This window comes from Camellia sinensis, chromosome 15, assembly GCF_055761805.1.
Source record: "Camellia sinensis isolate YWXY chromosome 15, ASM5576180v1, whole genome shotgun sequence".
In the NCBI taxonomy this organism is placed as follows: Eukaryota; Viridiplantae; Streptophyta; class Magnoliopsida; order Ericales; family Theaceae; genus Camellia; species Camellia sinensis.
The window spans coordinates 99,282,755-99,354,843 of NC_138975.1; the positions used below are offsets into that span (position 1 = coordinate 99,282,755).

The 72,089-nt window shown below is 37.6% G+C and overlaps 2 protein-coding genes and 1 non-coding gene across 5 annotated transcripts; 2 read left to right on the plus strand and 1 right to left on the minus strand.

The window, feature by feature from the left end:
* Positions 1-14,721: 14,721 nt before the first annotated feature.
* LOC114317465 (uncharacterized) lies at positions 14,722-25,723 on the minus strand. 2 transcript variants are annotated; one of them, XM_028264203.2, is made up of 4 exons: positions 25,006-25,723; positions 20,366-20,737; positions 15,728-20,179; positions 14,722-15,006 (listed from the first exon to the last, which is right to left on the minus strand). In XM_028264203.2, exons 1-3 carry the CDS (start codon positions 25,132-25,134, stop codon positions 15,776-15,778), a joined length of 4,905 nt encoding a protein of 1,634 aa, XP_028120004.2. In that variant the 5' UTR covers positions 25,135-25,723; the 3' UTR covers positions 14,722-15,006; positions 15,728-15,775. The 2 variants fall into 2 exon arrangements, with proteins under 2 accessions (XP_028120004.2, XP_082764992.1); XM_082908866.1 differs by having other exon boundaries at positions 24,995-25,566.
* Positions 25,724-33,740: 8,017 nt separating this feature from the next.
* On the plus strand, positions 33,741-38,285 carry LOC114313067 (uncharacterized). Of its 2 annotated transcripts, XR_014356426.1 has the most exons (3): positions 33,741-34,159; positions 35,834-36,692; positions 37,651-38,285. It is a non-coding gene; the product is annotated as an uncharacterized LOC114313067 (transcript). The 2 variants fall into 2 exon arrangements; XR_014356425.1 differs by having other exon boundaries at positions 35,834-38,285.
* A 30,533-nt stretch (positions 38,286-68,818) lies between these two features.
* On the plus strand, positions 68,819-69,250 carry LOC145813153 (uncharacterized). The gene has a single exon (XM_082908426.1). The coding sequence runs from the start codon at positions 68,819-68,821 to the stop codon at positions 69,248-69,250; it is 432 nt and encodes a 143-aa protein (XP_082764552.1).
* Positions 69,251-72,089: the final 2,839 nt, after the last annotated feature.

Below are 72,089 nucleotides of genomic sequence, written 5' to 3' on the forward strand. Positions count from 1 at the left end.
TGAGAAGTTGTTTCAAAAGTTTAAGACTAGGCTTAAAACTACTCTAGTGTTGATTATTTTGGAGAGGGGTTTGGGTTATGCGGTGTATTGTGATACGTCTCGGGATGGTTCGGGTTGTGTATTGATGCAAGAAGGGAATGTTATGGCCTATGGTTCACGACAATTGAAAATCCATGAGAAGAATTACCCGATGCACGACCTAAAATTAGCGGTGGTGATCTTTGCCTTAAAGATTTGGAGGCATTATTTGTAAGAGTCTAAAATATATTTTCTTTTAGAAAGATTTGAATTTGAGGCAAAGAAGGTAGATGGAGTTCATAGAGGATTACCACTTTGAGTTGCATTATCATCCGGGGAAGGCCAATGAAGTAGCATATACCTTGAGTAGGAAGTCCGTAAACTATATAACCAGTGTTGCCATCAAAAAATGGGAGATGGGTGTTATTGACGAGTTTGACTTGTATCTTGGTGAGCCTGTTGAGTTAATTTCCTTGTTTACTGCTATTGTACAACCTACCTTGGTTAGTCGGGTTATTGAGGCTCAACAACATGACCGTGATGTGGAGACTATCCGAGGAAAAATCTCTAACGGAAAGTAGAGAAGGGTTTATGTGTCCATTCTAATTCGAGTGTGAGGTATCTAGACCATCTATTTGTACTAGAATCTTGTAGAGAGAAGGTATTCCGAGAGTTCCACCATTCACACCTTGCGATACATTCGGGAAGCACAAAGATGAATCACGATATTTGTCGCCAGTTTTGGTGGAGGGAGAAGAAGAGAGATATGGCTCTGTTTGTTTCAAAATGTCTCACTTGTCAGTAAGTGAAGGCCGAGCACCAATGACCAGCGGGTTTGTTACAAACCTTACCTATAACCGAGTAGAAGTGAAAGCATGTCACAATGGATTTTGTTGTAGGTCTCTTGAGAACTCAATGGGGTAATGATGTCGTGTGGGTACTTGTCGACTACTTAACCAAGTCTACTCATTTCTTACCTATGCACACGAATGATTCGGTGGATTATCTTGCTGAATAGTATGTTAGAGGCATAGTGTAGTTTCAAAGGGTCCTGGTGACTGTTGTCTCGGATAGGAATCCACGTTTTATGACTCAGTTATGGTAGAGCCTACAAGGTGCTTTGGGCACTAAGCTGACTTTTAATATCGCTTATCATCCTCAGACTGACGGGCAATCTAAGCGCACTATTCAGATTCTAGAGAACATGCTTCGGACTTGCATTCTCGACTTTAACGGGTCGTGGAAGAGGAACTTACATTTGATAGAATTTTTTTTATAACAATAGCTTTCAGGCAAGTATAAGAATGACTCCTTTTGAGGCCTGGTATAGTTGACCTTGTAAATTGCTGGTATGTTGGGCTGAGGTGGGCGATGCACCTATGTTGGGTCCAGAGTTAGTCTGAGAGACGATGGAGAAGGTTGAACTCATTCGTAAGAGGTTGGTTTCAGCTTAGAGTTGTTAGAAGAACTATGCTGACTGTAAAAGGAGACTCTTATCTTTTAAGGTAGGGAATCACTTGTTTCCCAAGATTTTACCCAGACGGGGTTTGATGAGATTTGGGAAGAGTGAAAAATTATCTCCGAGGTGTATTGAGCCTTTCAAGGTTCATGACATATTTCATATCTATATGCTTCGAAAGTATGAGCCCAATCATTTGCATGTGCTAGATTGGACCGATTTAGAGGTTGACAAGGATGCCTCATATGAAGAGAGACCAGTTCAAGTCTTAGATACTCGAGAGCAAGTCTTGCGAGGCAAGACAATTCTGTTGGTTAAGGTGTTGTGGTGACACCACAGGGTCGAGGAAGCGACTTAGGAGCATGAGGTTGAGGTTCATGATAAGTATCCAGACATGTTTCTTGGTGTTTAACCTTTTTGTAGTTGATTTTATGTTTTATTGTAATTTATGAAAATTATAAATGCTCTGTAGAATTGGTGTTGATATGTGTTAAGTTGAGTTGTTGGGTTTTCCTATACTATTGGGCCTATGTTGTCTTCTTGTTGATATTATCGTATTCATTGTTGTTGACTTAATGCAATTTCAGGGATTAAATTTCTTAAGGGAAGAGGTTATAGTAGCCCGGGTAAAGACTCATTCCTTTTATGCTATTTGATTATGAGTTCTATGTATACTGGTGTTGTTATAGTCTATTCTAGTCCTATATTATCAATTAGGAGTTAAAAATGTGGTTTTGAGTTTTATTTTGAAACAGGTTGGGACTTAGTATTTCTGGACGAAATTTTGTCTATTTTTTCTTGGGTTCACTCAAGCGGTGGGTTGGTTGCTTGAGCGGTCTTTTGTTTCTCCTAGATTAGGTGTTTGCAGTCTAAACTTCTGGGAGTGGGTCTTTATTCACTCGAATAGTGTTTCCTTTGCTTGAGTAGTCTGTTCTGCAGGGATAATCTTCTGGAAGTTTGGTTTCTTCGCTCGAGTCTTATATTGGTTACTCGAGCGATGTTCTGTGTTTGAGCTCAAGCGGTGTTTTGGTCGCTTGAGTGGTCTATTTGTATAAAGCTATGGAAAAAAAGATTTTTTTATTAGTTTTCTGACTCCTCTCTCTCTCTCTAAAAGGCTCCTAGACCCAATTTCTCTTCTCTCTTTAATTCTAGCATAAACCTCTCTATGCACTCAAATCCGTGAATCTCGCCACCTTGGTGCGTTGGGATAAAAGGGGCGCGAGAAGATGATCATTTTAATCTGAAAAAGTTCACCTTGGTGCTTTGATTTCTGAATTTTGTATATATTTGTGTTGTTATAGTCTGTTCCAATCCTATATTATCAATTGGGAGTTGAAAATGTGGTTTTGAGTTTTGTTTTGAAACAGGTTGTGACTTAGTATTTCTAGGGAAATTTTGTCTATTTGTTCTTGGGTTCGCTCAATCGGTGGATTGGTCACTCAAGTGGTGTTTTGTTTCTCCTAGATTCTATGTTTGCAATATGAACTTTTGGGAGTGGGTCTTTATTCGCTCAAGTGGTGTTTCCTTCGATCGAGTGATTTGTTCTACAGGGATAATCTTTTGGGAGTTTTGTTTCTTCACTCAAGTCTTGTTTTGGTCGCTTGAGCGATGTTTTGTGTTTGGCCCTCGAGTGGTATTTTGGTCGCTCGAGTAGTTTGTTTGTATAAAGTTGCGGGGAAAAGTTTTTTTTTTTATCACTTCCTAACTCCCATCTCTTTCTAAAAGGGTCCTAGACCCAGTTTCTCTTCTCTCTCTATCTGTATCTCTCTAGTTCTTGCATAAACTTCCCTATACACTCAAATCCGTGAATCTCACCACCTTGGTGCTTTGGGATAAAAGGTAGAGCGCAATGAGTTAATCGTTTAATATGAAAAAGTTCAAGTTTCGTCTCTGTCATTTTTGGGATTGTTCTTCCCATCTCTTTTTATTTTGAGGTAAGGATTTCTTTAATGTTATTGTGTGGTATTTAACTTTGTTATATGTTCTTTGAATAGAGTAGTATTTTGAGAGTTTTGCATTTGATTTGGGTTGGATTTGGTTTGATTTGGGATTGGACTTGGGTTATAAAAGACGGGTTTTCTTTGAAATGATATTAGAATTGTTTATAGTATTGAGATTTGAAGATATTGCTTTTAAAAGATGAAATATGAAAGGATTATTTGTTTGTGATATTTGGAAATCCTTAGGTAGTCATGATTTGAACTAAGGAAAAAGGGAAAAGTTGTTGAGATGTTTGAAATGATATTTTGGTAATATCTGTTGGGTTGGAAAATGGAGTTGAACATGTATTGTTACTCCTATATTGAAATTATGAAATTGTATCGGTCTCTTGAAATCTATCTTTTGAATAGAGATATCTGGTTTGACTATCGATGAAGAATAGCATTAATTATTATAGAAATTGCATAAGAACTGGGTTAATTGAAATCTATTTACTCATGCATTGCATTCTGAACACTTGTTTCATATTTTTACATTGAAAATGTATCTTTTTCAGAAAAATGGGTGAATACCATGGTGAATTTTCTTAGGGGGTGTTGTTGTGGTTATTATTATGTTGGCTTGTGTGTTATTGGTGAAAGTTTAGAAACTCACGCGGTTAGATGTCGATTCTTCTGGTTAGTACCGGTAAAATGGCTTTGTTAGTGCTTGTATAGCCTACTGGCAAACATGCACCTAATGATTCCCAGTGTGTGTATCCACGACCTTATTTTCTGTTTTGGAAGTAATGGTATATCAGTTGAATTATAATATGGCATTGCATTGTTTGAAAGAGAAAATGTATATTGTTTTGGCAAATGAAATTCATGTGCATTCACCATTTGGCTTTGTTAAGAATCATACAATTCATTAAATTTATGTCTACTAGGTATTAGTTCACCCTATGTGAAAACCAACTTTTAGGTGTTGATAATATGCCTTCACCAAGAGATTAGCTTGGAAGGACTGTGGAGCTGAAAGCTCGTTTTATTTTTCTATTGTAAATGTCTTTTGTACAAGCCTAGAGTTTTTATTTGTATTGGGCATCAACCCACTTTTGTTGTAAGTAAGCATTGTCTTGGAAACTTGTAGCCATTAGGGTATAAACTTTTCTTTTTTTTCCTTTTTCTTCTATGTATATCTGTCACATGCTATAAATTCATAATCTAGGATTAATGAATGTATCAATGCATGTGACATCTGTTTGTAATATTTAAAGGAAAATCAAAGAATGAATATTAGTTTTGGAGATGATGTTGATATAGTATGTTTGAGGTTATAGGGTTCCCCATGTCTGTTACGTATTATGAGGTTACATTTTTTCAATATTTTTGGGGTGTTACATATCGTCATCCATAAAATTTGATTCAAAGGATTTTGTTCAATCAAATGTCACTTAAATCTATGCAAGTTGTCAATTCAGTATTAGGCTATAAGAGTCCAAGGTTGGTGGGTCATCCATAAAACTTGATTCAAAGGATTTTGTGGAATCAAATGTCACTTAAATCTATTCAAGTTGTCAATTCAGTATTATGTTGTAAGAGTCCAAGACTGGTGGGCAAAGGAAGTGTGTTATTTTCAATGGAAAAGACTATGGTACACATCTATACCATATGCACTTTATAACTAGAAAAGAAAATAACATAATTTCATATTTTATAAGTCATAACTAAAAATAAAAATAAAAAATCATAACCAAACAATATATGAGGCATAACTATGGATCTCATGAATTATAATTACAATAAGGTTATAATTGTAAGAGGAGCTAATTTGAGCTCACTAAATTAATTAGGCCCAATAGTCCAAGGTTGGTGGGCCCGAATTTATCGCAAGTCCAAGATTGGTGGGCCTGGATTTATCGCCATCAAACGAGCCGAATCGCTTTAAGCCTCGAAAGGGTTCGGATCCACGAACTTAGAGACTTACTCTGGCCCGGACTCAAAAGGGTTCGGATCCACAAACCTAGAGATCCGAAGCACTTGGCTTCGAACAAATTTAGACGCAATCTAGAAGCAACTCCATTAATGAGTCCCAGAACACTTGCGGACTCAGAGTTTTTTGGGATCTACATAACAGAACCATAGGCGTAATGGAGTCCGAACAAAGGACCCGATCCCGAGGACGGTGAGTAGAGATAAATTTACTCTTCGGTTAAACTAGCCTATACCCGGATCGAGGTGGCATGATCTAGGGGGTTCCTGAGACTTGACAATATTCGCGGTAGGATGTTCTCTTGAACTATCCTTGACCCTTCTGTGACAGGACGTCCTCTACGACTATCCCTGACCCTTTAGGATGATTGGGGATCATTGGTTAGGTGTGGCTAAGAAGAAGGGCTTGCTAAGAGGTTAATCTTCTCTTCTAGGTTTTCCACATCCTCGGAGAGGTCACCTCCTCGGACAAGGTGGTTAGAGAGAATATTCCCCATGTGCAAGGCACATGGGCTCCATCCTACATCATGAGGTACCTATAAATATCACCCACCCATAGCTTTACAAGGGATAGATTTTTGAGAGATAACTCTTGGGAAAAAACTAATTTCCCTTCTCCATTATCAACCTTGAGAGTGAAAGTGGGAGAGCCTTTCCATTATTCTCTCTTTAACTACTTTGCCTTCTTCTTCACCCAATCTCTTATCTCCCTCATCTCTTTGCTTTTGTGTTCTTAGTTGTGACTTTTGAAGAATCTAACCCTCTCATCATTTTCTAGAGAATTCGAATTTTTCTTCAAAGATCTTCGAAGAATTTCGAATTTTCCAACGACGTTCTTGAACCCTCTCATACAATAACTAAATAAGAAAATTGGGCATAATTAGAAAAGAAAATGACATAATTTAAGGATGCATATAATAAAAATGTGTATAGTCGAATTTCCCATTTTGAATTTTCATATTACCACATTACATGCTAAAATCTAATATTTGAGCATCTGGTGAATGTATGGTAATACTATAGTGATTTCAATAATTTGCACTTTTGTTATAATATATATATATATATATATTACATTTTAATTCCATAATACCATATTAAGCAATTGATCCTCCTCCTCCTCCTCTTTTCTTTTCTTTACTTTTTTTTTTTTTTTTTTGTATTTTCCCATTTTTATTTTATTTATTTATTTATTGATATTAGGAAACACTAAAAAAACAATAAATGCAATATTTACTATGGAGTGGTAAGTGTAGTTTGATTGAATAATAAATAATTATCATTGAATACTTACCATTTTTAAATACAATACTTACTACTCATAAAACATAATATTTATTATTCGATCTTATTGTATTTATCACTCAACTCTACTTACTACTTAGTATACTCATTTTTTTAATATATTGAAAATAACTTATTGTCATATATAGCATAAATTACCATCCGTTATGAGCCTATTTACGTTATAGAAGATGAGAATGACAGTATTTTTTCAAAGTTTTCACTCCGTTTGGATGAGGTGATTTGGTGAGAAATGATGAAAAAGATAATTGTTTTCTTGTGTTTAGTTTTTAAGTTAGGTGAGAAATAGTGAGAAATGATGAGAAATAGAACTCTCTTACTAAACCTATTTTATTTCTCACCAAAAGTAGTGAGATTGTGAGAAACAAGTTAATTGGTTATAAAATAGGGACAATTATAATTTAGTGGGCTTTGAAAAAATATTTACTGAGAGGGGAATTTTTTCCGTGCTAAAACTGCCAAGCTGAGATGGGTTGAGATCGGCCCACTACTTTATGGATAGATGGGCCAAACTAAAGATAGAATTGAGTCTGCTAACCGAGCTCCCTTATATCAGCTGGGGTATTCTCCTAGTGGTTCAAGCTGAATCTACTGAGCTGTGGCAGGTTGACCAGAGTTGGGCTATGCTAGAGGGGCACAGTAGAGCACTTGCATGCTACCAATCGAGTTGCTAGCTCGATCGAGCTCTGAATGGCAACACGGTGCATGACTTGCACGTGAGGCACGTGGCCTTAACGGGTTTATTGCTACCTTGGTCAAGGGTGGCTTGGGTGGATGTTTCTCATGCCCTAAGAGTTAATGGATAACAAACAATGACCTGTCCAAGTTAGTGTTGTTTCTGACAAGTGCATATGTGTAAGGGAATAACGGAACAAAATGTCCTTGCCCCAAGACAATGGGGATAATGCGCACTACATGGAGAAGTGAGATAAGTTGTCTATATAAGACCTACGAGTTCATTATGAAAGGTAAGCAATCTTGAGCCAAAGAACTCTCTCATTCTCCTATAATCTCTGAGGGTGATGACTTGATCGTCGAAGGGGTTTTTTGGCAAGACACCCGCCAGTTTGCTCATTCCTGTTGTGATTTCAGGAGAGACGACACCGTTTGGAGTGAGACGAATACGGAGGCAAGGAGTACAAAAGTGAAGAATATTTACTTCCTGTATAATTGGCCCCGTCTGTGGGAAGTCTTGACAGACGAAAACTTGTTCTTCGAAATTCTTTGGCCGACTTAAATAGTGAACAAAGATGACTTTCCAACGTTAGTCATTGACGGTTTAACACTAGAATATGTTAGGAGGCAAGATGACTTGCCATCCGTCCCAGCGATGGCGAACTTGGGCACCCCCGCAAGTGGATTGACCAGTAAGATGCAAGATAAGCGTGCAAGGAGCCCAGAACAGTCAAGTGGTCTCGAAGTGCGACGACATCAAAAAGAATCATACACTCAACACTTGAAGAACAGACTAAGGAGCCAAGACGCCATTATTCAAAAAATGGCAGCAGAAATGGAGACCATGAAGCGACAATTAAAGAGAAAGAGCATAGCTAGAGTGGAATGCCACAGTAAGCGCGCCCTGCCCCTTCATTCAGATGATTGGCGGAGCAAAGAAGCACTAGCACTCTCCATTACAAGAAGCTTCAGAAAGGATAGTTTTCTCTCGCCAATGGAGAGGTCCTATACTGAGGGTAGCAACTATCGCCCAACGCAGCCTACTATGACATCTAGGTACTCCTACTCTACTCATTCTAAAGACCTAAGAGATGTCTTGGAGCAAAGAGTCAAGGAGAGGGAGACGCAAAGGGTGTCGACGTTGCAGGGGTTAACACCAAGATCCCATGAGAGCATAGTAGTCATTATCTTACCACCATGCGCTGACACACGCACGCTTGTAGATAAGGACATGGAAAGACTATATACCACTAATTTTTCCTCAGAGATTGAGGATGCGCCTCTCCCCATGGGCGTCCACCAACCAAGTTTAACCTTCATGATGGGAGGACTAACCCTTACTTACATATGAGTCATTTTCGTCACATCATGATTGTTCATAGTCATAACGATGCCCTAATATGCATGTTATTCCCATTAAGTTTAGGCGAGCCAGGCTTAAAATGGTTTGAAGGATTACCGGATGGAAGCGTTCATAGTTGGCAGTAGCTGGTCGAAGCATTTGTCACCAGATTTGAGATAAATACAACGGCGCCAAAGGAGGTCGACCATCTTTTGGGTATAAGCATGGAACTATGAGAAACGTTGAAGGCGTACAATGCTAGGTACTGGGAGGCATTCAAAGAGATCCATGATTGCCCAACCAAACCTAGCTATCACTTAGTACAGGTGGCGTCTACCAGTCGGACATAAAGTGAGAGATTCCCTTACAATGATTCAGCCCCCAACGTTGGACTGTTTATGCAAAGGATCAACAAGCACATAAGGGTTGAAGATGACGTGGCCGTCGCTACCATGAAGACAAATCCAGTAGTAACGGACAAAAAAACCGCAAGAAATGTTCATGCTATCCGACAAGAGGAAAATCGTCTAGACAGTCGCAAGAGAGAGCGGAGTTGCGGTCCCCGCCATGACAAAAGTGGCTACAACAACTGAGCTCATAACCCTCGGGACGAAGAGGAAAGGGGCAAGCGGAGATTGAAGGCCCAAACAGGTATCACCACAGTCTTCAAAATACCAATCTACTACATCTTGAGTGAAATCCATGATGAGCAATACATCTGGTGGCCAGCCCGATTGGGTGATACTCAGCAAAGGTTCAATTCGAGATTTCGCTGCACCTTCCACAATGAGAGGGGGCATTGCACGAAAGATTGCGTGCCTCTAAAGCAACATTTAGAAGAATTAGTAGCTAAAAGGCATCTCGACAGATACATCGATGTAGACGTCAGGGAGATACCTCTAAGGCAAGCCAAGCCAAGCCTAATGGCTTGGGTGCCATAGACGCCCTACTCCAGGGAGTTATTAATGTAATTCACAGCATTGTTGAGTTGGCCCGGGTATGCGAGCTTAGGGGGATGATAAAAAAAAGTGGAACACATGAGAGATGTGTTGTTTGTTCAACCTACGGTCAAAAAGGGAAGAGCTGAGGTAAAGAACATCATGAGCTTCTCGAGCAAGGATCTTGGGAGAATCCAAACTCCCCACAATGATGCGCTTGTTGTCACTCTGCGCATCAAAGACTTCAACATCAAGAGGATCTTTATCGACCAAGGAATTTCAATCGAGATAATGTATTATGATGCCTTCAAATAGTTGAATCTGGAGGACAAAGAGTTAGCGCTCGCAACTTTTCCCTTAGTTGGCTTCAATTCGCAGTCGGAATGACCTCTAGGTAAGATCATATTGCTGGTCAAAGCAGGGCCGGTCACCAAACAGATCGAGTTCTAGGTGCTAAAGGTGCCTTCCATCTACAACTTAATCTTACGGCGAGGATGGTTACATGATATGAAAGCGGTGGCGTCAACTTACCACCAGGTGATGCACTTCTCCTCTGCTGCAAGAGCAATTGAAGAAGTCTGGGGTGACCAAGTGATGTCCAAGCAATGCTTTGTAGCTGTAAATGGCAGTCGTGTTGCCAAAGGCTTTGTCTAGATGGTGGAAGGTCGAGAAGACCAGGAAGTCCTTGAAGACGTTGGAAAGTGGGCCAATGAGAACGTTGGAAAGTGGGCCAATGAGAAAGTTGTAGAGGATTTGGTGGAAGTTCGAATCAACAATGATGACCCAAGCAAGTTCTTTTTGCTGGGTTCATCCCTGTCCAGCGAGGAGCGCAAAAAATTATGGATTTCTTGGTTGCTAACTTAGAAGTATTCTCTTGGATACCTTACAATATGTCTGGAGTAGATCCAAGCTTTATCTGCCATCACTAGAATGTCTTTCCAAACGCCCATCTTGTCATATAACGAGCTCGACAATCAACCTTTCCCCATACCAAAGTTGTCGCAAATGAGGTAGAAAGTTTGTTGGAGGTAAAAAGTTTGTTGGAAGCAGGGCGATCTAAGAAGTGCATTATCCCAAATGGATTTCTAACATGGTGGTAGTGCCAAAGATAGGTAGGAAGTGACAAGTACATGTCGACTACAAGATGGTTAACAAAGCTTGCGCCAAAGATAACTTTATGTTGCCAAGGATAGACCAACTAGTAGACCTCACGGCAGGCCACATGAGGTTCAGCTTCTTGGATGCATACCGCGTATATCACCAAATCGCCATGTATGAGCCGGATAGAGAGACCACCCCTTTTACAATCCCGAGAGGACTATACTGTTACGAGGTCATACCCTTCTCGAGAGGACTATACTATTAAGCAGATGATCACCAAAATGTTCGCCTATTTGCTTGGTCAAACAATAGAGGCCTACATCGAAGACATGGTGGTCAAAAGCAAGAATCTAATCATCTAGGCGACCTTGCTGAAGTGTTCGAGGTACTTAAGCATCATAAATTACGCTTGAACGCTTCTAAGTGCACGTTCGGCTTCTAAGTGTGCGTTCCTCGTAGATCAAGGCAATACAAGAGCTGAAGCGACCAAACTCAACAAAGGATATGCAACATCTCACTGGGATGGCAATCGCGCTAAACAGGTTCACTAGCCAGTCGTCAGATCATCGTAGGCCATTCTTTCAATATCTTTAGTCTAAATTCCTGTGGGACAAGGAATGCGATCAGGCTTTGGTGGACTTGAAGGCATACCTATTATTCCCTCCACTCGTAATGACTCCAGAGCCTAGGGAGGAGCATTTCCTTTACTTGGCTATTTCACAACACGATGTTAGCGCAGTACTCGTCCGGGCAAAAGGAATACAACACCTGCCGATCTTTTATGTGAGCAAAACTTTGCTCTCCATAGAAACAGGATACTTACCCTTGGAAAAGCTCGTCCTAGCACTAGTTATGGCCTCCAGGAAATTGGCGCACTATTTCCACGGTCACACGATCATAGTATTGATCGAGTTTCTATTGAGGCCTTATTTGAGAGAGCAAACTTCTCCGGCCGCATCTTGAAATGGACAGTCGAATTAGGACAGTTTAACATCAAGTTCCAGCCGAGAACAACCATCCAAGCCCACGTGTTGGCCGACTTTGTTGCCTAGTACTCTGCTAGCCGAACAAAATAAGGAAGGTATGGCAAAAGTTGCACGCTAGGACCTCAATTCACCAATTGAAGATTGGCAAGGACCTAGCAATGCACTGTTGGGTTTGGGAATAACAGGTCGATCTGTTGGACCCAACAACTCATCGCTAGGGGGGAAGTGGTCATGCAAATTGCGGTCAACAAGGGCATGCTTGAAGCAAAAATAGCTTTACTGCCGAGCAAAGAAAGAGAACAGTTTATCCTTCAAGAATCTCAAGATCCCTCAATATATTGGAAGTTGTTCGTCGGAGAAATGTGGAAACTTTTCGTCGATGGTGCTTTAACCAAGCACAATACCGGACTAGGCGTAGTTTTGATCTCTCCAAATGGTCTGGTCATAGAGCACTCAATCTCACTCAGCTTTGTAGCATCTAATAACGAGGCTGAGTATGAGGTGTTACTAGCCGGGCTAAAAAGTGCACTCTGGCTAAGAGCAGCTGAGTTAATGGTTTACAGCGACTCCTTACTCATTGTCAACCACGTATCTGAAAAGTATGAAGCCAAAGACGATAGATGGACCAAACTGAAGATAGACTTGAGTCTGCTAACCGAGCTTCCTTATCTTGGCCAGGGTATTCTTTTAGTGGCTTGAGCTGAGCCCATCGAGTTGTGGTGGGTTGAGCAAAGTTGGGCCATGGTAGACGGCAAGGGCAGAGCGTTTGCATACTGCCAACTGGGCTGGTAGCTTGGTCGAGCTTTGAATGGCAACACGACGCATGACTTGCAAGTAAAGGCCGTGGCCTTAGCCGGATTATTGTTACCTCGGTCAAGGTTGGCTCAAGTGGGTGTTTCTCGTGCCCTAACAATTAGTGGGGAACAAATAATGACCTGTCCAAGTTAGTGCTGCTTTTGACAAGTGCATGCGTATAATGGAATAACGGAACAAAATGTAATGACAATGGGGATAATGAGCACTACATGGAAAAGTAAAACAAGTTGTCTATATAAGACCTACGAGTTCATTCTGAAAGGTAAGCGATCTTGAGCCAAAGAACTCTCTCATTCTCCTATAACCTCTGAGGGTGTTGAGTTGACTGTTGGAGGGTTTTTCAGCAAGACCCCCGCTAGTTAGCTCATTCCTATTGTGTTTGCAGGAGTGACAACGCGGTTTGAAGTGAGACGAATACAGAGGCAAGGAGTACAGAAGTGAAAAATATTTACTCCCCGCACATTTACAGAAAAAGAAAAAATATAAATGCATCTAAAAAAACAAAATATTTAAGGATAAATTAAAAAAATTAAACACTAAAGACAAATATACCAGTTTATTTATTTATTTTTATCTTTAAGAAACTTTTTATATTTTATCACAATTATTTCATTTGTTAAATACATCTAAATTAAGTCCTTTACATCGGGATATAGTTCCATAGGATAGAGTATAATTTACTTCTATAGTTGAAAAAATATTTTCATCATTATGATTTAAATTGAAAAAAAATTAATAGACAAGGGATAAATGTTATAATTTTAGTTAGGGATAAAATTATACAGAACAACTGCTAAGAAGGATAAAGTGTAATTTCTCCTCTCTCTTTTTTTTGGTAATAATTATTACATAAAAACTAAATTATTTTGTCCCTATTGAAAAAAAATAATCATTTTAGATGAATTAAAATTCAAAAGCAGAATGCTCTTGAAAAATAAACCCATAAAACTCTTAATACAAAATATATGTTTTGCTCCACCAGTTTGTGACCTACTGTAACAAGCTATTCCTCTTGATTTTGAATGGTCCAGATTTAAAATTCTCATCTAAAGCTTGACAAAATTTTCACGTACGGTACACGAGTGCCACTTTTAGCTGCCATAGTTGGACACGAATACACATAGCCTCCGTTTGAGAAGTAAGTTGACTTTTTAACTTTTTAATTTTTTTGACTATTTTAGCCTGAACTTAAAAGCTTGATTTGAGAAGGACTTTTTGACTTTTTTAAATTTTTTTGTGAGAGAAAAATGTAATGATTATGGGTTGGATGTGATATTTTGTTTGTTATGACTAAAATAGTCTATTTTATTTTTTGTGACTAAAATAGCCAAAAAAGCCCCAACCATGGCTTCCCAAACGAAGCCATAGTAACCTTTCCCAGCTTATAAAACAACAGAACCATTTCATGACCAGCACCATCCCATTTCTTCACCAAAAAATGTCTCGGACTCCAAAAACACACCCACAAATTGACCACAGTGATTAGATATAATAATATAGAACCCAACTCTCAAACCATATCATTGTAAGTGAATTTTTGTCTAAAAGTGAGCGTCCCTAACATTACTCCTACCCTCTTTGGTTTATAAATTTTGCTATTATATATGGTACACACCAAATCAAAACCTTAACACAAAGGCAAAGCCATATCTCTAGTTACTCAGACTCGCTTCTCTACATCCACCACAACCACCATCATCACAGATAGGCACAACAAACCAAGACAGCTGAAATCAAGTGACCAGGTATCTAACCCAAGTAGTCAGTTTGGGTAGCAGAACAATGGTGAACTCAACCCATGAACAACCCTAGACAGCATATATAAATCAATGAAGCATGTATTTTGCTTCCCAAAGTGAACAGAGTGACTGCACACTTGCACAAAACACATGGTAGCGAACCTACAACTATGGTTAAAAAGGAAAAATCAAGCAATACCAACTAAACCATGCCAGATCAAGAAAAAGCTCCAAAATACCAAAATTCAGCTGCCAACCTGCTTTTATGTAACATGTAACAGAAAAAGGAAAAGAAAAAAAAGTTAAGGCAAAGAAAGATAAATTAACAGCAAAGCAAAAAGGGTGTTTGGTTGAAGTGGTGTAGGAATCCAACCTCCACTACCAGAGGCATTTCGAGTTGCCATGGTGTTGTTGGGTCTCATGGAATATAGACACCAAATTTCTGAATGTGGGCAAAACCAAGTACATTGTCCAGCAGTTAAAAACATATCTACAAACAGGAAATGATCTGCAGCCGCCCAAAAAAATAAAAAAAAGAACCCTAAGGGCAAAGACCACACAGACCCCATGACGGATACCTTTACAGCACATCTGACACACTGAAAGAGGTTGGGGGGTCGGAGACTATGAACACATGTAATAACTCGCTTACCACCCATCACCCTCTTAGAGGACACCAGTTGGACAGTTTCCAGGAGTTTGCCATTGCCCACCTGGGATAAAATAAAAACAAAGTTAAATGGTGCAAAATATAATTTCAGGGAAAAAAAAAAAAGAAAAAGCCACTTGACTTCAGCAGTTTATATAACCCATATAAAAGCACTCAAAACAATTATGGAACAATACAAAGGGAGAAGTGCATAATTTAAAAAATTATGTCGATGTCAGATGAGCACTAAAGGGAACAAAAGACCAGCTGAATTAAAACAATAAATGCTTCAAATCAAATGGAAGGTTTCCAGAAACACTTCAATATTTACCATTAAGAGATGGAGCAAGTAAATGTGATGGGGGTCAAAAAGTTTTGTCAATTTCCCATGAAGAGACAAAACGAAGAAATGTGCTAGAAAAATCTCATCATTTATAAACATTCACACCCAAGTGTGGAGCAAGCTAAGAGAGAGAGAAACCAAAACAGAATATTCTTCATAGTATTGACGTAAGCATTATACAACACTGCTACTCATTTTTGAAATTAAAAAAATTGAACAGCAGCAGAAAGCACATTTGGCAGTTATTCTCAGCATAACAAAGACATTATAGCAAATCAAATAGCAGATCTGACCACAGAATCCAGATATCAATTTTCTGAAATCCTTAATGCTTACCTTCTAGTCCAATCACAAAAATTATCGTAAATGAACAGCCTGCAATCAAAGTCATCTGGACTTTTGAGCATAATCAATCAGACAATAGATGCAAAGTAAAACTCACCAGGCATCGAAGCCTTGAACAGGTCGCTAGGCTGGGTAAACTGCATGCTTACTGCCATGAGGATTGCTTGTACCTAAAGCTCTCAGTATCCCACCCTCCCTCCGGCTCCTTCCTCTTCGGAATACCACCTGCCAACTGCTGGTACATCCTCGCTTGCTCCTCTGCTAGCACCTGTGAACTAGAAACAGAAAGTTGCCTTGATGCAAGATGTAATGTTTCTTCCCTGCCTTCTACGTCTAGACTTACAGGGCCAGCATTGAGGTCGAGACCCTGCCTACCCAATTTTCTGCTGTTATCAACACCAACATTATTGCTACTATCTGGAAGGCTAACAACATATGGCCTTGGATACTGGGATGCAACTGTAGCAGCAGGGCCTAATAACTGCGAATTGCCAGCTGGAAAGCAAAACCTACCACCAGAAGAGGAATCCACATAAGTTGTAGATCCACCAGAGAAAGTGGCTGAGGACAGAGGGAAACTAGTCCCAAACCGGAAGACAGGATACTGGAAGGGAGTAGATGGGAAGGGCACTGCAGGAGAAGATGACAGCACTGAACCCCGGTAAACATCTGGAGTAAATGGTGTTCCACCAGTACGGGGTCCCAACATTCTTTGTGGCCCGCCAGTGGCAACAATTGGGAAGGGCAGCTCCCCTCTGTCAGACAAGATCGATGGAAATGTAACACCAGAGCAAGTGTTCCCAGTTGGAAACCACGAAGAGAGTGTTCCCATTTCTGCATTATTCATTCTGATGCCAGCAACAGGAGGCTGGGCTTGCATGCTGCTTCTGGCATGCTGGTTAATAGGGGATGGTTCAGCATTTGCTTCATCAAAGACAGGCCCATTGTTTAGATCGAAGTCCCTCCTTATCTCACAATTAGGAAATCCACCTGATGATGACGATGACTTAACTGGCAGAAGGGGGGCCTCCAGTCTACGATTGCAGCTCGTTGAGTACTGCCCCATATCATTAGCCTCATCAACTAGATTCAAATCCAGATCAAGACCTCCAAAACTACGAACAGGTGCAGAACCCATTCGACGGTTACTTATATGGTCAGATGTAGAAGCTGTCTCCTGAGCAGAGCTTCGAGAGGCCATGTCATCGAGTATTCTTTCATCTGGCACATTCAAATCAATATCTAACAGAGGTCGACCATGTTTGACCGCAGTAGCATCAGGAAGAGGGATACTAGTAGTACCCAGTGGCATCTCCAGAAACTTCCTGGGTTCAGCAGGCCGAAATGCACTTGTAGCAGCAGATCCCTTCCATCCAAGCTCCCCTTTACTTCTCAACAGATCCTCCGAAGGAACAAACGGCCCTTTTGCAGCAGCAGCCACTGTAATGGAAGCAGGAAGGCTGCTGGATACTGAAGAGACAAAAAATGGCAACGGGCTAATTAAATGAGAAGTTGAATATCCAGGACCAGCCAAGTTGATGGGTTCCCCATATTTTCCTTCATCTGCAACAAATCCTTCGTTTAAATCAAACTTTAACTTTGTAGGCGTGGCTGATGCCCCAGTAGCAGGGATAGAAGAAGCATCAGCTGCAGTGGATGCACTGTCCTCTGTGTCTTCAGCCTCAACACCAGTCATCTTGGATCCCTGTGACTCCTTTTGAGGAACCACTCCACCAGAACACTGCTTGAGAACATCTTTACTTTCAACATTTGTATCCATGCCCTTACTCTTCAGGTTACTAACAACTGATCCCAGAGTAGCTAAAACTTGATTTTCATTAGTTGGACCACAGTTGGTACCATGATGAATATTTTGTTTTCCAGCATGACTACCATGACTTCTGGTGTCCATTTCATCAGCTTTTCCACTCTTTAGTTCATCGACATTTTCTGAAGGGAGATATTTACTAGAACCAGAAGTATGTAGCAGTTCTGCATCACCTCTTTCTAAATGCTCAGACTTCACCTTCGCTGGAGGTGGTTTCTGCTCTGGATGATCACCACCATTAAATCCTTCATTCATATTATTTTTGTTCTCACCACCGATTTCTAATGATGCATGTGATGATGAACCTCCAACAGCTTCTTTCTCAACTTTCACACTTGAAAGGGTTTCATTGACCTTATCATCCATCAACAAAGAACAGCTTCTGTTCAGCTTAGCATCCTGAATGCTTGCACTGATGATGGTTGACACCTTTTCATCAAGTTGTTTACTTGCTTCACCATCTACCTTCACTGCTGCACTGGCTGGAGAGAGAGCCACAGAAGCAGCACCTCTCATTTCATCTGATCTTTCATTTTTCTCCGGGCAAGGTTCTGCAGCTGGCTCCAAATCCAAATTGGAAGAATTATATTCATTGCCCTCTCCAGAGATGTCGCTAGAGGCCTGTTTGGATGGATGATGTAACCCATCCCTGGACAATGATGCAGCACCAGCAATAAGACCGGGCTTCTCTATGTCACCAACAGCACCATCTGCAGACAGACTTTGCTCTTGAGTATGGCTATTTCCATGTGATGATTTTGATTTGGCATCATCTCCCAAGCAAGATTGCTCAACCATAGGGGAGTTTTTCCCTGGAGAATCAGTTGGTGACATCAAATCAGACTTGGACATTTCTTCAGCTGCAACACTAGCGAGCAGATTCATTCCGACATCATCTCCACCTGACATAGATGCATTTGCTTCAGAGTATTTGACACAACTTTCAATTAAAGCATTTATAGAGCTGAAATTAGACTCATGCAATTTCCCTGACTTCAACTCATTCCCTGATGATGAGGAAGCAGGTCTTGAGACTTCAGCTGATTTGGCAGCGTCATCACCAGTTCTGCATTGCTCTTCTTCAGGAATAGCAGCAGGTGACCCATCACCTTCATCAGACCCAGTCAACATTTCTTTAAAGTCGTTACTTTGCCATGATTCTGTATTCACATCAGAGGTATTAGCTCGATTAGGATCACTCTTTTCCTTTGAATTGAGACCAGATTGATCATGCTTCTCTGAAACAGGGGAAGAAGCTCTACTGTTCATGTTGGACGGGTCATCAACAGATCCTCCACTGGCAGTTTGTGCAGGACTACGGCCTCTGTTTGGTATCTTAACGATCAGCTTGTGAGTATTCCCCTCAACAACAGGTACATCAAGTACCTTTTCACATGTTAACCCAGCCTCGCCACATTTTTCAGAAGCTGAATTTCTGTGCAGTGATGAGTTTCTGTTTGACCCAGTTTCCCTTTGACCTCCAGACACAGCAGGCCCAGGGAATCCATTGATTGACCTCCGATGTCGAGAAGAACCACCAGATATCTTATTCACACTCATTGACCCTGCAGTAGAACTCCTCGCATCTTCTTTTCCTGAGAAAACCGTAGTTTTGGCATGGCCACTTGAACAAGATTGACCGTTGTTGAGAGACTGACTTGAACTGCTGCTCCTCTCCTCCCTTGCAGTGGTTGAAGGAAGATCGGAGGAGCTTCCAACTGTTGTTCTGGGATTAGCATCTTTACCCGAAGGAGGTGACACTGCTGATTTCATTGTCCCAGGAGACGAGGAAGTTGATTTGGAAGTGATCTCACCATGTACAGGCTTAACTGAAGCAGCTTTAGATGCAGAAATCTGTGTAACAGAGCTCTTCATAGCAACCTCAGAGGACCCACCAGGATGTCGGTTCCCACCATGAGAAACTTCATGAAGACGTGTTCTGGAAGGCCATGAAACAGCTTGAGTTGAACCTGACTTCGCATCAATAACATTCATTTCAGCCTCAACGCGTTTCTTCCATGTGTCAACTAAACTTCTTGCTTTTCTCTGAATTTCAACATTTTTATGTGAACGTAAATGATTCACTGATTTGCCAATGTTACACATCTGTAGGGCATGAAGATTTACAGGCAGCTTATCAAGAGCACGAAGCAAAACCAAGAGAAATTCCTCTACAGATTTATCACCATCCTTGGGACTACCATCACCGATCTTCCCTTTATGGATATCTTGAAGCCATCCATCTAACACAGGCAAACCCTTGAGCTGCACAAACCGATTAAGGCAATCAAACTTTTCAGTAGCTGCTATTACACCTGCAAGCATTGACCGGCTAACCAATTCCGTCTTCCTCTCAGATCTATCAGGCTGGATAAGTTGAACTAGTTTCTCCACCCCTTCTGGATCTATAAGCCCACCCTTTTCTGTTATCTTAGAAATCTCATATTTCAAAGTGCTTTCAGATTTAAACTGATAAGAGTCACCATCATCCGTCTTTGAGGAACGATCTCGTTTGAGAGGCTCAGATCCATCTGTCCGCTCCCTTTTCTTCCCCTTGGCATGAGAAGGGAAGGAAGTGGCACTCTGTACATTATCAGAACCAGGTTTTAACTGTGATGTAGGGCCATTTATTGGTTTGGGAGAACGGCCACCAGGCTGCACTGTTGCATGCATCTCTATTTGTGTTTTATGTAACAGCTTGTCTACTTCTTCCTGTCGCTCCTATAGAAAATAGAAAGAAATTACCCATCAGAAAGATTAAATATAAATATATTAGTTAATAACTAAGTATTCACTTTTTACTAGAAAATCAGAAAGATCAAATATAAATAATAACACAGTTAAAAAAAGATAGAAAACTGAATACAGAAAACACAGACTGAAGTACAAGGTTAAACTAAAACTCACATCAATATAATCTTGATCAGTTAACCACCACAAACACTTGTTTGCAAGGTCAAAAACTCGACGGCAGACAAATGAGGATATCCCTGACGGAAGTTCAACACCTTTAGGAAGGAATGCAACTTTACATGGATGGAGTAATGATGCAGCAGGAATCTCATCCTTATGAAAAGAATAGAAGACTTCGTTTGGCGCGGCATCCAGCAGGATGCCCTTGCAAAGCTTTACTTCAACAGGCCGGTACAGCCAATTCACACCCAACTGTAGATTGTTTTCTTCGTTTAATGACAGCCAGCGGATTATTCCAATAAAAGCAGGGGAGTCCTGGGGCGGTTTGAAAAGAGCACAATCACCTACACTAATCTTGTGACCATCCTACAAAAAAATATTTGACTCAATTAACTATGAAAGAGTAAAACACATGCAAACAATGGAAACTGAAAGTTAGCATATGAATACACAATTGTCATTGGTAAAATTAAGCGCAATATAAACTTCAGATGCAAATAAAATAAAAAAAGGGCAAACAAAAGATTAATATGAAAATGCATTCCAGTACCATAATCCATCATCATCTTGCAGACAAATATTACACCCAATGATGCTGACTCTTTGAATTCACACCATCTTTGCTGATTTCTACAAATTATAGTAGTGATTGGAAATGAATTGACAAGCCTTTTTAGTTTTGCCAATTAAGCTTACAAGTGATTGCTTAAAATCTAAACCACATAGCACAATGAGTTTAGTTTGATCTGAAGTCATGCCTCAGCAACCCCACTATCGTAAACAAATTTGGTAGTACCTAAGAAACGCGGACACTTTTAAGAAGGTAGTGTGTCATGTCCGACACCATGTATGACACTAACACTGACAACACAACATTCATCGGACACTTCTCAATCCTTGTAAGACATACCTCAAAATATGTCCCATTATTTTTAAAATTTTCTAGATTCAGACAAGCTTTAGGCACTTGGAGAACAAGCGCATAGACACACATGAGATACAATACAAGTTCGATATGAGATCACTGACTCCAGACAAAATACCATTGTAAAAGCAATTGTTGAAAGTGCAACCAAAATGTAACCAAATCCTTACTATAATAAAGAACTAGAAGGTGGTAACTTTTTCTACCAAATAAAATTTGCTTCGTGTAAAAGTTTTTCTGTACAAGTTATTTTAATTGATTGCACTCCACGGAAAACACAACTCGAAGCACCAACTCTTGCTCTCAATATGTCGATCTACAAATTTTGCGTCAAAACCATTGGTAGTTTTGGAAATTTTTGAGTAGCATAGACCAGGTTGATCAAATTATTAGACATCAGTCAACAAAGTGGATGATTCTCTTGGAAACTGACTATGGTGTCCTAAATGAACACACTTCATACACATCATAATAAGTATGCCCAATTTATTACACCATTAAGAGTCTAGAAGGGGTAAATTAACTACATGCCTAATATACCCTTGAAAGAACATTTTGCGATTTCTAATAAAATGAAGCATAATAAACCCATAAAAAAGAGACTAGAAGAACATAAAGAAATCAACAGACCTTATTTCCCTTATTCCACTATCTGTCTAACACAATTCTTCAATATACATCAAATGACACAAATGTAAAACTAATAAATCTAGGACTTCTATCATACAAAAACTACCATCTCCCTAGCTCCCATGATTCCTCTACCATTCCCCCCTTTCAAAGATCAAATCCCTCTTTCTTTTTTTGGTCGCCATTCCATCTTTGCGCTTTTCAATGCATATGGACTGAAATTTGGCATGCTATCTTGCCTTTCACTCATCATAGTACATTGGTTGTATCATCCAATTATAGTAATTTCTACTTGTAATTCGGTTACACATGTAGACACACGTAGTGTTATTAAAGGCGATAGGCGCACCAAGGGACCAAGGTCTCCTAGGGCCTAGGCTCAAGGCGCAAGCCAAAGCGCAGGCTTCACGAAAGTGAGGCACACCTTGTACCAAAAAAAATATAATTTAATATAAATAAATAATTTATGGTTCAACATAAACAAAATGAAATGTTAAACATTTAGTATTTTTTGGAGATTAGGAATTAGGGCTAATTTTTCTTCTATCATTGATTTGGGGTTGAATGTCCAATGTATTGACATTTGTAATAAGAGTAGGGATTTTCTATAGCCGCACCATATTAAATCAATGGTCAGATTTTAAACAAACCAATTAAAGCAACAATAAAAAAAAAGCCCTCAAGACGGAAGCCTTGGGCCAGCCAGACACCTTATCACAGTTGCTTGGCCTGAAACACTACAAGGCGCAAACCTTGGGCCTGGACGGAACTTGGGCCTAGGCGGACGCCTAGGTGTGCCTTATCGAAGTCGTCTAGCTTGGAACACTATAAGGCGCAAACCTTGGGCCTGGATGGGACTTGAGCTAAGTGCACGCCTAGGCGCTCCTTTAATAACACTAGACACACGTCTACATGTAAATATATACACGCATATATCTATCTATCTATACTATTATATATGTGAAGGCTCCTGATGGTGTTGACATCTCATATTTTTGGTTTTCCCAAAATACCCCTATTGTTGTTTATATAAAAATTATATTAAGGGGATAAGACTTGAAACCAGATCATGGATTAGATAAAGAATGCACTTACCACTTGAGCAACACATACTATGTGTACATTTTTCTCTTTGTCATTATTGTTATAAACTTATAATATTACCTTTTTTAGATTGCATACTATGCATACATGTATATGATGGCCCCAACAATGAACACAATATGCAATGAACACAGTAAAGGCAATTTTGAAGTAAAATTTTTGGTGTATAGATAAAAGCCATATTGATGATTTCAAAAAAGAACAACTCATCAAGGCAGCAACAATTATAGAGGTATTAAGTTGATGAGTCATACAATGAAAATGTGAGAGAGAGTGATTGAGCATAGAAGTTACAAATAGAGTTAGATAATCAATTTGAATTTATGCCCGATAGATCTATAGTTGTCAAATCGGGATTTGAAATGGCCTTGCACTGAATCGTAAATGGAATTGAATCATGAATCGTAAAAATTCAGTCACTTTCTTTAAATTACTTAGAAAAATATATATACACATTTAGATGTTACATATATCTTATAAATATGAAATATTTATATTAAAATCAATGAAAATATTGTTTTGAATTATGATCACGTGGTCTAATAGGTAAGAAGTTAACGCGGGTTCCCATGTACGAACACTATTGTACCTTGTTCCTCTTTAAATATTTCTCATTAATCATTCTTAATATATAAAAAAAAGTAAACAAAAGGCAAACTCTCAATTTCTAAGAAACAATAATTTAATAACGAAGTTGATATTTGAACAATAAACATACATAACATTCCAAATAACAATGACCCAAACATAAGAAAGAATTAATTTAAATGCTTTATTTTAAAACCAACCTAAAAAACCACTTTTAAATGTATGTATGCTTATTTTCAAAAAACATAATTAAAAAATTATTTTTTTTAAAAACAAACTTATAGAACTATTAGGTTTAACTAACCTCTCCCATTTAATATTGAATATCTGATTATTGAACTATTTCAATAAAATAGCAATAGATAAACAAGGTCTAACGCATTGACTGGGACACAAGGATTAGTTTGGTTTGTCTTTTATATAAATTATTTACCAATTCTTCAGTTTAATGACAAAGGTATCATTTTCATAGCATTAACTATCATTTATCAAGACATAAGCAAGGTATAATGCATTGATGAAGTGAATACACTGTGACCCAGAAACACAGATGCAGCAAGGGATATATCACAACTTTTTTCCCTCTTTCTTCTTTCTTTTTAATTACTATTACCATATAGTATCTGCAAATAACCAAAAATTTATTTGAATTCTGAATATAATGCTGACGCATAATTCGGAAACAAAATACTGTAGTGTGCATATTACAAAAACGTGTGCCCCTGTATCAAGTATATAAAGCACTCAGACCAATAAAATAGTAGAAAATTAAAAATTATACATCACCCATGAAAAATTCAATAGACTAAAATAACCTGCTAAATTTATTTGCTTTGACATGTTTACTGCTTAGTTCCAAGTTCAAACTTTAAAAAAATAAATAAATAAAATCTATAATCAATCAATCCAAGGAATCATAACTTACACATATACCTTCATTTGGATTACATCCACATACACAACCTAAAACCCTCAACATAAAAACAAAAGGAGGGTCAAAATTCAACCACTAGGCGGATGGCAAAATTACCCGACCCAATTGTATTTGTCCTGACCCGATTTTAATAAATAAAAAAAAGGCGTCGGGAGAGCATTGTAGGGTAAAGCATAAGAGTCCGTATGTTAAAACTGTCACGTTTAACGTAAAGTATAAAATTGTATCATTAAAATAGTTGAGTTTAAAATCTAAGACTAGGGATTAAATGAACAAAAAAGAACTACATAATTGTAAACCAATGAAAGCAATTTTATCAAATCCCCCAAAAAATTACTTAAAGATATACATACATATTAAAGCAGAAAATCAACAATGCAGTAGAGCCAATAAACATGTATGAATCAATAAGAAGTGAAATTGAAACAATTGAAAGACCCACCAAGGCAATACCTTGCAGAAGGAATCGAGCGTAGATGCTGAAGAATCACCGGCTACAGTCCTCGTCACTGTGGTGCCGCGCGAGGGGACCGACCACATGTGCCGACTCCGTTTCCGAATTTCACCTCCCCGCCCATGCATAATACCCTAGCATCTTCCCCAATTTTCGCCTCGACAACCATCAATCCCAAACCCTAAATTCCCCTCTTCCAAACAACAACAATAAAAACCCGACAATTCACCAAAACCCAGATCGCCTCCAAACCCACCTTTGCCTCATCAAAATCGCAAAAACCCTAATCCCAAAACTCCCAATCCTAGCCGCATCGATCTAATTCGAGCCCGGAACCACCATTTCAGATCCGCTAAAGACCGAACAAAGAAGAGAGAGAGTGAGAGAGAACGAGCCGCCTATCGGGCACGATCTAGAGAGAGAAACAGAGAGATGTAGAGCGATAGAGAGAGAGAAATGACATGTCGTGAGAGAGAGGGTTCGCCAGACGGCAAAGGGAAAGGTGTACTTGGTACTTGGGAAGAGCAGAGGCGGGCAGGCGGGCAGATTGGGCAGGGGTTTGATAGAGTTACCCGTGGGGGAAGTTAGATAGATTGAGATGTGAGAATGTGACTGGACTAGAATAGGGCAGAGAGAGAGGACTGTGTTGACTGAGCGCTCTGTGGTTTTGACTTTTGATTTTTGTAATGTTTTGTTGTTTTCTGGATCAGTTGCATTGGTTTCATCACACACCGTATGGGGTCCCCTTTTTGAGGCCCGTGTGTGTGTGAGTGGGTGTCCCAGGGAGAGGTGAGGGGTGAAAATGTAATTTCGTAGTATTAGATTTTGTGTGTTGGGGGAAGTGAAGGGAGTTAAGGTTGTCTTCAGGTGCTCCAACACTCACCATGAACTAGGTGGGGTATGTGTGTGGGTGTTTCCATTTATGTAAAATCTACCTTGACTTGGCCCTGGCAAATTAAAACATCAGGGAATGAGTCTATGTTGTTCAAAAAAAAAAAAAAAAAAAAAAAAAGAATGACTCTATGTGTACATAAATTAAGGTCTGATTTTGCATAATTAAAAAAAAGTCAAAAAATTAAAAGTTATTATTCTATTTAAGTTAAATCATCTCTCTATCACATCACTTTAAATTTAACCCATACTCAACTCATATTTTATAAAAAATTAAAACGTACACTTATTTAGTTTATTCCAAACAATCCTAAATATAGGATAGCGAAGTTTATAAATGTAGAATTCATATATAAAATTTACTCCTTGACAATTTTGTCCCATTCTATATCTAATTTTTGAATTCTTAACATTATTGTAATAATAACTTATTAGCCTCCTTCGTAACCACCTTTTTTTTTCTTGTTTTTTGTTTTAAACTTTTTTGAAAATAATAAAAAGTTTTTGTTGTGAACATAGTGATTATAAATTTTATGGTTGAATTTCTTTCAAATTTAATTTGGATTTCACTATTATGTTTGGACTAATAAGTTTTTTCTTTGTTGGTCCTTCGTGTATATCATTTATAAATATAAAAAAGAAATTAAGGGCTGGTTTGGTATAAATTATATAATTCATCTTTTTATCTTTTTTCTATCATATCACCTCTCTACTTTTCTGCACATCTTTTCGAAAAAAGACAAAAAGTGCACTTTTTTAGGACATCCCAAACTAACCCAAATCAATTTGAAAATTATAGAGTGTGTTTGGTTTGCTTTTGAGAGAGTCATTTTCAAAAAAAAAAAAAAAAAAATTTGGAGAGAGAGTTTAGAAATTTTTTTGGTTTGTTTGGTTGTATATTTTGAAAGTGATTTTGGAGTTTGGGATGATTTGATATTTTGTTGTAATTGAGTAGACGTGTGTGAGAAAAAAAGTGATTGAGAAGGAGAGAGGAGAGAGAAAAAGTGATTAATTGATGTGTAAGAGAGAGAAAGTGATTTTAGAATTTTTTTGAGAAAAACCACAAACCGAACAAAATTTTGAAAAAAAATTTCAAAAACAACTCTTCCAAAAGCAAACCAAGCAAGCCCATAATATTTTTATTTTATCACGTTTGTCTTCAAAAAATAGACGATAAAAGTGTTTTTTAAAATAAAGTATCTATCTTTTTAGACAAATACAGTAAAATGAAAATATTACAATTATTGAATCGATTTAAGTTCTTTTATAGATTATATACATGGATGTCTTACAAAATAAATGGTTCAAATTATCGAAATAAGGTTTAAGTGAGCCTCTTCATATTTAAGCTTGAGCGAAGTCCAACTCTAAATTTTAAAAGGGTAAATTAGATTGACTTTCTTTAAGGTTTGAAAAAAGAAAAATGCTTGAGATCTCTAAAAAATCTCTTTTGATACCTTTCTAACCACGGACATGCTTCCGTGCATGTTAGTGACTATGATATGCTACACTGTGCGTTAGTGTACCGCATCAATGCACTGCACTGTTTTGATTTTTTTTTTTCCACCAAAAAGTGCACTATTGGAAGGGGAGTGTATCAATGGCATATATGTCTTTTTATCCTCTATCTATTCAGACTTTTATTTACCGCCCAAACATGTGAATAGTGTTGACTTTTTTGTTTTTTGTGACTTTTTAACTCTTTTAAGGGATGCCAAACACCTACCTAATCTATAATGATGTAGTATGAAATATTCACTTTTTATTTATCATACACTCAACAATATAGGCCTAACTCCCTAACCACATCATTGTGGGTGATATAATGTGTCTAAATTGTTAATCTTTCATATTTCTCTTGAAAAAAATACAAAAAGTCTCACAGTTTTAACATAATTAGAAGGCTAAAGAAACAAGAGCTAATGCAGACGGTGTAAAGACATATACATGAATAAAGTAAAATATATATTAATATAAAAGATATTACAATATCAATTTTTTCATCCATATAGCTAATGAATAATGGAATGAGAGTTATAAGGTTTGTTTGGAATGTCGCTTGGCTTTTGGGCTTTTTAACTATTTTAGTCTGGGGCTAAAAAAACCTTATTTGGGATGGACTTTTAACTTTTTGACTTTTATGAGAAAAAAAATAAAATGATTATAATTTGGATATGACATTTTTTCTAACCTATTTTGTCTTTTTGTAGTTATTTTAGACCAAACCATATATGCCAAACGAGCACTTAAGGATTATGTGAATTTAAAATCTTAAAGAAATCCAATATAATTATGTCAAATGTATAGAATCTATTGTATTTTTATTAACTTTAAGAGAGGTCTGTATGATTTACCCATTTTGAAATTTTGATAAAATAAATAAAATATTATTACTTATTTTGAAAAAAGCTTCAGTAATGTTGATCATTCATGTAGTATATTTTATAATATTTCATTTGTCAAGAATACCATATGAACAATATCATATAATATTTTCAAACTATTTAGTGATTTTTCATCTCACATCCAATAACTCATAAAGTATCAACATTTTGTTAAGGTGTACAGTGTTGGTTTCGATAGATGTCTGTGGATATTAAGGGGCAATGATCCCTACCGGATGTGTGGAGTAGCCTATTTTGCACATCCATTTTGTTGTTAATAAATAAAATAAAGTTCCAAGATTTTAAACTACTACACATATTTTTTATTAAAAATTTTAGAGTAAATTACAAATATGTTTACTGAAATTTGCTTAAAATACTAATTGCTCCCTATGATTTTAGAAATTACATCTCGCTTATTGAAAATTATAATTGCATAACAAATAACTCATTTTATTAATCAACAACTAAATCAATTAACGGTTTGTGATATTGTTTTAATTAATAGTTTTAGTAAATCAACCTAGCAGGAGGCGTTAGTTTGTCTCTGGCAATTTATGGCGTCCCTCTGGCAACTTTCAGACAACCTTTTGGCGAGATATAAAAACACTTTCAAAGTGTGGATTTGGATTTTTTATTCCTAGAAAGAAGGGTTTGAGAGCTTCTCCCCGATTTTTAGCATAGATTAGATTTTTAAAGCCCATAATTGTCCCATCTTCTTTCAATCATCATCCCTTACTATTGTGGTTGTTCTTCTTCTTCAATTCTGGCTTTCAATGATGACCAATGTACAAGAAGGCAGCAGCGGAGTTGGGTAGTAGCGACAAAGACGTTGGTAATAGCGACGGCAGGGCTGAGCTTTATTTAAATGTAGATCTTGTTTTTTCAAACCATATCTATGAGAAGATTGTGATTTTCCCATAACATTGTTGGTTTTTTTAATGAATTTTGTAGTTTTCAGAGGGTTTCTTGCTTGGTTATTTGAGACTTTATTGTTTTCCTTTTTATTATTTGGTATGATGTTCATTTTTATTTTAATATAACTCATTGATAACTCTTCTAAAAAAATAGTTTTTGTAACTTTATTGTTGTATAAGATGGTAGTTAGGAATTTCATTTTTTCTGTCAATTTTGTCTTTAACAAATTCTGACAAAGATACATTTATAATTTTCAAAATTACAAAGAATAAATGTATTGATAATTTACCATATTTAAAATATTTATGTGCACTAAACATGTTTTTCTTATTTTTTATATTAAGGGTAAATTACAAACACACCCCTTGAGGTTAATTTAAATTATGAATTATCCCCAGTGACTATGGAAATTACATTATGCCTCCTAAGGTTTCTAATTTCATAATAAATAGGTCATTTTTTTAATAAATCAAGTTAATTAACAGTTTTTAATGATGTTAAAATTTTATTTCAATTAATAATTTAGATAATTTTATTATTGTATAGGAGAATAGTTAAAATTTTTATTTTTCAGTTAATTCTGTTAAATAAAATTTTGACAGAGAGATATTTGTAATTTTCCGAACTAGAAGAAACAATTTGTATTTTAATCAAACTTCATAGGATGTATGCGTAATTTATCCTTTTATTTAAAGTACTTTGTTGTTGTCACACCATATACATTAGTAGAGTTGATAGTTGGTTGTTAATAAGGAAGGGAGTAACACAAAAAAAAAAATCAAACTTCATGTCTATGAGATTTTTTATTATTTTAAATTTTAAGTCAACAAACTTAGGTGCTATTTGGTAAAGCTAAAAACAGAAAATTGAAAATTAAGGAGTAACACAAAAATATCAAACTTCATGTCTATAAGATCTTTTATTATTTTAAATTTTAAGATAACAACTTAGGTGGTATTTGATAAAGTTGAAAATTAAAAACTGAAAATTAAGTATTGAAAATTGAATATTGAATTTATTAAGTCAAAAAATTGTTTGATAAAAATTTAAATCACTACAAGAATTTACACAATTGCCGACCACTTTTGCCGACCAAAAAAATTTTGGTCGCAAAAAAATGACATTTGGCGACCAAATATTAATTAGTCGCGAATGATCATTATTTTTGGCGACCAAATATTGTTGGTCGCAGAATGTTATATTTTGGCGACCAAAAAATGAGTTGGTCGCAGAAAGTGGTATGCTTTTGCCGACCAACTACAAATTTGGTCGCGGAAGGTCACATTTTTTTTGGCGACCAAAAATTTGGTCGCCAAAAACTTATTTTCAGCAACCAAAAAAAATTAGTCGCCAAATTAGTACTTTTAGCGACTAATATTTTAGTCGCCGTTGATTGAGATTTGGCGACTAAAAATATTTGTCGGCGAAGGTATTTTTTTTTGCGACTACTATGGTCTTTTGGTCGCCAAAAATTATTTTTTTCTTTGGCGACCAAAAATTTGGTCGCCAAAAACTTATTTTCAGCGACCAAAAAAATTAGTCGCCAAATTAATACATTTAGCGACAAATATTTTAGTCGCCGTTGATTGAGATTTGGCGACTAAAAAGATTTGTCGGCGAAGGTACCTTTTCTGCGACTAATATTTTCGTCGCCAAATATTAATGAAATTTTTTTACTTTTGATCTTTGCCGACCAAAAATGTGGTCGGCAAAATACTTATTTTTAGGGACCAAAAAACATTTTGTCGGCAATAAAGTTAAACAATTTCAAAAACACAGATTCATGTTTTTGGTGGAAATACACTCTTACATTACCGCCCAATTTATTTTCTATCAATATGTACATAGACCCAAATAAGTTCAGTCTCTTGCTCTCTCTGTTTCTCCACTACTACAAAAATAGTTAAAGATCACACTTTGACAAAAAAAAAAAATCTCATTTTTATTGGAAGTGTGATAAAAAAAAAATTAGATTGATATTTTAATCACACTTAATTTGATTGAGTGTGATAATATTTATTTTTTATGTCACTTTTCAATTAAGTGTGATTATATATATATATATATATATATATTTTTAATCACACCTTCTAATTAAAGTGTGATTATATATACACTACTACTTTTTAATCACAATTTTTAAACAAGTGTGATTATATATATATTTTTTAATCACACATTCTAATTAAAGTGTGATTATTTATATATTTTTTAATCACACCTTCTAATTAAAGTGTGATTATATATACACTACTACTTTTTAATCATACTTTTTAAATAGGTGTGATTATATATATATTTTTTACCCACGCATTCTAATTAAAGTGTGATTATTTATATATTTTTTAATCACACATTCTAATTAAAGTGTGATTATATATACACTACTACTTTTTAATCACAATTTTTAAACAAGTGTGATTATATATATATTTTTTAATCACACATTTTAATTAAAGTGTGATTATATATACATTACTACTTTTTCATCACACTTTTTAAATAAGTGTAATTATATATATATATATATATATATTTAATCACACTCCCTAAATAGGTGTGATTGTATAAAATATTTCAATTTGATTTTTATATAAAATATACAATTCCCAAATCCACGCCTCTATTCTACCCATGAATGATAGGGACATCTTACTACTAGAAAAGGAGACTTTAGACACGGAACTTTTTTCACCCATTTTTTCATCTTCCTATCTCTCTGTCTCTGTCTCTCTGTCTCTCTCTCTCTCATCACTCTTCTCTGTCTGTCTGTCTGTCTCTTTCTCTCTGTGTCTCTGTCTCTCTTCTCTCTCTGTGTCTCTGTCTCTCTCTCTCTCATCACTCTTCTCTGTCTGTCTGTCTGTCTCTTTCTCTCTGTGTCTCTGTCTCTCTTATTTTTCTCTCTCTCACTCATCACTCTTCTCTGTCTGTCTGTCTGTCTCTTTCTCTCTGTGTCTCTGTCTCTCTTATTTTTCTCTCTCTCACTCATCACTCTTCTCTGTCTGTCTGTCTATCTATCTCTCTCTCTATTTTTCTCTTTGTGTCTCTCGTCCATCTCTCTTCTGTCTATTTCTCTCATTTCTCTTCTCTCTTTGTCTCTCTTCTCTTTATCTCTCTCGCTCATCTCTCTCTGTCTCTCTCGTTTATCTCTTTTCGCTCTTTTTTTTTCTCCTCTCTTTGTCTATATCTTTTCACCCGTTTTTTCATCTTCCTCTCTCTCTCTCTTCTCTTTCTCTCTCTTACTCATCACTCTTTTCTTTCTGTCTATCTGTCTCTCTCTCTGTGTCTCTCACTCATCTATCTCTTCTCTCATCTCTTTTCTCTCCCTGTCTCTTCGCTCATCTCTCTCCTTTCTATCTCTCTCATCTCTCTCTGTCTCTCTCGCTCATCTCTCTTCTCTCTATCTCTCTCTCTCCCTCTCGTTTATCCCTCTTCTCTCTATGTCTCTCTCGCTCATCTCTTTTCTCTCTATCTCTCTTTCTGTCTCTCTCGTTCATCTCTCTTCTCTCTTTGTCTCTTTTTCTGTCTCTCATTCTCTATCTCTTTATCTTTTTGTCCCTCTCTCTCTCTCTCTCTTCTCTTTCTCTCTCTCTCTCTCTCTCTCTCCCACTATGTTGGCGTTGCTCACTCTTTCCATTCCGTCTTCTCTATTTTGTTAAATGACGTCACTCTTTTTTTTTTTTTTTGAGTTTTAAATTTTTTTTTATAAAAAGAATTAAATATTTATATTATACCTAACTAAACAAAAATTTAAAATTAAAAAATATATATATATATAATTCACTCCACCATTAAAAAAATAAAAATCACTTAAGATTATTGTTTGAAACAAATAATTACTTAAAAATTATTTTTTTTGGGATCATCAGACCACTTGGTCTCTCTCTCTCTCTCTCTCTCTCTCTCTCTCTCTCTCTCTCTCTCTCTCCATCCTTTTCATTCTCTCATCTCTCCTTCATTTGTGCTCTCCCGATCCAGAAGCTTCTCATCACCGAGTTAGTACTTTTAGCGACTAATATTTTAGTCCCGTTGGTTGAGATTTGGCAACTAAAACAGTTTGTCGGCGAAGGTACATTTTCTGCGACTAATCTGGTCTTTTGGTCTCCAAAAGTTTGGGAGGGAAATTTGAAACGTGGAGGCGGGAATTAAAATATCTTTTAGTCATCATAGAGTTATTTTTTGCTACTAAAATTATTTAGTCGTTGAATGAAAAATAAAAATTTACTTTCAATACTTGGCGACCAAAAGTTTGGTAGCCACAAAATTATTTTCAGCAACAAATAAATATTTTAATTGCTATATAGTTAATTTTGGTTACTAAAATATGTTGTCGCCGAATAAAACATAAAAATTTATTTTCTTATCTTTGGCGATTAGAAATTTAGTCACCAAACATTTATTTTTAGCGACTAAATAGTTTTGGTTGCCAAAAGAACTAAAATATTTGACATTTCAAATTTAGCGCCCTGTTTAATATTGGCGCCCTGTTTAAGTTTACACCTCCTTTTGTTCTCTCTCTCATACACACAGTCTGTGACCACCGCGTGTGTGAGGTAGGTAAAAGCTGGAGACCAATTTATTTGGTTTCTAAAGGTTGAACGGACCAAATAAAATCATCCTCTTGCGTGTGTCAATTGATCTCAGCTTTGTCTTCAACTTCAATCGATCTTCTGCTTCTTATCAGAATCATCTTCAACTTCAATCATCTTCACCTCATAACAAAATCGGCGTCGATCGATGTTCATCTTCAATCCGGATCGATCCTTGTGTCGCCTCTTATCAGAATCGACTTTCACCTCATATCAGAATCAATCGACCTTCACCTTTTAGAATCGATCGATCTCTTTATAGGACTCCGTTTGATCACTTGATATACGACATCGAGGGCAATCACCTCACATCCACCTCCATCCTCGGCCACGACGGCAGCGTCTGAGCTCAGAGCGCTTCTTTCCCCTAGGTTCTCCATAGATCTGTCTTTCTAATTTATTATTTAATTATAATGTGTTTGATTTCCATTGCTTTTTCATCGATCTGCTCGTAAAAGTGTTGATCGCCAATTGCCTTTGCTGATTTTATGAATTGTTGAGATTTCGATTAGATCCGAGTGCTCATCTATTGAAAGCTGTAATGATTCTATGAAGCCTTTTTTGATGATTGGCTTTGGGATTTTCCTTATTGAATCATGAGATGTGAGATTTGATTTGTTTGGCTGATTAGAGCCGATTCAGAATGTTTGATTTTCACCTGCATTATTATTCAATTTGCAATTCTTTTTTAGTTTGATTTGTTTTACCTTGGGAAGATCTCAGAATGGATCTCCTTTTTTCCTTCATTTTGAGGTTTTACTTTTTATTCCATTTGCTGAGCACTCGTGTTTCTTTATACACCTGATAGTATGTGGATCTAACACATCTTAGACTCGTTCCTTTTCATGTTGTGCATGACATGGCGACATCTTTTTGATGTGTTTGTCAACATTGCTATTGCATGTTTTTGGAAAACACTCAAAAAAACGTTTTTAGATAAAATCCTCCCTGTGTATGTAAGACTAAATGTGGGTTGATTAGTAGTTTCCTGTGCTTGACATATTGTGTCCAATTACAATCACCATCATATTGAGAAAGGGGTTGTTTTTTCTTCTCAGTTCTCAGCAGGTGGGGTTATGGAAGTTTTTGTTTTCTTTTTTTAGATAGGAAGTTAGATACCAACACTGCACAGCAGTGTACTCAACCAAAAGGTTTCGAGCCTATTTTTGCCTGGTCAATGTCAAGATGACATTGTTTTTGCACTGCTGCTGAGTTTTCTATTAGCAATGTTAAATACTTGGTTTGGGTTGTTCATATTGTCCTGTTCGAAGTGTGGTTAGGCTTACCCATTCTTCATTGTTATTGCTCTGTTTTTCTTCTGGGATTAATATCATTGATGTGTTTAATTTATTCTCAGCTTCTTATTTAGATAAACTGATTCTCAAGTCACTACTAGAATTTAGTCAACATAGGTTAGAACAAGTCTCGAAGGTACTGATCTGAAGTAGATTTTCAAGTTTATTGATGAGGAGTTCCTTATGAAACTTTTTTACTTTTTACACTGTCAATCAAATCCGAGCAAATTGCATCTGCTAAACTTCTTCTCATTTTGTGTTAATTTTGTGTCCTGAGAAATTGCATCTACTAAACTTCTTCTCTCTGCTTATATTTATGCTTTGGGGGGCAAATGTTAGATTCCCACAATCCTGTTTTGTTTGCTTGTTTGACTATTGTTTTGTTTGTGCTTATATATTTGATATACTCCTTACCCTCTTAAGTTTGCCTTATACTTAAAGCTATTAGATCAAAACTCCAACTACTTGTTGGTATTTCCAAATACTTAAAGCTAAATGAAGTATTAGGTTAGGTCCACCTATGTCTTATTTTCATTATTTTCTTCTTGAATCATAATGATGTTTTTGAGTAACTGATAGTATTAGTGCTTCTATGGCTATTTCAGAAGTAGCTTTATTGTGTTTATCTTATTCAATTAATGGTTGGAATTAGGGGCAGACCTACGAATTTGCTTTAGGTATATGTATATCCTTTATCTGTTTTAACTTTGGTTATATATCATTCTAATGCTTGTTATTGCCCACATCCAGATATTTTCAAGCCGGATGCACAGTTCTTGGAGAATGAGAAGCGCTATGAAGAAGTGAAAAAGACCATACTTGGTGAGGGGTCCAAGGATGATGCTGATGTAGATTCAGATGCAGGCCCAGATGATGAGGATGATGAAGAATCTGATGAAGAGGATGAAGAGAAAATGGAAATAAAAGATGAGACAGAGACAAATCCTGTAAACCTTCGGAGGACAATTTATCTAACAATTATGTCTAGCGTTGATTTTGAGGAAGCTGGCCACAAACTATTGAAAATTAAACTAGAGCCAGGTCAGGAGGTAAGTAATATAAGTGATCCCTCAAAGTTTTTATCATATAATTAAAGCAATGCTAGATTCATATTTTAAGCATAGATTCATGCGTGTTCCCGGTGCTGAAAATACCTAGTTGATAGTCTTGTTGGTTGCCTAGGTGTGCATTGATGACCACGTGATATAATCTCTTACATGATTTAAGTCAATTGTATGGTGGTAAATATTTCCTTTTGATGGGTGAGCTGGACTAAAATGTTTGTTTTTTTTAAATGCACTAAACTAGTTACTCTTGTGTGATATTTATGCATTGAGGTAAATAATGTGCTTCTTCTTGTTACATACAAAATGCATACTAGGAAGATAATCATCTCACTATTCGCATTCTCTTGTATTTCTTTCTTTATCCTCTACCCTGTTATTACCGCAGCTCTCCCTCTCCATCTTGGTGCGACTCATCTCCCATTACCGCTGGTGAGAGCTCTCCCTCTCATCTTCCGGATGTCCACGCACCACTGCTTTACCGACCGTACTTTTCGGCCGCCGCCGCAGAGCTACATTCCAATGCTACTCCTCTTCATCTACTGGTACAACTCTTCATTTGTATATTAGATTTATAGATTTGCAGTTTCTTGTAGGACAAAGATGCGAAAAAAAGGCGTTCATATGTGTATTATTTGTTCGGATTTATGCCGAATCAACAGATTTGATTTTCAATTAATGAGAATTTATTGCCGATGATTTCAATTGCAACACAAGCCTACATACTTATTTAAATGCCATAGGAGTTTTTGTTTTTGATTGCCAAGCTTAATTGCTTTAGGAGTTGGAATTGTATTATTTGAAGTTTGCTTCTGTATATATATGTATATATGTACGTAGGTGAGGCTGGAACATGAAGAGTGCTACTGTAATTATTATAAAAATGTTAAATAGTTAAAAACACATCGCAATACAACCTAGAAAGCAATTAATATACTTTGATTCCTCAACTCAATTAGTAGTACCTCCAGAGTCCTCGTATCCATTATTTATCCATTATAAAATAGTAAATAAATAAATATTGTACTATTTTATAATGTCAAAATGAGTCCACTTGACATCTTACAATTGAATATTGTCATGATTGGCCATAATGTTTTCCTCTTTGCATAAAAACTTTACTGATTGATTTTTGAGCTTTTGTTTTGATGGTAATGGTCGTATATGCCTATAAAATACTGAGAAAGCTACAAAATTTAGGATAAATGCATAGAACTTAGCTTCAAAGTGAGACCTTATCGATTTGTTAGTTGAGTTTTAATTATGTTTCCTATGTGTATATACTGAAACTACTATTTTATAAAAAAATTCTAACATTATATACCATATCGATTTTTTTTAATAAAGAATATAAGTTTTGTTATTAATACATGTATCGATGATCTTCTTAGACCAATTTCATGATTCAGTTACATTCAGTTACATTCTGTGCAATCAATCATATATGGGTGTTCTTAGTCACCAATCATTACACGTTTGAATTGAAGTCTATTTGTTCCTCAGGTATATGGATGATGATTAACTGGTAGTTAATTTGAAGAAACAAGACCCAGATTTAAAATGGCCTGATATCATCGAGTCCTGGGAGTCCCTCACTGTAGGAGTTATGCAGTTCTTGAAAGGAACATCAATCTACTTAGTTGGGGATTCATCAGAAATCAATGAAAAAATTGCTCGAGAACTAGTTGTAGGAGTAATTACAGTAGCTCTGTCCCCTACCTTCGTAATTTTTATTTATTTATTTATTTTTTAATCTGGGCAAGATGTGTTTGAATTTCATGGCACATTGTTTTTCACATAATTTGATTAATCCATGAAAGCCTTGCCCCCCAAATCCCTTATTAGATCAGGAAGAAAGCTAAAGTATTTTTATTTCTTTTCAAATTTGAGTATTGTGACATTGTTTGATTGAGCAAACCAAATAGGATGTGCTGTGAATTGAACATTTGGGTTCATGCCTTGTCTTTCAGGAGGTAATGATGCTTCTCACTCAGTTGAAGCTACAGCCCGCAGAGGATCAAGTAGTTTTGCTCGCCCTGACGTTGTATTGTGTTGTGTTGTTAATGAATGTGTTTGAATGTTAATGCTTCAATTTAGAGTTGTATTGTGTCGAATGTTAATGAATTATGTGTTGTGTCGAATGCTAATGATTCAGTTAATTTAAATGATGCTTTAAAATTATAGGTTTATTATGGATTGAATGAATTATTAGGAATTATAGGTGTATTGTTTTCCTGTTTTGACGACCAATTTATTAGTCGCGACAAATAAATAATTTTTTTTCGCAAAAAATGACAATTGCCGACCAAGAGTTTTGGTCGCAAAAAATACATCTATTGCCGACCAAAACAGCTCTTGGTCGTGAAAACTCACTTTTGCCGACCAAAAGTTTTGGTCGCGAAAAGTAACAAATGGCGACCAAAGCCTTTTTTGGTCGTGGAATGTCACGATTGGCGACCAAAATTTTTTGGTCGCGGAATGTCACGATTGGCGACCAAAATTTTTGGTCGTTGAATGTGATAATTGGCGACCAAACTTTTTGGTCGGGAAAATTTCACTTTTTGCGACCAAAGTGTTTTAGCGACTAAATGAATTAGTCGCGGTAATGATATATTTCGCGACCAAAAATTTGGTCGGCAAATCCGACTTTTCCCGACCAACCAAAATTTTGGTCGCGAATTATTTTTGCCGACCCTCAATTGGCGACCAAAGTAGCGACCAAAAAAATTGATCGCGGATAACTTTTACCGACCAAAAATGGGCTTTTAGCGACCAATTTTTTGGTCGGCAAAAGTGTTAATTCTTGTAGTGAGTACTGGTTTAAAAATAAATTATTTGATATGTATAAGAATAAATTTGGAATTTATTATTTTCAAATTATATATTTTAATTTTTATATTGTGATGGTGGTGGTGATGGTATGATGATGATGGTAGTAGCGGTAGCGGTAGCAGTAGTGGTGGCAGTGGTAGTGGTGGCGATAGCATGATGGTGGTGGTGGTAGCAGTAATGGTAGTGGTGGTGGTGGTGGTGGTGGTGATGGTAGGATGGCAGTGGCAGTGGCATGATGGTGGTGGTGGTAGTGAGTTTGTAATAATGTATACTGATACTTATATTTAGTATTTATAAATTCAGTTAGAATTAAGTAAATTTCATATAACTTAAAATTTTCTTAAATTTTAGTCTATATTTTAAGAGGCACTTAAATTTTTAAGTGATATTAACTGTGATTATCAAATAGACTTAATTAATTATCACTTAATACATTCAATTTTAAGGATTAGAATCATATTATCAAACATCTCTTTATACACGTTTCTTGTAATTAACACAAAGTTTAATGGATAAGAAGTCCAGTGAAAACATTAATCACCTTTCATTTACTCTCACCATCAAGGAAAGGAAATGTTATTATGCATATTTCTAAAAAAGTTATTTAAAAAAATTTAGTGAAAGTTATAAATTTTTATAATATTACTTATGAATCATTTTATTGTAATTAAGAATGGCCCACCTTAAAATAAATTAATTAAAACTCTTTATTTTTACATTATGAATAATGTGATTTTTGTTAGGTTACTTGTGGCAAGCAAAAAATTATACCTTTTGTAATGGATTTTTTGGAGTAAATGACATTGACCTCTCCTAAAATTTTACAAAAATTACAGTAAGCTTAACAGTTTTGATATAATTATACCGACCTTCCCGTCTGTTTGAGTGAAAAATATATTTTCTAATGAAAAATATTTTATTCAAAAAACTTTTTCTAATTTTTTTTAGAGAAAACAATTTGTTTATGTTTGGTGGTGGTGGTGGTGGGATGAAGGTGGAAGTGGAAGTAGTGGGGTGGCAGCGACGATGATAGAAACGGAAATGGTACCGCGGTGATGATAGGATGGCGGTGGAGGTAATATTGGTGGTGGTAGTATGGTGACATTGATAAGACATTAGTCCGAAAAACGTTTTATGCATTTGAAAAGTGAAAATCATTTTCTGCTCAAATAAACTTATTTTTCGTTGATCATAAAAAATATTTCCACTGACTTTTGTTTTTTATTATATCAAATGCTAGAAAATACATAAAATGTTTTTTGCCCAAACAAACAAAGCATTAGTAATGTTAAATGAACGGAAATTAATCCACTGCTGAAATACAAAAATAAACAATATAAATTATATATTTTCTTATAAAAGATATGATAATGTCATTTTTTTCCATTTATATAACTAATAAATTATTGATGAAAATATGAATAATTATTATATGAATTAAAATTTTAAGGGAGTTCAATGTAATCATGTTAAAATTATGGAGTTTATTATATCTAAACCTGGGAAGTGAGTGTAATTTGCCCTTTTTTTATAATTATTTTTTGATTTATGTTACCAATTTTTCGGTGTAATTAAATGACGGTTATGTTCATCTCAAATTTACTACAAAAAAAAGTACTTTTATAGTTATTTATTTTTAAAGCTGATGTTAACATCAAAGTAATTTTGACTGTTACCCAAATAAAAATACTGTTTTTTACAAAATTGAAGCAATGTTTAACAATTTTATTGTATTAAAAGCTGGTTAAGTTGCTCTAATAATAATTAGAGCTTAAAAGAATTTCTTTTTCATATATCTTACATTATTTAAAAGAGAACAGTTTCTCTAGTCCAGGAAGTGGCATTCTATTTGAACCCAAAAAATATTTTAGTACGCCCAATTTAAATTTATAAATTTTAATTCCTATTATATCTTAATGTGAATTTACTAATAAGGACAATTCATATTAAACCCTAAAATAATTTTTCTTTTCTCATGGTATACCCTAATCTATTATTCCTATTCAAATCTCTACATCTTCTTTCCCAAGAGATCAAAATTAGTTTGTCTTCTTCTTCTTCTTCTTTCTCACTCCAAAACTCTAATTCACCTTACCAAAACTCACCATTATCATTAATATCATTTTTTTTTATTATTATTTTGAAACCCTAAACCCTAGAAGAAAGTTTGAACAATCAAAATGCAAAATGCCATGGCGAGGTTGAGGGGTAGTGCCCCCGACGCAAAATGCAAAAATGCATTCAAAGGTTCGCTCGAGCAGCGGTTTAGGCGCTCGAGCGAAGAATCCTTAATTTCAGAAGTTTGATCGCCTGCAAAAATACTAGTAGTTGCATTTTTTCGCTCGAGCGGAAATTCCTATGCTCGAGTGTCGGTCTGCTCGAGCGGCCATTCTGGCACTGGAGCCTAGATCGCGGAACAGATTGCTATAAATATGTGTTTCTGTCACGACCCAAACCCGCCCCTATAAGTTTAGTGCCATAACTGGCCAGTAATCCGTGATTATCAAAGGCCTGATTAACAATAATGACAATATTACAATAATAGGGGCTGGCGGAAGCCAAACAATAATAGAAAATACCGTCCAATGAGCTGTGGGGACTTAAATGAACAAATCAAATTTCATACACTTGGAATTATACAAACATTTAAGTCTATAACACGTGTACATAACAAAATATAAGCTAGGGAATTAAATCCTATTGCCAAAAACAATTAACAAAACTCAATAAACATTCTTATCTCACAAACATAATGCCAAAAGGGTGAATTCGAATCACCCAATAAGCCCTGACATGCAATGGTTCGGAACCTCGCAATAAGGCACAATAATTGGCTTGACAAAAAAAAAAAACAAAGGGTTCAGGTCGACACCTCTAGCTTTGATTCAGTGCCTGGCCACCTACATATATATAATAAACTGTGAGCTAAAGCCCAGTGAATAACAAATGTGTAAAGAGGTTAAGAATGATGTCCTTACAGTCTTTGAAACAATTGATTAGCATTAGAACATTTTCAATCAATATCATTTGTCAATCAATCGTTCAATTCAATCGATTCAATCAATCATATTCTTATAGGTCATACGTGGTACATCCAATAGCAACAATACATTAGGTCTTAAAAGACCAAACAATCAATTGATGGCCATCAAACAATAACACTAGTTCCAAGATTTGGAACTGACAGAGATTTTTGTAACAATAACAATATTAATAACAATAACAATAACACTACGCTATGGATGCCACGAATACAATTCAAAAGAGGATCATCATTCAATCGATAAAAAGTATCATTTCAGAAAGCAATATGATTTATCAATCTGAAAATAAATACGATTGAACATATCTTTACGACATTGTTACTCACAGTGGGCTTCTCGATACACGTACTATTGGTTCGGTGTCCGACCTAAACAAACAAATTCAAGCACAACGATACAATTACATTCAATCCTTGGCCAACACCATTGATTCGATTATTTACTTATTCAATTACCATTCGTCTTTACTCGTTCGGTTCTAATCTTTCATTTATTCATTCTAATGCACTCATGAGATGAAAATCATTATGAAAACACTTAAAAACCATGCAAACGGAAGCCCGGTACGTGAAAAAGGGAAGCGAAAAACATGCCGGGTCTTCCCAAACAAGGCCACACGTGCGGTTCTGGGTCTATTTGGTTCGAAAATCTGCCTCATTATTGAAGTCTTCATTTTTCAATTGTAACTCCATTTCATGCAATTCATGACCCAAAACCTTTCATGAACATATTGAACTTTACATATTTAATTTTCAACAAAATTATAACTTCAAATCAAAACTACACTTTCCATGCAAAAGCTTCAAATTTCATGTTGTTATGAAAGTTCCTAGAACTTGCACATTTGAACTTCAAATCTTCAAGACTCAAGACTTTCACAATCATGGTAAATAAACAATATCTTCATTTGAAATCAAAGATTAATTTAAAACCCAAAGTCCATGCAATGAACCCATGTTCTTGAATTTACAATTTATGTTCATTATACATACAAGTTAAGCTCTAATCCTTGAATTAAAATATCAAAATCATAATCTTGAGCTTCAATCGTTGAAATTCATGGAGGTTTCCTTCTCAAATTAGATAACTCATGCAATACACTTTCAAAACATGAAAATATTCATGAGCTATAATTCAATTCTCAACTCAAATAAATCAAACTCCTTTTTAATCTTCCAAATCAAGTTCTTAACTTCCATGAACTCATAACTTTCATCATTTTTCTTCAATGTTTATATATAAATGCTTCATGCATATAACAATCTAGTCTAAATTCCTTTCCATACCTTTCGAATTATAAGATTGAACTTCAATATAACTCAATCCTAGAATGCATGTAACATATAACTTCAAAATCCAACATATTCATGTATGTATGTAAGGAATCATCTTCTTCTTAACATGCTCAAGCAAAATACATGCAATAGCCCATAAATCCAACTCTATACCACATGATCTTCAAGGTTTGAGAGGCAAATCCTTACCTAGAGTCTTCATAGATACTTAATCTTGCATAATCTTGACAAATCCAAGCCAAATTTGAGTTTCTTCTTCCCTTTCTTCACTTCTCTCTTGGTTTCTCTCTCTTTCTTGAACACACTCTCTCTCTCTCTCTACGTCTATCTGTTAGATGTATCTATCAGATTTTCTCTCTAAAAGATGAGTTTGAGCTCATAAAGAAGCTTATGTCATATATATATATATATATATATCCATATCTAGATGGCTTAATACAATAATGAGACCCAAACACACCTTAACGAATCAAATAAAATCAATTTTCAATTAAAATTCCCAAATGACTCTAAAAATTCTAATTAGCATATCCATGTATTCAATTTCAGTTTCTGAATCCATTTAGACCGTCAATTTTAGTATCTAGCCATAATCACAATAGATAATTTCCCAATTTGGAGAGATATGCACAATTAAGACATATAATCATTCATTAACACAATTCAATTAATATAATCATGACTTGTATTTTAGGGCCGTTACAGTTTCAGTCAGATTTTAGGGTTACGCTTCCAGATCTTCTTCTTGGATATTAGGGTTTATATATGGGGCTATTTTGCTAGTTTTCTTTGATGTTTGATTGAGTATTCAACTCATGGTTTAAGAAGTATACATCAAAGGATTGTTTGTTTATTTTATACAAAAGAGAGAGTTGTTCTTCGGTGGATTTTGGAGAATTCGAGCCTGAAGCTTTAGTGGATTCTGGAGTGGCTCATCGTCGTGATTCGACATTGGTGTTGTGGATTCAACGTTGGGCAAGACAATTCCGAGGTGAAGACGGGGCTGGAAGAGACACATAGGGGTTGGTTCAATTTGGGCATGGATTTGCTAGGTAATTGAGAGTATACCTGTGTAATTCCTTTATGTCTTTTTTAGTGGATTGTTTTGTGGCTTTTGCCTGTGATTTTTTTATCACAATTGGAGACGCTCTAATTGTGGTTTTTCCATGTAAAATCGTTGTGTTGATTTGTCTTTGATTATTTGATTGGGATTGCTATTTACTGATTAAAATTGTTACATAATCACAAATCAATATCTAAGAAATTTCTAATTTTTTTAGTGATGTTCATACTTTTTTTTTTTTACTTATTTAAATTGCACAAATATCACGTGTGCTAGCTGCTATTATTATATAAAATCTATATCTAAATTGGTGTTAACTGTCACTGTCCAGTCCTGTTAGTCAGTTTCTTCCAAATTGTGGATATACGGAAAAAGCTTCTATGCATTCAACAGCATTTACAAGCGGATGGAGACGTACAATTTGATTGGGAATTAAGGGGCAAGTTGGATGATTTGTTGCAAAAACAAGAATTGTATTGGGCTCAAAGTTGAAACAGCAATGGCAAGAAAAGGGAGATCGAAATAATAAATTTTTTCATAAGATGGCAACGTAATGGCAACAACGGAATAGAATTGCTTGTTTGCAGTTGGAAGATGGTTCTATCATTACAGCTCAAGAACAAATTCAGCAACAATTTGTACAGCATTTCACCAATTTGTTTCAAGCTATTACTGCATCAACACTAGCTGTGGACAAATGCTCTGATTCAAGTGATTTTGTTAATTTTGATGTGTTGTATGTTGTCAATTGCCATCTTTCTGCGGGCCACAAATCTTTGCTGGATAAACCCTTTATTGGTTGAGGTCACAAAAGCACTTTCTCAAATGGGAAAATTAAAGGCCCAAGGCCGGATGGGTTTATTGCTAGATTTTATCAACAGTTTTGGAAAATAGTGGGAGGAAAGGTGACTGAGGCTGTTCTTACCTTTTTAAATTTTGGGTTTCTTTTAAAGGAATTTAATCAAACTTTTATTTTTCTCATCCCTAAAAAGAAAAACTCGCCAACAGTTAATGATTATTGGCAGATTAGTCCTTTCAATGTGATTTACAAACTTGGGGCAAAAGTGCTAGCTAATCTCGCGTGAGGTGTTGCCTAATTTAATTTCGTCACATCAAAATGCTTTTGTGAGGGGTCATCTTATTGCAGATAATGTGTTTTTAGCACATGAACTTGCTGAATTTTTTCGACGACAGAAAAAAAGGCAAAAAGACTTTTTTTGGATTTAAGTTGGACATGAATAAGGCATATGATAGGTTTAGTTGGACTTTTTTGGAACAGGTACTTAGAAAATTGAGGTTTTCAGAGAAATGGATTCAATTGCTTAATGTCTGAACGGTCTTTTTCTCTGTTTTGGGGAATGGTCATAAGTCTCAGTTTTTTGAACCAAAATCAGGGTTGCATCAAGGTGATCCCCTTTCCCCATATTTATTTCTCCTATTCATGCAAGTCTTGTCTGAAGGTTTTGCTCATTTGGGTACAAACAATATTTTTCACCTCTAGTTTCTCATTTACTTTTTGTTGATGATATTTTTACTTTTATGAATTTTTGCCCGGAAGAGTTTTGGTGTCTTCATTGGTTTTTGCAATCATTTTGTTATGCGCGGGTTTTGAAATTAATTATCATAAGTTTGAGTTGTTTGTTAGTCCTAATATTTCTTCTCAACATATACAACTTCTGGACATTATCTTTAAGATTCATCATGTGAGTAAGTCAGATGTTTATTTGGTGGCAACTTTGGATTTTACAAGCACTAAAAAATATGAGGTCTTTCGGGCTTTGATAGAGAAAATTCAAAATAAATTTCAGAGCTGGAAGTGTAGTTTTCTCATTATGGCAGGGCATATTACTTTGGTTAGGCATGTTCTCCAAACTATTTCCATATACTCTTTTTCCTTTTTTAAGATTCCTCAATATGTTTTAGACAAATTATCTTCAATTATTTGAAAATTTTTTTGGGGATCTTCTAATGGTAGGGGGTTTTGTTGGCGGAGTTGAGATGGCGGGTTTTGTTGGCGGGGTTTTGTATGCCTCTTTGTTGGGGAGGGCTTGGCTTTAGGGATCTTGGCTGTCTAAACCAAGCTTTGTTAGCCAAACAAGCTTGGCGACTTTTGTCTAATCCTGACTCTCTAATTTCTAGAGTCCTAATGGGTAAGTATTGTAGCAAGGAGGGGTTTGAAAAGGTTAAACCATGTTCTAATGCATCTTGGGGTTGGCAGAGTATTTTATGGGGTAGAGATTTGCCTTTTTTTTTTTCTTTTTTTTTGGGGGGGGGGGGGGGGGGGTGGGGAATGAGTGGTGGGAAATGGGGAACAAATTAATCCTTTAGACGATCAATGGAGTCCTTCCATAAACAATCCGCTGATTGGGCAAGGCTTGTCTCGACATTTCTCTTCTTTAACTGTATCGCATTTCATTGACAAACAGAATAATTGTTAGCGATTGAATTTATTGGGGTTGTTCTTTCCAGAATTTTGTATTAAGCATGTCCGGGGTATCCGTATCCATATTCATATTATGTCTTTGCCTCACAGACAAATATGGAGCCATACTAAGTCTGGAGATTATTCTGTTAAATTTGGTTATTGGCAAGCTTTGGAACATTTGATTACATGAAAACATCTTGTTATCTCTTGTGATAATCTGATTTGGTTATGATTATGGAAACTTAAAGTACCTCTTAAATGGTCTATGTTTCTATGGAAATGTCTTCACAATATCCTTCATGTTAGATATACTTAAAAAGGTCGGAATGTGATAAATGACGCCATATGTCCAAGATGTTTGAAGGAGGAGGAGATGATAGAACATATGTTTTTCAAATGTCCTGAGTCGCATAGAATTTGGAGAGGTAGCAATTTGGGATTGGATTTTTCAATTGGTGTGCCTATGACATTTTCTACCTGGTTGGATAATTGGAGACAGCAAATTCATAGTTAGGATGTAATTTGTCAACTTATTGCTATGTTGTGGGCAATTTAGAAACAGCGAAATAGTGTTGTGTTCGGAGATAAACCTTTATCTTGTCAACAAGCCAATGGCCTAGCCAATGAATTGGTTTATTCTTTGACTAGAAGGAATGGAGCCCAAGAGCTTGGTAGTTTCCAAATGGAAGATTTTGTGAATGAACCATCCTACTCAGGTAGGGAGCACAAACTTGCAACTAAAAACCCTATTGATGCTTGTTTACAAGAATTTAAAGTGCTGGTAGATGGATCATGGCGTCAAGCAGATGGTAGTGTTGGAATAGCTTGGGTTTGTTACCATGGTGATGGGGAACATGTGGTACAACGAGCTTTCCAAATGTGACTTACGTCACCTTTTGTGGCGGAAGTGATGGCTTGTCAGAAAGCAATACAGTGGGCAAAGGAGCAAAATTTGCGCAAAGTCAGTATATGGACAGACTCACAGCTTTTGGTGGATGTACTATGTAATAGTGTCAGTCCTTGTTGATCTTCTTGCACTATCATAGCAGATATAAAGTCGGTTTGTAAGTATTTTGATTATTTGTGTGTATGTAAGATTAAGCATCAAGATGTGAAACCTGCACATGATTTGGCTCACTCTGTAAATAACTTCCCTACTTAATATAATGTTTGATGTTTGTGTATTTCTGAAAAAAAAAAAAAAAAAAGAGAAAAAAAAGAGCAGTCCCATCGAATACGCACACCGATAGTTTGGATAAAGTTCAAGAGTCTATTCATATAAAAATTAAAAGTTGATGAACTATCTATTCAATTCATAAAAAAATTGCTTTTAACTGAATAATAGTGTCTGTAGATTTAAACTCTACACCAAAAGAAGAAGAAAGCAAAAGACCAGCAACTTTTCCCAACCGCGTGGCAAGCACTGTGTGGGCGAGATGCACTTGGCACTGAATAATTTTCAATAATAAAAATAAAAAAGGATATTGGAGCCAATGCAAAAAAAAAAAAAAAAAAAAAAAAAAAAATGCAAATTGGAAGTCATCATAAAGCATTTATCATCCTTTTCATCTTAGCAGACCTACTTGAATCTGGTTCCTCAATATCTCTTTCAGTAAGTACTTGCTTGATTTTGCACATAGACTTCCTTGCCTGAATTTCATCGCAATCAACAACCATCATAAGCATAATTAACAATCACATCGAGGTTGAAATATATATGAAGAAAAGATCAAGCTTGAAGAATTAAAAAACAGGTAGTTCAAACCATTCTAAATATGATTTTACTTGGGTCAATTCAAATTCTGCATTTAGAATAGACTTCTTCGTTCAAGTTGATAGAAATAGACAATTGACTACCTTTTTAGATTCAAAGTCCGAAGTGAAGGCTTTAGTGAAAGATTGACAAATCAATGACTATGACTTCAAATCCATAAATTTTGGACATGAATCTTGGAATAACTGAACAATAAGGAAACAACTTGAACTTTCCCACACTGAGGCAACCCTTTATCAAGAATATGATCAGATGGTGCCTTTTCGTATACTAGCGAAATCAAAATCTTTAGATTCCTTGATGCTTTGTTTGTTTTAGCAAAAACATTTTCCAACGAAAAACATTTTCTTCGAAATTTTTTTTTGCCAAAAATGTTTTCTGGAGAAAATGTTGGTAGTGGCAATGGTGGTGTCATGCCAACGGCGGTGATAGTATGGTGGCATTGGTAAGACCTTAGTCTAAAAAACATTTTTCACATTTTAAAAGTGGAAAACATTATCCGCCCAAATAGGTTCGTTTTTAGTTGATCACTAAAAATGTTTCCCGCTAACTCAAATTTTCCATTATACCAAATGCCAAAAAGGTGGTACACATAAGAAATGTTTTTCGCCCAAACAAATAGAGCATAAGCTACCATCAGAAAATCCTCTCCTCCAAAAAGAATTCGAAGGAATCCAACAAGAGAAATTCCCTTGTTTTGTTTATAAATTATAACTGAAATGTTTATTATTCCAGAGGACTCCTCGTTCTAGGTGTGCTGCACAGGGAATATAAGCAAAATCACCTGCTAGCTGATCAGATTAATTTCCCAACATCAGGTCACGTGAAAAAAAGTGGTTCAACATTAATGAAGATGCTAGCACACCAACAAGGCCTGGGAACTTATCTCTAGCATATCTAACCACAGGTTTGCTGCTTAGGAAGCAATTTACCTCTTCTCATGTCTCTTCTAAATTATTGAAAAAGCCAAAGGGTAATGACGCAGAAATAATATTTCTATGTACACAATGACATGGCCTTTTATGATCCTTTGGTTTCAAATCAAAACATTAATTAATTTGGCTCATACTTACAAGATTGATCTATTAAAAAAAAAAAAAATCACTTACAAGATTGCCACTACCACATCATTCTAGATGTGTTTTATGTATACAAATCCCGTTTGTAAATCATTTTCCAAAGCGAAATAGTGAAAATGGAGAAAACCTGTAAGAGTTTTGGTAGGGCACGGCTAGGTTCTTATCTATGCAAGGGAACAATGATTGTGAAGGATAACAAGAAGGTTGGTTATGGAAGAGAAGTCAATCTTGTTTGCCACATCCAAAAAGCATAGTAAAAGTAAATTGTACCTTTTGTTGTTTGACTATGCTTCAAACCTGTGACTGTCACAGTCTGGGAAGACTCAACAATGCCCACAACAACACCAATTTTTAATTGGAATTGTGATGTAGAACTACATGAGTATGGTGCCTTGGTCCAAAAGTTCGGTCCTATAGACCTACAATAAGTCAATAAATTTGAAGTTGGACCAACAAAGTATTGGGAAAAAGGGGAAAAAAAAGAAAAAGAAAAAGATTCTCCAAAAATATTTGTTTGAACAAGAAGATAAGTAAAAAATGCAATTCAGAAAATTACTTGTGAGTGCATCATCTTTGGAGATCCACAAATCAATTGCTTGAGTCATCCAAATCCAGTGGAGGATTACTAAAAGATGTATCATGAATATGGTAGAAGGATAATTTTCAGTCGCATTCAAGGAAGAGAAAAATGACATCTAAATTGGGCTCCAATGAAGGTTGAAACAGAAGGATTTTTCCCAGGTGAAAATATAAATTTTCTTTTTTCCAACAAGAAAAAAGAGAGAAGGAAATGCTCTCAATCTGAAAGGCACATTTGGGCATTTGCCCCATTACTGTAATAAAGGAAGCAACACTATGCAAATTCAGGGGGAATTAATAGGAAACAACAACCACCTTTTGGAGGTAATTGGCATTTGGAAGACCATTTCAGGAGTGGCAACCCTTACCCGAAAAGAAGTATGAATCATTGTAGGAAATGGTAAGAGACTCCAAAAGAGAATGAACAAAAAAAAAAAAAAAAAAAAAAAAAAACCCACAAAAATAACAGATACACAAATGGTAAACAAAATTTTGAATTTTTAAGACCCAACATGTTTGGGAAGCAGAAATCAAAGAGAAAGAATGGGACTCCCAATACTAGGAAGCATAAATCAAAGAGAAAGAATGGGACTCCCAATACTGGATTCTCATTAATGAAATTTTAAATATTGTGAGCTCATATTTCCTTTTATTCTTAAATGGTCCAAGAATCAGAGATTCCCATATGGGTGGATGTGGGCGAATTAGATTCGCACTTTGTGTGAAAAAATTTGGTAATGTCTACATTCCAAATTATTTGAAACCAGGACACACTATGGAACACATATAGAAGACTGAAATCATAAAGCTGATATTTTATGAAACACAATGCCATCTCAAGTTTAGCCGAGAACGTTCAGGGGAACATCAGTTCAGATTTTCGATAACAAATCAAGGGCAAGAAAAAATAATCAAACACTTGATTAAAACATTGACAGATTTGATACCTCTCAAAACTATTTTTTTCCTCGCTCTTTTACAGATCCCTTTGAGAAATTAACTTCACAGAATATATACGAAACAGTACATTCCCATTGCAGTTCCATCTTCTAGACTTTTTTCAAAAAGGAAATATGTGAATTTAAATGGAAAAAATGTGAAACCTCAGGAACACATCCAAGTTTGATATCTGGCAATACAAATGACGAGTTCAAGAAATGTACCAATGGAGTACATATCCCACCTATTGCATCAATGAAAGAGGAATGTCTGCTAACTGTTTAAGGTGAGAAAAGAAAGAAGGGAGAAGTGGGTTTCACTTTATTTTGTAGAGGCTTTCATTCCATCAGAGGCGAAAAAAATCTGGTTCTATTTAGAAAGTAACCAGACCAAAATTAGATTTAGGTAACTTTTACCTTGGGGCATCAACAAGAGAATCCAGTGCTTGGAAGATGCAGAAAAACAAAAAGGGAGGGAAGAAGAAACATAACCAACTCAGAAACAAGGATATCGTTGAAAGAAAGATGGGCTTACCAAGAGACATTCAAAGTGTTCCATTGCTAGCCTCTAATAATGATTAGAATTGTTCATTATCAAGGATTTTCACATATCAACTTTACAAAACATATCCACTTTCTGATTCCTGGGTATCCTATGAGGGCTATTTGTTAATACATAATATGATGCAAACCAAAAGAAGAACGAGTAAAGGTATATTTAAGACAACAGCAAAAATTAGAACTTGATTCATCTCACGGTGAGACCTTCTTTGGACCTTGCTAAATAAAGTTAAGTCTCAGTACATTCTTTGTTTATGTTTATTTGTAGGCTAAAGTATGGTCCTAGTACATTTTCTAGATGACTAGAGGTGAGAGGCGTTATGCACATTTCTCACCTCATTTCATTTTTTTCTCTCAGAAGCAGTTATTTCCCATCCACTCACTTATACAAGTTATTTTCAGATATCAAGCTCTCTCCTGCATTGCCAAGGAGCATTATTTACAAAATTTCAGACCAAACTTACTCCCAACACAAGAACTACCAACCATATCAATTTTAGTGTTCGCTTTATATAATGAAGTAGATTTCCTATGTTTCCATACATCAGGGACATTTGATTTCTAAAATTTCTAGATATGTGCTAGTTATAGTACATGCCTACACGGGTCATAATATCGGTCAAGTTATCCAGTATAGATATATGATTTTATTTGGTCTGGATAGGTTTCTTAAGCCAAAGCCCTTGGGCCATGTTTGTTTGGGTGGACATGAGTTTGGGATTGGACTAATAGTCCAATAAAATTATTAATCCGATATTTGGTTAAACAATTGAAGGACGGATTAATTATTTTAAACTTGACTATAGTTAAGATAAGATACATAATCCAATAGATTTGTAATCCTGAGATTATTAGTCATGGGAATGCTAATTCAGTCCGCCCAAACAAACATGGCCTTAGTTTCTAAATAGAGAATCCAACTCCGATTAAAGTTTGGCATCATTGGAGTTGTATACAAAGCTATGTACCCAAATCAACTCAACAAGCCTTTGTCCCAATTACGTCTGCTACAAGTATCCTTTTGCGCCATATGGCATACAAAACCATGTTTTGATTCTAATTTTGTGGTTGATTAGTTTGTGAGAATTTTTTAGAGTTTTAAATGCTTGTCTTTGGACTGTGTGATGCAACCTTTTGCAATCCTCTATGAGATTTGCCCAAACTTCATTTCGCCCTCAATCCCTAACCAGGAAAGCCTAATCCCTCAATTAAAACTATAACACACAAAACGAACCCAAAATCTGCAAATTACTGGCACTAGGGTACTGTTCAAAATCATATCTTTTCTCGTTTAATTACAGCAACACTAAAACCCAAACCTTTTATTTCCCCTAAAGGCACTATCCTTTACCAAACTTTTAGCTCTAAAACCAACTATAATCAGGCCCACATAAAACCATCTTCTCAACTCAACTTAACAAGCCTTTGGCCCTGTTTGGTAAGGCTTATTTCTAACTCATTTCAGTTTTTAGCTTAATTTAAGTTATTTTGATGTGTTTAGTTCAGTTTAACAATGCAGCTTATAACTTTTTGTAAGTTAAAAATCAACTTATTCTTTGAGTAGGGGAGGAGAAGCTTAATTTATAAGTCAAAAATCAGCTTATGTTCACAACTGTAAGCTATAAGCTGTTAGGCTATACGTTATAATCATTTTCCCACAGCTTTACCAAACAGGGCCTTTGTGCCCAATCATTTGGGTCAGCTATATAGATCCATTTCCACCCGTTGATTATATCTGTTAAGTTTAAACTTTAATGTAATTATGTTAATTCTTACCACCTCAGCCCATGTTCTCCTTAATCTTCCTCTACTTCTTTTACCACCATCCACATCGCTCAAACAAAGTGCATTAGTTAGTGTGTGATGTACATTACCAAACCATCTCAAATGATTTTCTCTCATTTTATCTTCAATTGCTACAGCTTCTAACTTCTTTCTAGTTGATTATTATTATTATTATTATTATTATTATTTTTCCTTTTATTGTTAACACCACTTATCCATCTCACCATTCCCATTTTAGCTACAATAATTTTCAAGCATATTTTTTCTTAACTGCTCGAAATTCAATACCATAAATCATAACATGACTTATAACAGTCCTATAGAACTGTGTGTGCTATTTTTTGACCACACTGCCAAACAGGCACTTAGCTGGAGAGCACCGGCAGAATAGATCACACCCGAACGACCTGTCACAGAAAGAAAAAAACTCCAGCGGTGGTTCGTCCACCCGGGGGCACTCCGACAATCAAGTTAGTTATCTCTCAAAGATAGCAAAAATGCTTAACTCACTATTTCGAATACAAAAAGCGTACCTTAGACCCACGAGGGTGCCTCTCTTTTATAGCCAACACTGACCTGATCCCAATAGAAGCCTAGCTTCAATGGACTCTGGCTCAATGCTAATCCTGGACTCCCAGTTAGATTGGGATAAACTCCCTAAGAGTCTTATCTTTATCCAAACTGAAGTCCTTTCTCATTCTAGGACTCTTGTCCCTTATCCGCTTATCTCGGATTCCGGTATCTTCGCAGCGTCATGTCCAGAACACGTGGCACCTCGGCTGGCACTTCGGTACCATCTCAGCCACGTGTTGTTATTCAAGAATTATGTTTCCACAACAGCCCCTAGGTTCTATTACCTCGGCATCCTGAGGTGATGGAACCTATATCGTTTCTTCCATTTAGCACGTCGGCTAAGCTCACTTTGTCCTTCATTACTGAGGTCACCATTCGTCGGCTCAATACGACCAAGACTTAGTCTGTTTTCATCAATGCTTCAGAACCAATAACCAAATTTGTTCAAGTTTTTCAATCGAGATCGTCCCCCTAGCCGAGGTCCTGCTTCATTAACTCAAGAACTCCAAGAGTTTCAACACGCATATGAGCTGTCACGCACAGTATTTCAATCGTTTTTGCCACGCGTCTTTTCCCTACTGAGCCGTGCCTGACACGCGCCATTAAGTTGCATCGCATTTGAGTGCGCCGTTTGACAAGCACGTCGTCTTAGGCACACTAATTGCCATTTTGCCGCCATTCTACATTTTTTGATCAAAATCATCTCTCTCTCTCTCTCTCTCTCCGTTTTTTCACTTTTGCATCTCCGCTTGCGTTTAAACTTTCTCTCTTTACTCCCAAATCCTCCATTGTTTCAAGCTCTCAAGCTCTGCAATTACTCCGTTCACCTCCTCCGGCGAAGCTTTTGCTGCTCTTTTCCGATTGTTGCCATTGTCTGACCCCAGCGAACTTTACACCGGCATCATTTTCTTCGGTGAGTTACTATTGTCCCCCCTTTTTAGTTTCATACTCTGTTGCCTCTGCTTATTTGCCATGTTGAATATATTCACTTTCTTCAGTCTCTGCCTGTGATTAAAACTTCATCAGTCGCATGTTTTGAGCATGTTCTATCATGCCATTTTGTGTTTATCCAATCTGCTTTTGATTCATGACCTTTGTGCACACATCGCTCATACACTTTGTTTATTTCGCCATTGTTCTTGGCCTTACTCACTTGCACAAATTTTACTAAGTGTTCTTTGAATTCTAGCTCGTCCTTTTGAGTCTGAATCATGTTTTTGTTTCTGTTTTCTGTGTCTTTTTCCAGATTCTTGCCCTCAATCCTTGTTTCCGTAGCCCTAGGTTTGGGACTTGTTCTCGAACTTACAAACTTTAGGAAAAATTGAAACAAATTCCCTTTAGATCTTCAAAAACCCTTGCCCCAGCACTCGTTTAGGTTTTGCCAAGGTCCTTTAAACCCTAACAAACCACTTCCTTTTACAATCCAACACTTTCTCCTTAAGTCAACGTTATGTGTATGTGGAGGTGGAAAGTAGACACCCCACTTAAGCTAGATTATTTCGGGCAGGAGTTCAACATCCCTGCCGATGTTCACCTTAGGCTGGCCGGGGAGGAGGACTCCATCATGCCCAAGAACGACTCTATGCCTTTCCCAGTTGTAGCCTTCGTAGAGTGTGGACTTAGGCTCCCTTTAGATATTCTCTTCCGAGAAGTCCTTCACTATTATAAACTCAACCCAATACAATTAGACATTAACTCTTACCGAGTCATCAACAGTATTATCGCCTTAGCTAGCCGAGAAAATGCTAGGGTAACTCTAGCTGACATTCAGTATTGCTACACCATGTGTGGCCTTAAGTCAGAAAAAGGCTACATTTACTACCTTAAGCTGAGGTCGACGGAATACAAACTCATCGCCGATCTCCCTGATTCCAACAAGGGCACCGGGGATGATTATTTCATCATCTCGGGCAACTGGGAGTTCCTTCCAGATGATGACCTTCACCTCTACCCTCTAAGCCGTACACTGTTCAGAGAGGGAGATGGTAAGAGCCAAGTGTTTACTTTTACTTGCTTCTCAAGTCTTTAACACTTTGTTCCTTCTAAATGTTCTGATGTCTGTATGTTTTATTTTGCAGTTCTTCCTCAGCCTCCAAAGGACTTCCGCAAAAACTTCTATCCCAGCAAGGATTTTAAGAAGCTACTCAACTTGCCTATCAATCAACGCAAGGCTCCTCTGCTCTTGAACTATATCCCGACTTATAAATCCGTCTTGCCCGATGTTCCGAAGAAGATCAAGTCTCCTCCTTCCGCCATAACTCCTCCTACAACTTCATCACCTCGGCCAGATCAGGGATCAACCTCTAATCCAGTAGAACAACCATCAACCTCGGCTCCACAACTAATCCCCCTTTCTCAATGCAAACGCTGACATCGAACTGTAACCGCTGTCAAGATAGGTCATAAGAAGGCTGTTACAGATGACCTTCTAGCCGACATCCTAACACTGTCTCCGTATAACCTTCACCATCCCAGTCTCAGCCAAAGCCAAAGCCAAAGCCAAAAAGACTGAAGAAAGCCCAAGCTAAGGCAACGGTAACTCAGATTGATTCTGAGGATACCTTGTCGATATCCAAGATAGCCGAGGCAGAAAAAAGTGCCTCCACCACCAAAAAGAGGCCCGCCGAGGCTGCTTTCTCTGAATCAACCCGGTTAAAGAAGCCGAGGTCAGAGTCTGCAACAACCTCGGGGTCTCTGAAGTCCGATGCCCCCTAGGCCCTTCCAATTACCATCGAGGAAAAACCAGTCAGATTCGGCGACAGGGCGACTGACATCGAAGTCGGCGTTGCCCTCTCTACTGCCTTGCTCCTTCCAAAGGACCTCGAACGCAACGCCGAGGTCAGCGAATATGAAAATTTTGCTCTGTAGTTGCAACACTCCGTACAAGTAAGCCCCTAACACTTGGTACTTTTCGTTCTCTGTTTTTTCATGCTTGGAATTTTTTAGTAACTTTTGTTCTATCTACTTCTTCTAGGCGACCCAGCATGCCCACTTCGTCGCGATGCAGGCCTTCGAAATCAAGAAGGAGTTGAACCGCAAGACGAAGAAGGCTGCTGGTTTGCTCAAGACTATAAATAAGGCTGAGGCCAAGATGAAGACTCTAATAGATCAGGCTAAGGCAGCAAAACAGGCCCAAGACGAGGCTGAAGAGAAGGCTGGAGCTGCTGAGGCCGTCGCTAAGGTCCTCAAAGATGAGAAAAAAAAGGCCGAAGCGAAGACTACTGAAGCCTAGGCCGAACTCATTGCTGCCTTGGCCGCAAAGGATGCCAAGATCAAGGCGGCGGATGAGAAAACATACGAAGAGGGGGCAACCGACATTCGTGAGGACTACAAGAAGCAAGTAAAATAGGCATACAACAAGGGTTTCACCCTTGCTTGGATGGCTGCTTTAAAAGAGTTGGCTATCCCCGAGGACTCGCCTCTCCGAGAAAATAGCTGCTTCGTCCTGCCATTCCCCCCAACTCTAAGCTAATCCAAGGACGAGGTTGAGTCCGAGGAGGAAGCTGAGGCCGATAAGTCTGAGAAGGCTATGGATGCTGGGGCCAAGTCCCCAACTCTGAATGAGCAAGTCTTGGACTTGACTCAGGAAGAGGAGAACGAGGTCTCAAAAGATGCCTCCCCAAAGAAGACAACATCCGAGGTGTCAATCACCGAGAAGAGCCTCGATCAAACTCTACAAGAGATCAATGCTGAGCTCGAGGCTGAGAACGTTGCCGAAAAGTCTTTCCAGCTGTCTTCTGGGGCCAAGTCACAGTCCATCGCCGACGCCGAGTAGTCTTGACTATAAACATTTTCCTTTGTACTTAGTATTTTTCTGAACAATGTTTTCAGTTTTCATAGTTGGCCGACGTGCCACTTTTGTAATCAGAACAAGTAGTCTTTTTGTAGGTCGAAGTGCCCTTATTCCCTTTTGAATGCAAGTATTTTTTTTTGACTAAGTGTTTGAATGCTTGTCTTTTCTTTACTATCTTGTATGATTCCATACTTAGAATATGCTACATGTTTTTAAAGTACACCTTAACTATGTAATTTCCTCGAGGTAAAATACTTCGAGTATAATACTTGAAAACATTTGTAAAAATATTTTCATACATAAATGTTTATCAAGACTTCTGTCTTCAATTATTTTCCAAGTCTTGGCAACATGGTAATCTCGGCAAGTACGTAGATACTTCTTTCAACACAATCTTGGCTTAACTTCAACTTGTAAATTTTTCTTAAAATTTCAACAAGTGTTAAACCAACCTTAGCTTGTAGATTCCAACTCCCATGCATCATTCTCTAGCCCTCTACCCCCTGATGTGAACTTAAGTTCCACTTGGGTTCTCATTAAGCATGTGGCTTTAATCTCGTTGCTGAGGTCAAATTCAAACAAAGACTGGCCGAGGTTACCAACCTTGGTCTCTTTGTTAATCTAACCGACATGTACTTAGTTTTAATCTGTGTCTGACTCTGCCGATATGGTAAGTCCAGGTTGATTCAACTTAGTTCAACTCTATTATATGCAAGTGCAATTCAACTCTGCCATATAATAAGTCTAAGTTATTCGTCATGTTTCAATCAGAAACATCGCCAACTTAGTTCAACTCTATTATATGCAAGTAGAAACTTTGCCATATAATAAGTCTAAGTCTAAGTCATTCGTCATGTTTCAATCAGAAACATCGCCAAGTGATTGGTCAGTCATACTACACGAGTTTTCAAATAGAAAATCGAGCTAAAATTTTATTAATTACTTCGGCTAATAACAAAAAAACTTAAAAACTAAAGGAAACCTTAATGATAGAAAAACTTCAGGTTGCAAGTATTCCAAGGTCTTGGCAACTCTTTACCTTCACTGTCTTCAAATTGATATGCCCCATTGCCCAGGACCGAGATAATTCTATAAGGTCCTTCCCAGTTTGGGCCAAACTTGCCCTCTCTGGGATCCTTCTTGTTGCCGACGACCTTTCTCAGGACGAGGTCCCCAACTTGAAATTCTCGTGGGTTAACCTTTTTATTGTAAGCCTTGGCAAGCTGCTGCTGGTATGCCCTAGCTGAATTGCTGCCTTCTCTCTTCTTTCTTCTAATAGATCCAGATCTCGAGCTAAAAATGCATCATTAGTCCCATTTTCCACTCCCTGGGTTCTGACCCCTGGGATGCCGACCTCTAATGGGATTACAGCCTCTGTGCCATAAGCCATGGCAAATGGGGATTCTCCAGTTGATCTTCTCGGCGTAGTCCGATATGCCCAGAGTACACTGGGTAACTCATCCACCCAGTTTCCTTTTGCTACTTCTAGCCTCTTTTTGATCCCATCCAAGATAACTTTATTGGACGCTTTTGCCTGTCTATTGCTTTGAGGGAAACTTGGAGTGGAATAGTAATTCTTGATCTTGTACTTTGCACAGAAGCTCTTGATTAGCTTACTGTCAAACTGTGTACCATTGTCTACTATTATTGCTCTTGGGATCCTAAACCTGGTGATGATGTTCTTCCATATGAAGTTCTTTACATCAATGTCCCGAATCTTTGCAAGGGGTTCAGCTTCAACACACTTGGTGAAGTAATCTGTTGCCACTAGCAAGTACTTTCTTTGTCCAGTTGCCTGAGGTAGCTGTCCAACAAGGTCTATGCCCCATTGGGCAAATGGCCAAGGACTGGGCACTGGGTTCAGATCTGCTACTAGTTAGTGTATTAAAGATGCAAACCTCTGACACTTCTCACATTTTTTGACATAGGCTTCAGCATCTTTCTGCATATAAAGCCACCAGTATCCCTGAGTAATGGCCCTATGAGCAAGTGACCTGCCCCCAGTGTGGCTTCCACATACTCCTTCATGTATCTCATACAAGAAGTCTTCAACTTGTGAAGGATGCACACACCTCAAAAGGGGTCCAGTAAAAGATCTTCTGTAGAGATGCCCTTTTGCTGTCAGACTAAATCTTGCCGACTTCAATCTGATCTTGTGTGCTTCTTTATGATCATCTGGCAGTTTTCCCTCTTTAAGGAATACTATTACTGCATCCATGTAGCTTGGTCCCATATCCACACACATTGCTTCATGCTCTGTGTTTAGTGGTTCTACACTTGGACCTGACAAGTGTTCAATCATTATTGTCCTTGCCTCTCCTAGTTTCATTGCACTAGCCAGGTTGGCCAAGGCATCAGCATGGCTGTTGTCATCTCGACCGACTTGCTGTAGTCGACAATTTTGGAACAATGCCATCAGTCTGCCCACCTCCTTTACATAGCCCACCATCATTTCATCTCGGGCAGCGTATTCGCCTGTTGCTTGGTTGATGATAAGCTGGGAGTCACAGAAGACCATTACCTCGTCGGCTTCCATTGCTGCTGCCAACTTTAATCCTACTATCAGTGCTTCATACACTACTTCATTATTTGAGGCATTAAACCCCAAGTGAATGGATTGTTCTAACATCTGTCCATCCGGCGATACTAGCACTACTCCTGCCCCAGCTCCTTGTTGGTTTGAACTTCCGTCAACAAACAGGCAGAAGGAGTCGCTGACGTAAATACTGCAGGGCTTGAGTTTCTCCTCTTTCCTCTATTTGGCTATCCCCAACTGGGTTTCTCCTTGTTCACCTAGACCTCGGCTTAACGGAGCCTAATGTATGATGGCGCCTGGTGTGAACTCGGCCACGAAGACGGTCAAAACTTGGCCTTTGATTGCTGTTCTGGGTCTGAATTCTAGGTTGTATTGGCCCAACACCACTGCCCATCTGGCTATCCTGCCTGTCAGATCTCCTTGCTGTAACAGGGACTTCAAAGGATGCTCAGTTAACACCATAATTTTGTGGGCTTGAAAGTAATGATTCAGCTTCTTGGAAGCCATTACCAAATCTAGTGTTAGCTTCTCCAAGGGTAGGTATTTGGTCTCTGCATCCGTTAGGGTTTTACTTACATAGTAAACTACCCTTTGCTTTCCCTTTTCTTCTCTGATTACTACTACACTCACTGCATGCTCTGAAACTGCTAAGTATAAGAACAGCTCATCTCCGGGTACTGGATTTGAGAGAACTGGAGCTGTGGTCAAATACTTCTTCAAGTCATCCAAGGCGACTTCTCACTCTTTGGTTCATAAGAAGTCTGTGGCTTTCTTCACTAAGCTGAAGAAAGGTTTACACTTGTCAGAGTTTCTGCTTATGAATCTATTTAGGGCTGCAGCCTTTCCAATCAACATCTGCACTTGCTTTACCGATGTTGGGCTCTTTAATTCTAAGATGGCCTTGATCTGATCCGGGCTAGCCTCAATTCCCCTTCTGGTAACCAAGTATCCTAAGAACTTACCAGACCCAACTCTAAATGCGCATTTCGATGCATTGAGTCGGAGCCGATATGTTCTAAGGATGTCAAAAATTGCCTTTAAGTCTTCCAGATGATCCTTAAGTTCCTTGGTCTTCACGACCATGTCATCTATGTATACCTCCACTGTTTTGCCTATTAGATGCCTGAACATCTTGGTCACCAGCCTTTGTTAAGTTGCTCCTGCATTTTTCAGCCCGAAAGGCATCACTTTGTAGCAATACAACCCTTTTGGGGTGATGAATGCAGTCTTCTCCTTATCTGGGGGCTACATAGCTATCTGATGATACCCCCTGTAAGAATCTAGGAAGCTCATCCTTCCATGTCCTGAGGTGGCATCCACCAATTGGTCAATCTTGGGTAGTGGGAAACTGTCTTTGGGACAAGCCTTGTTCAGGCTGGTGAAGTCCATGCAGACCCTCCACTTCCCATTCTTTTTCTTCACAACCACCGTGTTTGATAGCCATGTTGGGTAATTCACCTCTAGAATTGCTCTGGCCTCCAAAAGTTTATCTACTTCCTCTTCTACTGCCTCAACATGCATCAATGTCGGCCTTCTTGCTCGCTAGATGACAGGTTTTTCCGACCTGTCCACATTCAGTCTATGGCAAGTACCTCGGCGTTAATGCCAGGCATCTCGTACGGCGTCTAGGCAAACACCTCAATGTTTGCTCTCAAAAACGCCTCTAGCTCTTTTTCCTCTTCCTCGGTCAAGCCTTAGCCGAGAAGGAAGAAGCGCTCTTCATCTTCTTGTTGGACAAGGATTTTCTTTAGGGCTTCCTCACTCTTCTCGGCTAGCTCTTTGCTGACGTCATCCAGGACTTCCATGCCCTCATCTTTAATCTTTGCTAGTTTTGCTTCTTATATGTTACAAGTTGATTTCATTGCTGCCATGGAGCAATTCTTTGCCTGCACTTGATCCCCTCTGACCTCCTTAATTTTATGTTCTGTTGGGAACCGCAATAGCTAGTGCAATGTTGAGGGAACAGCCCCCATTGCGTATAGCCATGGCCTTTCCACGATAACATTGTAAGGGGAAGGAGTGTCAATTATTGTGAACTCAGTTTTTACCTTCTTGGTGCCAGCCTGCACCTCCAGACTTACCGCCCCCAGGGGCCATGTCGGCGTTCTATTGAACCCGACTATTGGACCATTGGATTGCTCCAAATCATCTTAGTGAAGGCCAAGCTCCTTGTAACACTTGACATACATGATGTCACAAGAGCTGCCCTGGTCAACTAAGATGCGCTTCACTTGGCACTCTCCAATCTGGAGGGATATTACCAAGGCATCGTTCTGTGCATACTGCACCATCTCTAGGTCGTCTTTAGTAAAGGACACCACTGGTCCCTGGCACTCGTCTACCCTAGGTCTTTTCTACCGGACCTGGTACACATGCTGCAAGTGCTTTACCTTTTGAGTCTCCCCACGTATTTCGTTCTCATTGACCTTCGAGTGAATCACATTGATCACTCGAGGTCCGCCTGCCTGCGGTTGTGGTGCTGGAGAAGGCGGTGTTGCCGGTGCCTGAGGCAGTCTTGCTTGTTCTTCCCTTGTCCTGGCCTCGTCTATAAGGTCCCTTAAATGACCTTGTCTTACCAAGTCTTCCAGATGTGCCTTCAGGGCTCTATACCCCTGAGTCAGATGCCCATCCTCGTTGTGGTAGGCACAATGTTTCCCCAGACTTTTTCTCATAAATTCACCAGGAAGCTTCTCTGGTGCTCTATAATTGGGCTGATTTTGAATTTTTTCTAATACTTTGTAAACCGGAATTCAGAATACGGTTGTGACTGCCTAGGTAGCCCTTAGTCCTATCTCTGGCTTATTGTATCCACCATTACCTCGGCCTCGCTTTGGCGAGCTGTTTCTCTTCTCTTGTTTTGACGCCTTTGTCCCCGGCGTGTCCTCCTCGGCTCTAGCATACTTTTCTATTCTGGCCATTAATTCCTCCATACTTTTTGGCAGTGTTTTTGCCAATGATTTTCGAAGCAAATAATCATCTTTCAGGCCGTTCTTAAAAGACACGACCACCACCTCTTGATTGTATCCTGGTATCCGGTTGAATACCTCATAATACCTCTTGGCATAAGCCTTGAGGCTTTCATCCTCGCCTATCCTTAAAGCCATTAGGGAGTCCACCCTCAACGGCTGTAGTTTGTTTGTCACAAACCTAGCCACGAAAATCTCGGCTAGGCCTTCCCAGCTTTTCATAGTTCCTTTCGGCAACTTGTGAAACCAGTCTGATGTAATCTCTCCAAAGGATAAGGGGAACACTTTACAGAGCAACGGCTCGTTCCCGGTGTACAGTGCCATTGAGTTTAGGTATAAGCTGACGTGAAAGTTAGGGTCCGACTTACCATCGTATATCTAAAACCTCGGCATATGGAACCTTTTTGGGGCTTCGAATTTATCCAGTTCTACTGAAAACGGCGTTTTCGGCTTGACCGGAGAGGTTACCTCGGCATCTTGTCGCTTCCTCTGGAGGTAATCCCTCAGATCCTCCTTGGTCCGTCCAGAAGCTCGACTATCTCTGGATTTCAGCCTTTTCGACATGCTACTTCCGGTGTCATTGTGAGTCCTCTTGGATCTCTCTCTGTTAGTTATGTTGAAACAGAGTTCCTTCCCTTGAACATGCTGATGTTCTTTGGGGTCTGCTTCTTTGGTATGATGCATCCTCCGTGAATCTCCCTTCATTGAGTCTCCTCGCCCGACCTCCCTTGAAGGGCGGTGAGAGTATTCCTTGGTCCTGGTGTGTTAGGGGGCTACAGGAACCGTTTTCTGCCCTCCCTTCTGGGCATTGTTCTTGGCCGTTGGAATCGGTGTGTCTTGTAACAGAAACGGTGGCTGCATGATGTTGTTTTGCATCATGAAATTGATGACCATTTGCAGGTCTGCCAATTTGTTCGCCATTCCCTTCACCTCGTTGTCTCTCCACTGGCATCTATCTTTCCATACTTGGAGGTCGTCCTCGTTATAATACCCGCTTCGGTCTGATTTCTTTGGTAGGTCGCCCTCCTGGCCGACGTCTTTATCCCCAGGATTTTGATCTCGAGTCTCCTCGTTGCAATTATCCTCCTCTGCGTTAGGGTCAATATGTTTCCTACTCCTAGTAGGGAAGTCGTCCCCGACCTTCTCTTTCTGTCCGCCATTGGCCATTTATTCTCCTTTCTTTCCCACAGACGGTGCCAAATTGTGTGTGCTATTTTCTGACCACACTGCCAAACAGGCACTCAGCTAAAGAGCACCGGCAGAATAGATCACGCCTGAACGACCTGTCACAGAAAGAAAAAACTCCGGCGGTGGTTCGTCCACCCGGGGGCACTCCGACGATCAAGTCAGTTATCTCTTAAAGATAGCAAAAGTGCTTAAATCACTATTCAGAATACAAAAAGCGTACCTTAGACCCACGAGGGTACCTATCTTTTATAGCTAACACTGACCTGATCCTAATAGAAGCCTAGCTTCAATGGACTCTAGCTCAATGCTAATCCTGGACTCCCAGTTAGATTGGGATAAGCTCCCTAAGAGTCTTATCTTTATTCAAACTGAAGTCCTTTCTCATTCTAGGACTCTTGTCCTTTATCCGCTTATCCCGGATTTTGATATCTTCACAGATAACCTCGGCCAAGCCGAGATTATCTCAACGTCATGTCCAGAACACGTGGCACCTCGGCTGGCACTTCGGTACCATCTCAGCCACGTGTTGTCATTCAAGAATTGTGTCGCCACAAGAACTTTTCTTTCAAATTAATAAGAATCCTACGTTCACACAACACTCCTAGCACACAGCAGCGCGGGGTTGGAAGGAAAACCATATGCTCATTATCTTATAATTATCAACGAATGGTAAATAATATTTAAGGTGTTAGGGGGGATTGAAAAAATATAATGCTTAAACCAAAAGATAACTAATAAAGCAGAATTATACCTTTAGTATACGCTCTGGATTAAGAAACTGTAGGTTTTGTGCATGAAGCATCTGGCGTTGAGTCATCAGCATTTTTTTTTTCCTTCAACAAAACAAACCACAGTTTGTGAAAATCATCCCAAGATTTAAAACGGGGCCCGGAAGCCTTCCAAGTTCGACCTAAAAAAATAAAGCACTAGTATAAAATGTGCTTGGAGAATATTATTAAAAAAAAAACATACATTAAAAAGGTTTTAGAAGGACAGTACTCTAATGAATGAAATCAGAGACTTGTGAGAGAGATTAGAAACTTAACAGAAGTCTTGTCTCCTAATATCATTGAAACTTTACATAATTCAATGAAATCCAAATATATCAAGTCAAAACAATTGTAGGCACCCCATTTTGACCGGCCTTATGACTTGGGCGCTTCCTTTTGATTGCCCGATGAGGAAAATAAGATTGTGTTTCTCACATAATTCTCAGTGAGAAAGATGGAATTTGTGTTTTGGCCAAGTGTATAAATCCCGTTCGAAACTCTCTTTCGAACATTTCTTTTCGGGCTTTATTCCGAATATTTTTGTAATGTTCCAAGGCTCGATTTTAAACTTCAAAATGAAACTTTTTCTGAGAAAATTGAGTAAAGAATAGCATGGAAATAGGAGGAAAGGACAAGAATTATGTCGAAAAATCCTATATCATACAATGCAGTCAGCCCTGACCATTATTTTGGCTGGTCGGCCAATTTATTGGCTGATCGACCAACTTTTTGACCGTCCATCCAAATAATTGCCTGGCCGGCTACTTTTTTGGCTGGGTGGATCATCTTTTGGCTGAGCAAGCTATAATTTTGGTTGGCTAGCCAAGAAATTGGTCCACCAGCTAATTTTTCCAGAAGCAAGGTAGTTTCAACAGAATTCTTGCTAGAAGAGTGCGGAACTTGCTATTCCAGATATTTCTTGGAACATACATGCACGAGATACACCCTCCCTCACCCTCCATTATCTCCCTTTGGCCTCCATTGTCAAAAAGAGGTTTGTCCCCTTCCATAAGGTTGCATTCCTTTTAACCACCCATCAACCTTGTTCCCCCACCTTGTCTCCCACCTTCTTGACTTAGCAATCCTCTCTGATTACTTATAGAGAGAGAGAGGTTCAGATTGTATCAAGACGAATGAAAAAAGAAGAGAATTGAATTGAGAGACATATATAGATAGAGAGAGAGAGAAAGAAAGCTTTGAACCAAAACTTCCATTTCTTCAAAACATACATTGAAATTCCATATTCCATACATCAAAAATCATCCCAAAAATTCTGAGATAGCCATATTCTTAAGCTTTGATCAAAAGAGAGTGAGTCTTCTTCAAATTAAGTGAAAAACAGAGAGTTCTTACTCTTCCCCACAAACACTGTTAAATAGCCCAAAAACACCATTCCAACTCAAATTTCAAACTTTCAATTTGAGAATTGAGAACACACTTCCATAAGCTTGAGGGTAATCAAAAGGAAGTTTAGAAATCAAATCCTCCATTGGAAGGTAAATTTCGCACATTTTTCATTTTCTTTATTATATTACGTTTCTTGCGTTGATTTCATATTATAAACCAGTTGTAAGCTAACTAGAAGTGGTTAGTTGACTAGCTTAATGGGTAACTGATGTCTGTTTAATATCCCATATGGTGGTTTCATGAGATTTTACAACTTCCCTGATGGTGAGAAGGTATAAGGAGTTACACTTGGATATGGGTCCAAGTCTATCTATATATATGCCTGTGATAGCCATCAAACACAGACATTTTTTTGTGAATAGAGTAGGCTTAAAACTCTGTCCCTTTCACTTTTCCCATATGGTTCTGTAAAAGTATTCTGTGAGTGGGTTTTTTACACATCAAGGTTTGATCATTCAAGGATAAAGATTCAAAGGCTTGAACATCATGACAGGAGGTATTCTTCTTTTTGAATTAAAATTAATTTAATTCTCACAATTGGTATCAGAGCCAACCTTCTGTTATGTTGTTTAGTATTTGTTTCATCTACATAAAATCAAACTTCCGCATCTTACAGTGTGGAATGTTTTATTCAACAATTTACTGGATGTTTTGATGCGTACAGTCGTATACTGAATCTAATTCACACCATAAAATTTCACAATTCAGAATCATTGTAGAATCATAATGAGTAATTTATATTGCATAACTTTTGAATATCACTACTAAAGAGAAATGAAGCACTGTTGCAATAGTAAAGTCCATCGTGATTTGTGCTAGTGGTATTTACATTTATTTAGAATTTTCTCCTACTCTGAATCTATTTTATTTAGGAGACTTGTTGTGTGTCATTAACTATTATTTTTGACACACACATTAAAGAGCAAAATATTTAATCTGATTCTATATCAAATCTAGAAATTTTCATACTTTTATTTGGATTTATTTGGTTTATTTTAAAAATGCATGAAAGACTTGAGTTTATTTGTGGAATTTTCATAAAGAAATTTTAACATGCTATTAAGGATGTTTTGTTTGTTATCGTTGCATGTTTAAATAGTAAGCAAATTCAATTGAATCTCATACAGTGAATTATAACATGTTCTTTTAGTTTTTATAATTTTTGAGATTCGTTGGCATGTTATCTAAAATAATGTAATATTATATTACATGCATTAAGGTAATTATTTATGCATTGAAAATTCATTATGGAATTTATTTTGGTCCAATTTTTAAGCAAATTCTAGTATAAGGTTGAACTACATGTGTTTGGTCTTGGGATTTTTCATGTGATATTACTCTGATTGTATGTATTATATATTATGTGCATTGAAAGATTATGTATTTGTTGTGACTATAAGGATTTGCTCACATTAATAAATTATGCCATATTTAAAAATTTTATTCTATTTTAAGAGTAGCCACAACATCTTAAGACATAAAGATGTGATCCTTAGTATTTTGATCACATAAAGTTACAAGTTAATTTGGCATTTTTACATTGCAATTATGTTTTATAAATAATTTCTTGGTCCCACAGGAAAGTAATTATTTATGAAATTTAATTGGAATAAGATAATGGATTGGGTATTAAAGGGATTGAACACTCTAAACCCACAGGTATGAGTTTTCTTTTCCTTACATATTTCGGAACCCATTAGTCTTATTATAAAGTAATAGCAAATCTAATACAGTTTAGTGACCTCTACCCATAGGAAGGTTTAGATTTGTTACTGAATTTGACATTGGTTGATTCAGACTATAGCTATTGTTTCAAAGCATGAATAATGTTCTTGGTAATTGCAGCGATTTCTACCTCTATACTATCTAATGAGTCTTCTCGTATTCCATTCTTGAACGGTGATAATTTTTCAGACTGGAAGGACAAAATCCTTCTAACATTAGGATGCATGGACCTCGATCTGGCACTCCGTGTGGATGAACCTCCTGAACCCACAGACGAGAGTTCCGCTATAGACAAGAGTGTTTATGATAAGTGGGAGTGATCCAATCGCTTAAGCCTAATGCTCATAAAGTCACATATTAGCCAGAGCATTAGGGGCTCAATCCCACCATCTGATAAGATCAAGAACTACATGAGGGCTATTGAAGAGCAATTTGTTAGTTCTGACAAAGCATTAGCAAGTACCCTAATGAACAAACTATCAGGAATGAAGCATAATAATTCTAGGAGTGTACGTGAGCAAATTATGGAAATGAGGGACATTGTAGCTTGTCTTAAGTCCTTAGAGATTGAGATTTCTGAGTCATTCCTTGTCAATTTCATACTCAGTTCTCTTCCTGTGGAATATGGAGCATTCCAAATTTCTTACAACACACAGAAGGAAAAATGGTCTATCAATGAACTTTTGACCACGTGTGTTCAAGAGGAGGAGAGATTGAAGCATGGAAAAGTTGGAAGTGCTCATTTAGCAACACATAAAGGAGGGCAATAGAAAAAGGGCAAGGGTGATAAGAAATGGAAGAAGCTTGGTAAAGTGCCGTTTAAAAATCATGGCAATAAGGGTGCTGTAGACGTCCCCGAACGTCCCGGGAGGAATAAATCCCTGCCGTTCTGTTCGTTTGTGGGTTTACTACAGTTTGGACTCAAATTGTCACGGTTCTTAATCTGATTTCACAATGTGCAATGTGAGATTGATAAATCACCAAAGAGTCCAAATCCGGCAAATCATTTTGAGAAAATAGGTTTTTAGAAAGAAATGCCAAACATGGACTGCTTTGCCAGATACAGAGTTGCCACCTAAATATTTTTTATGGGGGATTTAGGAAACCCTGACTCGTTTGCCTAAGGCCACGTGTCCATCATCACCAAAGTTTCCTCGGCTCGAGAACTTGGGTACGATTGGGGAAGGTCAGCTATGAGCACCCCCGCTCGCCTGATCCGAAGATCGGCCTCTACTAACCATGATATCTAGTTTTGAAAACGTTATGTGTTCTTATTCCGATTAATTAGCTAATCTTACTATGTGATGCGCACAACACAAAAGTATAGACTAGATCGCCTAATTTGGAACAAAGTATTGCATATCCGTTTGTTCGGAAAATGGTTAGAAATTTGCTACTCGCAAGTAGGCTAAAATACGGATTTCAATGAGTTATTCCAACTCAAGCAATCCAACCTTCACCCACAGGCATTCAAGCAGTAATATCACATAAGCACATAGCCACATGGTAAGCATGCTGTCATGTTAACATTCACACTCATGCGAGATGCTAAAGCATAAATACTTACAGCGTACTCCGCGCCAAAACAAAGAACGTGTTAGCAATCAAACGTATGATCCAAGTCCATGTTAAATGGCTAATGCATCACAGGTAAAATGCAATCTAGAATAGGCTCGGCTAATCCTAGGATGGCATGTGAAATGCAACAAGTAACATGTATTCAAGTTAGATTTGAAATACTATGCAGTTAGCATGATGCGCCGAGCCCGGTGCATGCAATACTGATGAATGAATGCACGCATGCATAGCATAAGGTATGTTAAATTAAATATGCCCTAGTACTAACCATCAAAAGCAGGTAAGTAAAAGGGAGAAAGAAATGGGGGTTGGAAGACATGCACACACACACCCTCACTTATTATACATTCGCCCTCGCTCGGAGGGACCAAAAGAATAATACAAATTAATTAACCTACAAGCTAATTAATTATTACAGACCACTTAACTAGTTAAGCAAATTAACTAAGCTAACAAAGCAATAAAACAACATCGGAAAGAGGGTCCAATGCATGCGTGCTCGGGTTTGCTCGGAAATCCGTCACCGTGCACAAGCTGCCTCTGTTTACCCTACTCTGCTCTTCTGAAAATTGCACAAGTCCCAAGGAACACTCTTTGAACACTGTGGAGCATCACCGACCAAGGGAAAACATCACCGACCATGGTAGAAGGGTCATCGACCAAATATTCAGATCTCGGCCATCCATCATTGGTCGATCGACACTTTATTCAGTCGACCGGCCATATTTATCTGCAGAATCCTGTTTTGACAGCAGCAGAGGGCAAACATGGCATGGCAATGCATTTCAAGCAAATGTTTACACAAACACCCTTCTTATCATGTTCATGACTCAAAGGAGGATGATCCTCGACCCTCGGGCCACCAATCGCGCATTTCAATGCGTGATGGCCAAAGAGGCCAAGTTATGCATTTTGATGTCAAATGAAATGCAAACCAAATAAACACATAAGGCCCAACCTCTATCACTTGATCAAGAGACAAGGCATGCATGCTCAATGCAATGCAACCTAGACATGTAAGCTAAGTATGCAATCATGAGCATGAAAGCAAGTAATGTGTACTAAGCACATAACCTAAACAAACAAACATGCAAGGCATGTAACAACATGTGCAAGCTAACAAGCATGCAATATGCAATGTGAACATGCAAACATGCAAGACACGTAACATGTTAAGCAACCAAGACAAAAGGAAGAAAACATGCTAAATGCAATGTGACTCAAGCATGCAATACATGCGATAGGCCAAGTATGCAACAACACACAAGGCGAGCATGCAACAACATGCAAAGGAAGGACTTACACCAAGATGGACAGCTCTCTACTAGGTCCAAAACAGTGGCCAAATGCTGAGGAAATGAAGGCCAAAACACATACAAACATGCATGCACACATGGCCCAACTCTTAAGCATAAAGAAGCAACTTTTAAGCACACTTAAAAGAGGATAAACATGGACTAATGGCAAGCATAGTAAGCTCTAAAAATACACGAGGAATGATGCCAAATCAACCTATCAATGCAAGCAAGGCATGCAATTATGTCCAAAACTCAAGGTAAGCCAAGGGGCTTAAACCATAGCTATATGAAGCAAGTCCCAAAGGGCCATGGGGACTCAAAACCACCCCAAGGCAGATCAAAACAAGGTCAAAGGCACCCCTAGATGGCATCTAAATGGCCTATGTCTAAAGGCATGCAAAAGGGTCCAAACATGGAGCATAAGACACCAACCTCTTGAAGCATTAAAGGAGCATCAAATGCAAGTATACAAGCATACCACAAGGACTGAAATGATGTTATAAGTGGTGCCAAACCACTGAAACAAGCCAAGTAATGCATGCTCAACACTCACACACCCAAGGCTAACAAGCCAAAATGCAAGGTGGCTATGCAAAGCATGTCATGGATGGCCAAAACAACTCCAAATAGACCTTAAGCATACTAATACATGCATAAAAGCTTCACAAAGCTAGGCCAAAAACATGCTAGAAACAAGGCTCAAAGCACAAAGCATGTTAAGGCAATTCATGGC

Coding starts and splice junctions, on each gene's coding strand:
- LOC114317465 (XM_028264203.2), bottom strand. CDS start 25,134: ATGCATGGGCGGGGAGGTGAAATTCGGAAACGGAGTCGGCACATGTGG. Junction 20,738..25,005: donor CGCTCGATTCCTTCTGCAAG/GTATTGCCTTGG, acceptor ATTTTTTTGTAG/GATGGTCACAAGATTAGTGT. Junction 20,180..20,365: donor CTGATCAAGATTATATTGAT/GTGAGTTTTAGT, acceptor TATTTTCTATAG/GAGCGACAGGAAGAAGTAGA.
- LOC145813153 (XM_082908426.1), top strand. CDS start 68,819: ATGCTCATAAAGTCACATATTAGCCAGAGCATTAGGGGCTCAATCCCA.